At 37.4% G+C, this 60,948-nt stretch overlaps 4 protein-coding genes across 4 annotated transcripts; 2 read left to right on the forward strand and 2 right to left on the reverse strand.

Moving 5' to 3' along the window:
• The first annotated feature begins 1,814 nt into the window (after positions 1–1,814).
• On the forward strand, positions 1,815–16,969 carry LOC145764513 (conserved oligomeric Golgi complex subunit 7-like). Its single transcript, XM_082576132.1, has 7 exons — positions 1,815–4,460; positions 7,603–7,763; positions 8,152–8,242; positions 8,847–8,974; positions 12,698–13,320; positions 14,515–14,633; positions 15,245–16,969. Exons 1-7 carry the CDS (start codon positions 4,203–4,205, stop codon positions 16,178–16,180), a joined length of 2,316 nt encoding a protein of 771 aa, XP_082432258.1. The 5' UTR covers positions 1,815–4,202; the 3' UTR covers positions 16,181–16,969.
• Positions 16,970–19,054: 2,085 nt separating this feature from the next.
• Positions 19,055–28,932, forward strand: LOC145786335 (spliceosome RNA helicase Ddx39b). The gene is made up of 11 exons (XM_082597977.1): positions 19,055–19,138; positions 19,281–19,506; positions 24,515–24,642; positions 24,735–24,827; positions 24,985–25,168; positions 25,486–25,604; positions 26,431–26,562; positions 26,972–27,106; positions 27,193–27,312; positions 27,486–27,633; positions 27,905–28,932. Exons 2-11 carry the CDS (start codon positions 19,296–19,298, stop codon positions 27,916–27,918), a joined length of 1,284 nt encoding a protein of 427 aa, XP_082454103.1. The 5' UTR covers positions 19,055–19,138; positions 19,281–19,295; the 3' UTR covers positions 27,919–28,932.
• A 2,686-nt stretch (positions 28,933–31,618) lies between these two features.
• LOC145765373 (protein odr-4 homolog) lies at positions 31,619–43,834 on the reverse strand. Its single transcript, XM_082577187.1, has 11 exons — positions 43,686–43,834; positions 42,465–42,542; positions 41,144–41,269; positions 40,677–40,838; positions 39,708–39,839; positions 39,068–39,256; positions 38,718–38,843; positions 35,768–35,864; positions 35,107–35,222; positions 32,683–32,929; positions 31,619–32,184 (listed from the first exon to the last, which is right to left on the reverse strand). Exons 1-11 carry the CDS (start codon positions 43,779–43,781, stop codon positions 32,087–32,089), a joined length of 1,467 nt encoding a protein of 488 aa, XP_082433313.1. The 5' UTR covers positions 43,782–43,834; the 3' UTR covers positions 31,619–32,086.
• A 2,180-nt stretch (positions 43,835–46,014) lies between these two features.
• On the reverse strand, positions 46,015–59,408 carry LOC145765286 (alkaline ceramidase-like). The gene is made up of 6 exons (XM_082577088.1): positions 58,918–59,408; positions 58,535–58,655; positions 48,674–48,815; positions 47,806–47,943; positions 47,254–47,391; positions 46,015–46,953 (listed from the first exon to the last, which is right to left on the reverse strand). The coding sequence occupies exons 1-6, from the start codon at positions 59,017–59,019 to the stop codon at positions 46,785–46,787; spliced, it is 810 nt and encodes a 269-aa protein (XP_082433214.1). The 5' UTR covers positions 59,020–59,408; the 3' UTR covers positions 46,015–46,784.
• Between the last annotated feature and the right edge of the window lie 1,540 nt (positions 59,409–60,948).

Genomic DNA, 60,948 nt, shown 5'->3' on the forward strand with positions numbered 1-60,948 from the left:
GCGACATGATTTGCAATAATTCTATTCATAGACAACTACTAGAAAGAAAAACGAACGGCAAACGAAATAGGGGCAGAGAATTTGGACTAATGATATTGAAGACTGGTCAGGACTTAATTACAAAACTGCAGTAAAAAAATCTCACAACAGAGAAACTTGCCGTCGCATTGCCTCCAACCCTTGACGAGAGTAAGGAACTTAATGATGATGATGGTATTATTACATCACAACAAATCAAACAGTGCGGTCGTGATAGACTACTCTAGTATATTTTTCGCTTCTCGTTTTACATGTCTTGGTACAATTTTGTTCGTAATAAACGTTCACAGCAATTGCCAAGGCAATTTCAACTTTTGCCGTTTGGCCTTGGCAACGTTTTTGTAGGGGTTTACAGTTATGAGTTAGGGCTGTAATAGTTAAAATATTGAACAAAATTGAAATAAATATCGATATTGAAAAGATGTCGTATCGAAAATTCGATATATCGCCCAAAACTAAAACCAGCTTCCAAAAGGCGTCGAGATGATAACGCTGAAGAAGCCACGTCCAGCACGAATGAACGTAGAGATGACATTGATGAAGAAAGCAGTGCTTCAAGGATGGACAGTGGTTGTAGAAGACAGCATGAGCCATAGATCTCCACCTGCTCCATTTGACATTAGCATGATGCCGGATCAGCTTCCGGCTCGGGAAGGTCGTGTGTTGCAAAGGAAGCTTATTTTCGAATTCCAGTGGATGCGTCTTAACCCTGATGGTACTTGTTACTGTAGCTGCTGTTTGTGGGCCTCGGAAAACAATCGGTTATCTGCCGCAGACCAATGGAACAGTCAGCAGTCACCTGTCCGAACATTTTGCGGCAGATCCGAAAGTGCCACTTTAAAGATAACAGGTCATGCGTCACGCGCTTTTTAGGTCGCAAAGGAAAACATAAAAGAAGTTTGTTCAGTTTAGCAACGCTCATAAGATCGCAAGGCGCAAGAAAGCAAGCATCAAACTTATTAAAGCTTAATTGCTGCACAGTCTTTGTGAGAAAGACTAACCATTGCGAATTTGCGAACATACACATTCAATCAAATCTGTTTGAAAACTCTCGCCCACCCAGAATTCCTCTGTTCTAAGAAAAAATTGACGCCTATGAGTATATATACTGTAGTGTGTATGTACTGTATTATATACCAGTAGTGCATAAATAAATTTGACATACCTGTTTTGTTGCAGTTTTTTTAAAGATGACACACAGCTTAAGTTTAAAAAATTTTAAAAAAAGTTTGCTTAACAGCATTCATTTGCTGAATGGATTATCAGTATGTTCAAGTCGAAATTTGAGCAAATATAACAAATTAGTAAATAGCCATCAGAAACAAGTTTGGAAAACGAGTGCTGTCATACCAAAAGGTGGCCCAATACCCCCTGATCATGAAACTGTTGGTTATATTCCTGTGCCAGATCATCTTCAGCCGAATGCATGGCAGAAACGAGGAGATCTAAGTCGGAAATCCCACATACTTTGGCATGAGAATTGGCAAATGCAGAAAGATGCTCGTAAGCGTGCATTGTGCGTATTGCATGGACCTTTGCGAGCTCGATTGAACTGTATCAGATTTAATGGTTTTCTTCCCTTAGAACTGAAGCAGCTTGCTGATCAAGAAATTTGCACTTTACCAAAGCAAAGTTGTCGTGATGGCATAAAAAATCGATGCATGTTAACTTCACGTCCACGTGGAAATCGAAAAAAATGGAGAATCAGCAGAATTATGTTTCGTCAATTTGCAGATCATGGACAAATGTCAGGCATCATGAGAGCAAAGTGGTGACTGAAAGTAAAAATCTCTGTTTTTTCTTTTTGTTTTGTGTGTGTTTTGTTTTAAATTTTAGTACAGTAGAATTCACCTATAACGGCACCTCTAGAGGATTGCAAAAACTGACGTTATAGCCGAATTGACGTTATAGACGAATTACCGCAAACTATTCCAAAACTGTCTTTTGATTAAAGAAAGAAGTGTATAATCTAGTCAGGTTTACTGTGTACCACCAAACAGACAAAAGTCACGTAGAAAATACGGGTCTGCTACTATTCGGTGAGTCCAATTTGATGAGTTCCTAACCTCTAAGCCCTAACTCCTAACCCTAAAACGGCAATGATCATTAGGCTACGGTACCCACTAATTTAAAAAAAAATTGACAAAATCCCCCGTTAAGGGTTCGGACTCACCGAAACGGGCCATTCCGGAAAATACAGTAAACAAAGAAATTGTTTTGAAAAAAACCTACAGCGAAAGCTACAGGAAATTTGCGCAATATCGCTCGTTACATACAGTAGTCCTAGAGAAGTTCATTGTTTATTAGCAAAAAAGGCATTGATCTTCAGCTGTTTCGGTTTTGACACGGATTTCTCCACCACATAGCGTTCAGCTTTTGCTAAATAATGTAGGATTTGCTCGCTATCGTCGTGACTGTTGCTTTGAGTTATTTAAAGGTCAGCTGTAGAGCTGTTTTTACACGTGATAGTTTTTAACGCGGGAAAAAAAGTTAATTCAGTTAATTAAAGTCCCTGCTGCGAATGACGTAGCAAAATAAAGGGAAGATATTTTGCAAGCAGCAGCGCTAACTGGATTAAAAGACTGACCGTTCGTGGTGAAGGTGATGGCTTAAAGTGACGTTATAAACGAACAAAAGACGTCTGGGGACCAATAAAGGGTGCTGTTACATGCGAATTGACGTTATAGGCGATGCTGTTGTAGCCGAACTACAATGTATATATGTAAAGATAGGAATTCTGCCGGGACCGAGCGAAATGTGATGTAATAGGCGAATTGACGTTATAAACGAAGCCGTTATAGGGGAATTCTACCGGAATGGCCCGTTTCGGTGAGTCCGATTCGGTGAGTCCGATTCGGTGAGTCCGATCCCTTAACGGGGGATTTTTTCAATTTTTTTTTAAAAATTATCGGGTACCGTAGCCTAATTATCATTGCCGTTTTAGGATTAGGGGTTAGGGTTAGAGGTTAGGAACTCACCGAATCAGACTCACCGAATCGGACTCACTAAATAGTAGCAGACCCAATTCTACTGTATAACAGAAATTTGCATACTAAAACTCAAGCAAACATTAAAAAAACACCACAAATGGAATTACAGTGATTACCTTTCATTATAATGTAGATACTTTTTTATGTTCTAAAACTGCAATTTTGTGATACATAGATTAGTTCATAATACTGTGACACGGTTTTGCAATGCTGCTTTTAGAAAGTGATGTTAAGCCAGTGCTTTCATGAATTGTCTGAATTCATAATTCATGCTATTTGTATAAAAATTGGGCGATGAACAGTTGAACACTATGTTCATTGTTCAATATGTTAGTGGATTATTTGAGCTTCACATGTATATATGTTTAAAATATGATGCTCATTTGCAGCAACTGAAGTGGTTCGAATCGATCAAACTGATTGTATGACACCATAATCTATCAACTAAGAGTTTTTTTTATTTCCATATATTTGACAGCAATATATGGGAGATTATCTGTATTTTTCACAAATGATCAATGGTTTTGGATTTATCATCTTTTTATGGAATAAATTTAATTGTGTGATGATCCGGTAGTTATGCCGCTAGATTTTAGTGCATACTTTTTAACATGATACATTAACAGCTAGGTTCCAAAGCATCATTTTTTTATTTTGATTGAAAAATGTTTTGCTTACAAAGTGATTTATTAAAATAAGCTGATACGTGTATGACTGTATGATCCACTATTTATTTCTTAAGAAACGTTTAAGAGATGATACAGATAAAACGATTTTCACAAATGCAAACAATAATGATTCTTTTAAGTGCCGTTTTAAAGTGTATTGAAGTTGGCTGACAAATGGAAGGATATGTATTTTTTGAACGTTGCCAATATTTTTTATAAATTGTGACATAGCTTTAGCTGTGTTGAAGTTTAACGTACAGATAACCTGCTCATATGTGAGAAATATTCTGAAAAGGAATGAAACATTATTCCATTAAAATATTTTTTGCACCAACTTGTGTTACAATCTATTTGTGTTTTCATGTGAATACACACACAAATTTCAATATCTCGTGTTAACCTACTTGTGATACTTATGCTTAGAGCTGTCAACTTTTTTTTCCAATTCTGTTTGTTTTAAACAGAATCATAAGTAGACTGCTACACGATTCACTTAAAACTTCTTATGGATTTTTCTAAATTTTCGGATGATAACTTTGATGTGAAAGATTGGATAAACGGGGTATTTCGTGCTCGACAAGATGAAAAACGACTTGAGGCATATACAGCTACTTTGGTGACTAAGCTACAACGGTACATACAAGAAGTAAACAAGTCATTGGAAGACATTTCTCAACAAGCTGTTTCCAACCTTCCCAGAGTTCTTCGAGATGTTGAAACCTTAAAACAGGAAGCAACTTTCCTGTGGCAACAAATGCAACAAGTATGTTTGTTGTTTTTTGAAGTGTGTTTTAAGTTGTTTCATGTTTTATATGTATTCATATGCTTCATATGTAAGTAGTATTTTTAAGTGTATATAATATATCAAATTATATAAAGGTGTGAGACTGTGAGTGTTGTATGAAGATGACACCAGGGATTTAAGGGTTAACTTTAATGTATATTATATGTATAAGTGATTCCCCCAACCGCGAATTTTTGGTAAAATTACCCCAATCACGAATTTCAAAATAAACAGGCTAATATTTGTTCAAACTCAAAAACTGAAATGGCACAGGCAAGAAGATTGCTATCCCTATTTCTGCACTAAAAATTAGGCCAAAACCGCTTTTCAGATTTTAGCAATCAGCAAATGTTTGGCCTAGTCCCAAAACCCTTTCCCTAAAAAAATTAAAACTTTCTGACCGTCTGCACTAACTTTGCTGTTAAATCTCTTCTAGTGAACCTACAATGACCACTGAAAGATTAATGAAATCAGAAAAGAATACTCTACCACCTTGCGGCAAATAAAGTTCGAAACAGCAACCACTACATAGCGATAGCAAGAAGCGTGGTTAGAGCAATTTTACCACTGCGCAATAGCCACCATGCTTTTTTTCAGGGATGCCAGGTTGGCATTTGTAATGCCAAATTTCATAAATTTGAAATTTTTTTATGTTGTTTGGCATGAAAAAAATCCTGTTAGGCATTTTTTCAAAATTGTTTTTCTGAAGAATACGGTACTCTCAAGAATGAAGATAGCTAGGTTGTGCAATAGCAGCAAGTGTAGGCTGAGCTTTTTTGCAGTTTTACCCATTTTTTACCAATTCCATTATTTATTAATGAAGAAACCTTTGATTTTGCTCCGATTTGCCTATTTGGCATTTTTTTTAGGTCATTTGGCATTTTTTGTTTAGTTGTTTGGCATTTTTTCCATAAGTGGACCTGGCAACCCTGCTTTTGTCATATCCGTTTTCTTCTTCGTCGTATGAGCTGTTCTTCCTGACTATATAAATATATCCGTTTTGATCAGGTCATAGAAAAAGTGAGGAAGTTGCATGCATGCACGAATAAATGCTTTGGGAAGAATTGTTTTACAAAGAATTAACTTTACGAAGAATTGTTTTACGAAAAGTTGCTTACGAACAATTGCTTTACGAAGAACTGTTTACGAAGAAAACGTCGGACACCGTTTTTGATTGATTGCTTGATTTTGATTGATTGTTTTTGATTGATTGATTTTGATTGATTGTTTTTTTTATGCTGTGTTGTTCATTTTAATTTCTTTAATAAATTTCTTTTTTCCACTGTTGCGTTGTGTAGTGGCGTCCGCCCGATAGCTCTGTTGGTTAGCGCGTGACTTCTGGAACGAAGAAGCTTCAAGATCAAGCGGTGCTGGTTCGACTCTCGGGATGTGCGCTTGAGCAACGCACGTCGCACGTTCACGACTTCTCTCCATTCAGCGGCAACTACTGGATGGAATAATTCCCAGCAACATGACTTCAACAATCGGAAACTTCTCTCTGCCAATCTCGGTGACCGGGCCTGTGTCAGTGATTCAAAGCCTCTGCAAGTATGCGAAACTGCCAGGATTAAGCTCTGCAAGAAGCTTTCCCAGTCCGAGGATAAACATTCAATCAATCAATTGATGAGTAATGTTAACTCTGCTATTGTGTTCTCAAGTCTTTAAAATCTTTGGATTGATATTTTTTCACTAAATAAATAAAAATTAGGAAATTGCGGATCCGAGGAAATTTATGCATATTTTCCTACCGACCAACATCGTTTTCGGGATCCATTACGCCAAGGTTTGTTCTTTTTTTCAAATGAAACTATGAAAATAATCAGTAGGTATGCAGGAGCTAACCATGTCAAATAGAAGCAAATTTATTACGAAATAAACGTGCAATTGAAAGATTTGTTGTATCCACGAATTTCCCCAACTGCGCATTTACGCATTAGGGATTTTTCCCCTTCCTCGAAAATGCTTCCCCCATGTGACGCTTTTGTTCCGTCTATCCGAAGTTGATGGAGTTTTCGCCTGAAATAAATTGTTTTGTAAGGTAGACGCAACTAGCTAGAAGTGGATTACCACCAAAATAATATATCTTCAGAATTAAAGAGTGGGTGATGAAAAACATTTCGTGCTTCAAAAAAAAAATTCGCGGTTGGGGGATTCACCAATATATGTGCATATTTTATTACATAATTGTTAACAAATTAATTACATTGCACTCTTAACTTGAATTTCTGTTCAGTTTTCCTGCATGCAAGCTTTAACTTGTTGAAGTTCTAACTGCGTCAAGTTTATAGAAAAGTTATTTCATAAACCACAATTGCTTTAATATCTATCAGTAGATATTTTTGCTAATAGAAATTAATACTCTTGTTCAACATCCAATTTAAGGTCACTTGTGGTTCCTCTTTATGTTCATGCATACTGTAGTTTTAATTTTTGTAGATAGTGTATCTATTCCTGATGCTTTCAGATTGCCATATTTGAAATCATTATAACATGTTATTCCATTAGCTGGTTCTTGAGGTGTAAAGCTTCTTATAAGTTATAACCAGTTTAAACTACCGTACTTCTACATATAGATATATGAAGGATTTTTAAGTTTAAGTTTTTGACATTACAATACCTGCATTAAAGCTTTACAAATGCTTATGCTGTTACAACGTTTCCAATTTTGTTGACAGTGATGTCAACAATGGCACTCAAATTAAACAGTTATGCATTAGTCCTTTCATATCAGTTTAATTCCCAATGCATTCATCCATTTTACCATACAATCAATGCTTATTGTTTCCTCTGGTAGGATTTTGTGTTAAAATACATACAAAGCGATTTGTCTTAAATAACCCTAAAAGATTAAACAGTTGCTACTAATTATATTTGACAGACAGCATTGCTGCTTAAAGAGAATTTATGTACCTGATAATGTGCAGAGTGTGATATAGATAGAATGCAACATAGTTTTGTATGAGGTTGCATGAGGTTGCTAACAAAATAGAATTTGTTTCACTCGTGACTCTCAATTTGCATGGCCCAACTCAAATGTATTGTGAAATGTGAAATTTCACAAACAATTTTAAAAGTTTCTACATTTTTTCTCTATCACTTATAAATAGATGTCTTGGTGCAGGTGAAAGATGAGATTAAAAGCGTGGAACAACGCACTTCGCACTCAATGGAAGTGTTGGTACGAATCGATGACGTGCGTTCCCGAGTGGAACAAGCCAGTGAAGCGCTCAAGGAGGCAGACAATTGGTCAAGTTTGGCATCTGCCATTGAGGATATATTTAAGTAAATGCTTAATCATCTACAATGTATGAATAATAATATGTACCCTAGCTTTTGTTAAAATCACAGGTTTCCAACAGATGACTTTCTAACAACCTGCTATTGTATGTAGCTTGAGGCCTTGCTTTTGGTGATATTTATCAAGTGGACGGAAGAAGGCAGTGAACCTAATATTTGTATCTCCCTTTAAAAATATTATAATTAAATGGCTTGCAATAACGTAGTCTCGTGTTTCCTATCGATGTAGGACTGGCTTCGTTTCTAGTCTTTGACATTTTCACTACTTGCCATAAAGCTAATATGAAAATCAATTTTGTATCAGCAATTTTAAGCTTACATAATTTTTCACATCCTTTGTGGATTCAGTTGCTATCATGGTGCATATGTTTAGATCAGGAGATGTCGAGGCTATAGCCTCTCAGCTTCAAAGCATGAGGGCGAGCTTGCAAGTTCTTAAGAACAGTCCAGATTATGATGACAAGGTGAGGATCTTTTGCTTGCATCTAATTCTAAGCATAATGTATGACTTAAATCAGTTCTTTTAATTTCAAGAAAAATTTTGGATACAAGATCATGTGTTTACCAACATTTTGTTAAGTTCTAAAATGGTAAAACTGATCTCATATTTTTATCTGTTTTAGCAATCTATCTGAAAATACAACATTTTAGCGTAATATCTCGTTTATAGGCGGCAGGTTTGTAGGACTGCGACCCAATTAGACTATCGATAACTATAAAGCAAGTTTTGTGATGACGAAGGATACGATTTTAAACCAAGGCTCTCTGAAGTCCCCTTTGTTTGTGTTTATCGGGAGTGTTACTTTTTGGAGCAAAGTGGTTGAATTTTGTTCATGAAACGTTTGCTGGACGTGAATTCAGTATCTACATTTTGAGCTATTTATTTTCTGATTAGAGTGAGTTTTGTTTGTGAATGGGAATAAACCCTGGACGATCAAATTGAAAATAGTCGCAAAAATTAAATGTCAGCTCCAAAACCTTCCATGCTGACTAAACGTTGTTCAGATGTCTTTAAATGCTGCGTATTTACATATAAATCATTCTTAAGTTCAGGTTGTGTTGCGATAGGTTGTGCACTTAGAGGCATTGAAGAATAGGCTGGAGACCGCTGTAAGCCCAAGTGTAGTGGCCGCCTTCACTCAACACAACACTGCAGAAGCCAAACGTTATTCTTCGATATTTATCAATCTTGGAAGGTGCAACATTTTTCTATGATTTCTTGTGCATTTACTTGCAGCAATAATTGCTCAATTCTTTAATAAGACAAGTTACAGTCATTGTTGTCCTCGTTTTTGGTTCTTTAAGCTAAACTGCTTTTTATTTCATCGTTTAATTCTCGCATTTTTGTGACAAAGTAAAAGCATGAAATGATCATCAGCACATTTTTTTCTATTCCTATTGATGTAGTAAAGAGCTTTAGTTTTAATTAATCTTTTTTTGGAAACTATGGAACACGCTTTTCATCAGGTTTGTGGAGGCTTGCGAAGAACAAACGACTCTTACTCCTAGATTTACACTTTGCCGTTTACGCTTCAGTGTTGCTAGATCTTTTCAAATTTTGTCCTTATTCATTTAAAAAAAAATTAATTTCGAAATTGCAACGGAAGCTTTCACAATAACTGACAAGAACAAACACTTGTATTTTCGGGTAAAGTTTCAGAGAGTACTACGGAGATCAAGAAACCATTGTTTTGAAAAAGGATTCCTAACAAAAATTTGGTTTATCGTTTTGTGTCAAGTCGGGGTCGTACCTTTTTAACGACTCTGACTCCGGACACGCCTAAATCCCTCAGACTCCACAGTAGGGTGGTCCCAAAAATTTTTTTTTTAAATTTTGTTACAACCACCTTACCTTTTTTTTACATTGCCTAAAAGAAGTTAATGTGCAAAATTTGGTTAAAATTGAACAATGTTTAGAGGTGCCACAAAGCCATTTAATTTTTCTCTCAAGACACAATATAAAATAGTGTGGCTTATTAACTGTTTCTAAACCCTTCTGTACTATGTTATACTGTAATGTCATCACGACCTTAACAAATGTTTATTCCATGGGCATGCCAGCTTTAACCAAGTTTTTTAGCCCAGCAACAACAGTTCTTTTTGTTGCATCTGGAAAGTTCTTGCGGTGATCTGCCACCACTTGAAGGAGGCATTGTCTTTGTTTCTCATCCTTTGTCAGAACATGGATATACTCCTGAATTAGAGCCACTCCTCTCTCAGCTGTGTTGTTGAGCACTCGAAACTGTGGTGCTTTCTTTTTTCCTGCAATGTAACCATCATTTGACAGCCACAGTGACGATGACAATGGCAGGAAATCTGTTGACAAAGTCAGAGCTTTGAAGAACTGCATAGATTTTACTGAAACAAAGTCTTCTATCTCACTTGCTTCAATTTCTTCCATCTTCAAGCTGGCTTTCACGGCACGACTACTCTTTCCAGGCTTTTTAAGGTTCTTAACCATTCTTTGCTTCTTCTCTTCAGCAACACCAACATCAAAGAATGCATATGCCACAACTTCTTCACTCATGTACCAAAGATGGTTGAGGAATTTTCTGCATGTCACTTTGGAGACACTGCTGTTAATGGAGGCATAAGCTTTCAAATTCTTCAAGAAGGCCAGGTCATTGGCTGGTGCTGAAACTGCTACCGGTGCATCAAACCAGGCTCTGAAATACACCAACACTGCGAACAGAACAACTTATGCAAGCCCTTTATTTTGCTTTGCTGTCAGCTTTACTTGTGCCCGGAACATCCAAATCTTGAGAGAATAAAGGACCTTGCTCATCCACCGTGCTCTGTGGAAAGCTCCGGGCTTTCTGATAACCAAAACACCATGATCTGGCAATTCACCAAGGAAGAGGATGATCAGTTCCAAATATTCTCTGTAATCTTCTCTTGGTTGTTGTTTGCATAGATATTTCTTTGCAGACATCAACAAGGAATCACGTTCTGGTGTGATATAAATCTCCACTGAAGGTTCACTTGCTGCGGTTTCATAATCATCTTGCTTGAGATGTGGCCAGCGCGCTTGAAACTGCTTGAAAATCTGGATGTCAGGCCCTGATGACGGTCCCATGGCATTGTTGAATACTGCACCTATCACTAGTTCAAATATGTGGTGCCGACACGGCAACCATAGAACTTCCTTCTCTAGCTGGACCTCAAGAAGATGACATGCTCCATTCCTTTTTCCTGTGTTGCTGCTAGTAGGCCTAGTATCAAAACTCATTGCTATAACATTGTCTTCTAGTACCCAATCATTCAGGACTTTTTTGACTGCCAAAGCCATCGATTGTCCAGATCCACTTGTCAACTTTGGTACAGCAAGCCACTTTTCTGTACCATCATACGATACAATCACTGGTAACCTATCGTATTTGTCCTGACACCCTGCTGTGTCTGGGATTAGCTTTCCATCCCAATGCACAACAACCTTAACTCCCGGATCAAGAATCTCAAGACTGAAATTGTCCTTAGGCTACTGGAAATAGCAGCTTCTTGTCTTAGTGACCTTCTTGACTGACGGATAGTTTTTCGATTAATGGCCAATTCATCCACATTGTGGCCTAAACTTTGAGCTGTTGCAGCAATGATATGAACAGCTGCTCTGTCACTGACTTTGGTTCGGTCCAGAGCTTGTGCTAGTCCTGGAGAGATCACATTCTTCGCTCTAGCTGTAATTGTACATTTCCGTGTTTTTGGTGTCTGCACTTCTGAAGAACTGGACTGTTCACACTGTTCAGTATTTTCAGACTCTGATGACGATGTTGAGATATCTTCTTGATAACATGCTTGCACTGCAGAAGATGATACTTTTGCCTTTTCAGCTCGAGCTTGCTCCTCTTGTTTCCGCTTGACAGTTCGTGCTTCTTTCTCAGCAAGTTCGTGATCAACTGAACCTAGGAAACCTCTTCGTCCATCTCTTTGTGTCATCAGAAAAGTCCGGTCTTCTTCAATAGTAGTCAGATCCAATGCTTTCGCGTGTGCTATGTCAAACAGTTTGTCAAGATCAGCACTGAACTTTTCTTCTTTCTTCATATGTGTATCTGTTCTCCTTAAAGCCGCCTTCTGGAGTCCTTTCCATTGCAGAAATAACTTTTCCAGTCTTTCTCTTGCATGTATTTCTGTGCATGTTATAAATCCTGGCTCTCTCCCAGACAGTTCCTTGGTTTTGGGACCAATCAACCAAACATAATTGTCCTTTCTGGTTTTGGGCTTTGCACCACCGATAGGCCTACTACTATTATTACTGTTGCTAGCCATCTGAAAAACATAGTAAAAAAAAATGTTCACAACTTCATCAGTACACTACGATCAGTGCTCATCGTTTAAGGACCCCTTAGTGCATGAAAGTTAACCTTCTGTCAGTCTATAAACTCCCCCTGCCTCTTCTTTTTCATAGAAGTAGCATATTCAACTTAGAACTGCAACTTGTTCGCTATGCTTGCTATCTTGCAAGTTCTTGGCTTCGCTTTCAAATTCTAGCCATCAAAGAAATTATGCAATACTCATTGATTTGGGTGTAAAAAGAATTTGCTTGAAGAGAAAAATTCTGCACTGGAGAATTTTTATTTCGAATCGGCAGTACCAAAAAAAGATTTCGAATCATTAGGGAATCGTATCAAATCAAAATACTGAAATAACACCCTTAACCCGATTTGCAACTTCGTGTGGCACCTCTAAATATTAACCAATTTTTCTGAAATTTAGCTTGTTACCTTCTTTTAGCCTATGTAAAAAAATTGTAGGGTGGTCGGAATGTTTCGAATAAAAAAAATTTTTCCCATACATTTCGGGACCACCCTACTCCACAGTCCTGGTTTTCACAGCAAGTTACTACAAATTGGAAACTAACGTTGTCGCTGTGTTCATTGTGTGCTACTTGACACGATGTGACGCCATATTTTTTCTTGTGACAGAAACCAGGAGCTGAAAAACTACTACCTTAAATGCCACCGTGGTCGGATTTCGTCTACATGGCAAGAAATGATATCAGGAAATAACGACGAGACTGGGACTGTTGAACAATCCGACGCTTCTCTTCTGAGAGAATTTTACGAATTACTTCTTTCAACGTGGCACACAGAAGTGAAATGGTGTTCTGGTATCTTCGGAAGAAATGATTCTGTTACTATGGTTGCTCAACTGATCTTAGAAGTGACTCTCTCAGTTGATTCTGGTCCAGCAGTCTTGATAGGCAACGCTATTCAAGGCTTTGCATCAGACAAGCTCATTACTCTCTCCCAACTTCACGGCTCAACAAGAAACTTCACGCTCAATCTCAAACGAGCTTTAGAAAAAGATAATGCCGAAAAAATTGAAGCAAGCATGCTCGCCAAGCTAGCGGACGCTCTCTGGCACCCGTACATGCAATATTTCCTGCAGTACAATAGAATGGAGACAGAAACCTTGTTATCACTCCTAAGCGACATTCAGCTAGACGCCAGGGATATCATTGATTTGACTCAGCTTCTGGATTCTTCTGTCAAAAAACTGTTCGACAATGCCCAGTCATCGTTGGAAAGATGCGATAAGCTTACAGGTACGGTGATCTTTGCTTATGACTTTTGTACATATTTTTTCGCTATATTTGATTTAAACCTTTTTTCTTTTAAAGGGTTAATTTTAGTAGTACTGCTAAATACTATGCATAAGTTTTCGTGAAATTCTCTAAAATATGCAAAAATTTACGGAACTGCTAGTTTCTGCACTGTGTATCAGTACACAAACTCTTGGTACAACTTTGGCGGAGTAGGCTAGATGTTTATTTGCCTGATTGCTCTGAGGGAAGTTGTATTAGATGTAATAGTCAAACGGATTGATTGTGGAAATTCTCGGACTGAGAACAGCTTCTTTGAGAGCTTAATCCTGGTAGTGTTGCACACTTGTAGTATACGCTTTGAACCATTCAGTAGCCGAGTTTGACAGAGTGACGTTTCCTTTTGTTGAAGAGTTGCTGTATGTAAATAATTCCATTCACCAAATGTCGCAAAACAGAGGACAATCTTTGAAATGCCTTGCTGAGGCGTACACCCCAAGACTCCAAGAGCCGTACCAGCACTGCTTTATCTTCCGGTTTCTCCACGTACGAAATCGTGCGCTTAGCCAACTGACTTATCGGAGCGGAATAGATTAAAATACCTTCGAAATGTGTCTATAAGTTTGATTGGTTGGTTTGAATCCTTTTGTTGGGGCCGATTCAAACCAACAAACAAATCTCCAATGACCTGATGAAAGATTACACTGGTCAACAGCAAATTTTAAACGAAGATCTGGATAGGTGATCCTTGATGGGTTTTTGACGCTAATTCCGAAAATGTCCTTATTTTTTTCTCCAGCACATAAGTTTTTGAGAAATTTGAAGTTTTGTTGTTTAAATTTGACTTGTAGCAACACAAATGCGACGCAATTTTCCCTAATAGTGACAATTTTGACCTCAAGCTTCCACAATGCAAATTTTACAATGCGTTGTGATTGGGTTACCAATTGCATTTTAAGAACGTATTTTTATGACTTAATACGTAAACATACCTAAAATATTAAAGTGCATATATTTTTAAAACCTGATGTGCTGGAGAAAAAACGAGCGCAGATTTGGAATCAGCGCAGAAAATTAGTCTAGAAAGGTTTACTTGTTTATATCTCTGATTAAAAAAATTATGAAAAATTTGTTGATCAGTGTTATTAACAACTGTTATTATGAGTCTTTTACGTTCAATCATAACTTTGTGTTCAGGTCTTATTGGAGCATGTGATGCTGCTGAAGCTTTGGAGAAATATTTCATTGAATATTGTGATCGGTTCGCTCGGCAGCTGAGAACAATCGCCTCGTCGTGTGGTATCAAGAAGACCGAGGTGGGACAACCAACTAAAACACCATTTTGCATTTAGACAATTATACATTAAGACAATTGTTGCGTAACATCAGCAGCAGTCAGCGACTGCTTTTTCGGGAAACGATAACAGGAATATTTCATCACACAAAAACGTAACAAAATTATCATCAATCGCTCCACATACCAAAAAAATATCATTCTTCAATGTCAAGAGACACTGAGCTTATACACGAACTGTGTTGGATGTTGGGAGAGCCGGAAAATCTTCAGTTTTTAAAACGGTTCATTGTGATCATGGGCATTATACTGCACACTCTGCAGCATTAGCAGCTTAGCACTCAACGCCCTTTAAAATTTAAATGGAAAGCTGCAGAACTGACATCATTCAGATAGTTCTCGCATTGCGGAAAGATTATTTATTCAGTTCGTTGTTTCTGTCATCGGCAATCGGAATGTATTCGGCTGTGCCTCCTTAAGGCTTCACTGACGCTGTCTGCTTTGTAAATCTCGGAGAGCAACGCATATCTGCGATGGACACAACGCTATATAAAACCATACATTATTACAGTATTATCATCTCTCGAAATATGCGGTTAGGATTTTAATTTGTTTCTATCTTTTGCTTCACAGAGCCATTCAAATTGCGAAGACGAAGAAGATTGGACGATATTTCAGCATTGCGTCCGGATCATATCAACCTGTGGTGGCCTTTTGGTCCATTTTGCAGACTTTCAACACCAATTCTTGTCCGCCCTTTTATCCCGCAACTTCAAAGCGACACTTGATGGTCCAGCCGCAGCAGCGCCATGGGAGACTTATAACTATCTAAAATACGGCGATCAATCTCGTTATAGAAGGTTGATCGAGATGGTTTCTTCTGACCAAGACGTCACTTCCAGCGGTTCTTCTGTGTTTTCTGAGTCCAAGCAGCGTTTCCACGATCTCAATCAGCAAGCACACAATTTGACGTTTGATGTCGCCTTTGCTCACGTGCGAAGACAACTTTCTTCCGTTCCGGCTGTTGCGAAAACGTTCGAAGAAAGCGATTCTGTTGTTTCACAAAACGAAATGCCAATGTTCAGCGTTTCTCCAAGCGAGCGGGCGACACATATCGGCCAGTACTTGATGACATTGCCGCAACATTTGGAGCCTTTTGCCGGTGTAGAGAACGACGAGGCTTCAGAAAATCGTGCCCTGGAAGTTGCCTTGCGCTCAGGAAGACTTCCGTTTCCTCCCAAGCCACGGGAAGATGATTCAAGTGAGATGGAGAACATGTCGGATCAGTGGTTGGGGTCGATTGTACGGGCAACGGAACACACTTACGTGGAAGCTATCACACAGATCGTCTCATTGGACTCACAGATGGCCCGACAGCTTGTAGCTGATTTAGATTACATGGAAAATGTCATAGACTCTTTGGGATTAGCTACTTCTAAAGAACTTGAGCAGTTGAAAGACCTTTTAAGTGTCCCAAGCTCATCAAAGGAAGAGTTTCGTGCGGTAGCAGCTAAGGTGCCTTCCAGACTTGCCAATACAATTGCTAGCATGCGTAACATGCCGACGTAAGTTGCAATGGCACGCTCGTAACTATTCGCTTGTATCAGTGACGCACAGAAATAATCAAGAAAGTGGTGTACCGCTGTACGTTTGGTAATATCTTTGCAGGAAATAGCAACAAGAAATGTTACTGTTGCTAAACACAGCACTTTTATGAGCATGTGGCTTTTTCTTTGCGTAAATTTTCACAAAACACCCGGATGTTGCTAGTTGTCTGAGAAATCACCAGAAACACCAACAACCTTCCGTAAGGCAGGCTCTTACTTGTTTGCAAAAATTCGTTACAGCGAAGTCAGAAGGTTCTATTGTTTGATGTCTTTTACAAAAAGCTGATTTGGAGAAGAGGAAAAAACAACGTTTGTTTCCGTTATATGTTGTTGAACAAAAACATCGCTTGATATGTTCATATGTGCAAATCTCAATATCACTGATATCTTTTCTTTACCTTTTCGAGGAAAAGGTCTTGGATTATGTCTTGTTTTTAGACAACAATTGATGTGGTACCCCCAGTCAGCGGTGGGGGCTGTAAGTTTCACCTCTCGTGCAGTTCCAGTGCAATGAAAAATGATGTGCTGTGTTCGTTTTAGGTTCCTTGGATTTATAAGCTTATATGATTGTAAATTATATAGCAGTAGAGTAGGCTACGCAGTACGTAGCCTACTTAGTACCTGTTTTAATTTGGTATTTCGGTGATATAAGTAATGTTATTCAATTTGTACGTTTTGTGTCAATTGCTATTTATTATTCCAATACAGCTTTATGTCTCAGTCGGTGCTAACATACCATATCGACCGGGTTTGTGAATTTTGCATCGTATCTGCAAGTACGCTACATCTTTCTGTGTCAACGCCAGTCGCTTTGAAGAGTTTTTTTTGTAACCTTTTAGCCTTCAAAATTATGTTTCTCGGCAGCTGATTGTAGCAAGAGTTGATAGCGATAGATAACGCGTTTAGTCCACGAGGCTGTGCTCATCAGTATTGCACCAATTTATGACACAAATCCTGCCTTTAGGTTAGCCTACCATTCAATTGAATCATTTTTTGGCCAGAATTGGCCTGCTAGGCCTAAATGTGTCATCCCGAAAACTTATTTGCTCATTGAATTTATACGATTCAATCTGCTGCTGTTCGACCACTAAGCAATAACTTGCAGCTATGAAAACTGGTTTGTTGGGTAGCCTACTCGTAGCTAGAGGCCAGTTACCCTCTATGGCAAAGTTGTAACCAGTGGGGAGACTTCTGTGCCAGGAGGGCACCCGCAGTGTCCACCCTAGGGATTGTAGATCATAGGGATGCGAAACTTCATCCGCTTTTGACTTATCCGCAACACTACAAGGGTTACGTTTTTTTGTAATTTACAAAATATTTTACTTTTTATGGGTTATATAAGAAGAGTGAAGTTGGCTTTAAAGTAATTTAAGGTTTTTAGTTGAAAGCAAGCCAGCAGTAAAGCGTAAAAAAAATGTCAAATTGGCAATTGACCCTTCTAATGTTGAAGGAACAACGGAGTTACGCGTCCCGTAATGTACCGTCCCTAGTCCACCCCCATCCACCGCTCCTCAAATAAGAAAAAAAGACATAGTGTTATTGAATTTTGCAATATTACTTGCTCGCTTAGCTGGCTGAATCACACTGCGTTGACCGGAGTGTAGAGCACACCGTAAAGCATGTTTCAAATCAGCATCGGATTGTGGTCACGTGCCTATCAAAAACTGAAAAAGCAGTATCAGCAGTATGTTCCTCCGGATTCGCGGGCCGATGGAGCCAAACTTTGCGGTTATAAGATTAAGAGGAACTATGCCTTGTAGGCCTACAACATATTATAAAGCTGTGGTTCTAAAAGCTAAAATCATGCACTGCAAAGTCGTTGATCGCCGGGAAACAGTAAGGCCTGATCTTACATGTGGGCAGCGACAGTCGTTTCTACGTGGTCACAAAAGTAGGGGTTTAATGCCTACCCACAACCACATAATTTGAGGATATTTGGGACCCAAATCAAGACACTTTAAAAACAGCGTAATGTAGGCTACCGCATCTAAAAAATCCGCGATGATTTCTCAGTTTCCAAGCTCCTAAAATGAAAACCAGGTCAAAAGTCAAGTCAATTTATTTATTTTTTTCTACAAGTTCCAACAATACCCCTGTCAACGCTAGTGGTGGTTTTAAGTAAGATTTCAAAGTCACCACTTCCCAAGCATATCTTCTACGACAAAACCTTTCACTTCCCAATAGCTTTCCATGGAAAATCGCAACTGGAATAGGCCAAGAAGTAATTAATCTAAAGATTTGTTTCCTTTTTCAAATTGTCACTGCTAATTTGCACTCATCTAATGCTGGCATTTATACAACAATTTTATCTCATCATAGATTACTGAAGAATCGATTTTGCTTTTCTAATATATAATTTTTAGCTTATTGAAATTGAATTCTTTTGAAACTGCAGCATGCAAATGTTATGTGCTGCAATGGCACTATCAAGGTTTTTGAACTCACAGCTTCAAAAGTGGTAATATTATTGAAAATATAAGTTAAACAATATAAAAATTTGCCACAGGTGTCCACAGATTGCAACATACTTTACAGCAAGCAGGCTAAGTTGCTTATCTGGAATGTGCAAGTCAATTTATTTTGTTTTTGTGCAATCTTATAGTCAGGCCTAACAAAGATTCACTTGAGATAAAGGCTTACTATATTTTTTAAATTGTATATTTTGCTACTTGTTTTTTAAAAATTATGAAAAGGTAAGTTTTTGAAAAAAATTTAAAATGATTTTTCAGAAATAATGCAAACACTGGCCATACCGATAAATATAATTTTTTGATTCTTTTTTAAAATGAAAAAAAAACGCTTATCGTTATAGCGACATTGAAGCATGATTGTAGCACACCCGGATGACAAAACTTGCGTGGCGCCATTTGATCGTTGCAAAAAAGGTGTGTTTGGTCGGTTCTTTATCAACAATAATCAAGTGAGTGGTATTTTAACATTTGGTTTTGTAAATGGTAATAGTTATTTCTGTGATAATGCTCATAACTTCTTGAAATATGATAGCAATCTACGTACAAGTTTAAGAGAATAATCTATGTGTTTTATATCTTCGCCTTGTTAAGATTCACAACACAAAAATGGCTGATGCTGACACCGCTGATAATGAATTATTGGATTATGAAGAAGATGAAAATGAAACTACTCAAGAAGTTGCCACCGATAAGAAGGAAAAAAAAGACGTTAAAGGAACATATGTTTCCATTCATAGCTCTGGATTCAGAGATTTTCTTCTAAAACCTGAATTGCTGAGAGCTATTGTTGATTGTGGTTTTGAACATCCTTCTGAAGGTACTAAATAAACAAAAGAATTGAAGTAATGTAATTAGTAAGGCAAGTTGTGATTCATTTAAAAATTTAAAAAGATTGACTAAACAAAAATTTGTTTAAGTACGTAAACCATTGTTTCTTGTGTTTTATTATCAAAAAAAGGTTGCAACAACCAAAAGGAAATTAAAATCAATGAAAAAACATTAACAGCGCATAATATGGGTCATCTGAAGTCTAAGGTATTAGAAGTCAGCTCTAAACAATGAGTACGGTACGGTATTACTTTCACTAAAAACAAGAGTTTAAATTGTTTAAATGTAACGCAATGTGATATTTCACATTTTTGGCATTGAAATTTCTGTTAGCCAATAGTTTACAAAGCAGAGAAAATTTTTTCTGCAAAACATGTACCGGTATGCTGCTTAAATGCAATTCAACTTGTTTCTTGAGGACACAGCTGAATAAAATGTATTTTGCCTGAGGTTAATATCTGACGTTTGAGGGTTGAAGGAAAACATACTGAAAGTTTCAATTGCATAAAATTAATTTCATTAACCTAAAATTTGACTTTTTACCGGTAGTGATTAAAATAAAATTTTAAAAGTTACCGTATTTCTTGTGTCCAGAACTCTTACAACCATCTCGCAATAATTGATTTGCCATAGTAAAAACAAAATTTGGAGCTGGTGTACAAGTCTCTGCCCTAAAAAAATACCATAACTTAATAGACAGGAATTGACCAAGACACGGGTATGACATATATTGGATGCAACCTACGGAATTTTGTCCCCTGAACAATTCGTACCTTAAAATCGGGGTACAAAGTGTTTTGGGGACAAAATACCGTAGGTTGAATTATTGGCTGAAACATTTGGGAGTACCGGTACCATACCTACTTCTACACTAATCAGCGCAATTTAGTTCTTACATTACAGTGACTGCCTTTGATCTCCGAATACCGTACTGGTAATATTAATAAGGCAAGGTTGGTTACAAAATTAGATTAGGAGTAGGCTAAGCTTTGGTATTGCAGTAAAAAAATGTCTAGGGAACCTAAACTTGTAACCAATTGATTTGGGTAGATGCAGTATTGTTGTGCTTTCCAACGATAGTAAAATTGTTAAAACCCAATCAAAAATGAGAAAACTGCAGCACATTTGGTTGAGGCACTATGAAAGTTTTAAAAATTTATATCCATTCCGCTTCTCTTATTTCGCAGTTTTGCACGCTTTTCCTGCCCAAAAGTAGTTGCGCCTTTTTGTGTGACGTCACATCGTCTGATGACATCAATGACCAAGGTGGCCGATTCAAGAGGAGAACCAAAAATTCTATGAGTAAGACTGAGGACACTCTCGCTCAAATGACACTCAAACACAAACCTTTGAAGAAAAAAAGCTTAGTGAAATGTTTGACTCTTAGAGTGCAGGTCGTTAGTCTAATGAAAGCCTTTCAGGGTGACTTCACTGAAATTTTAAAAAATCTTCTAAACTGTAGATATAGCTCAAGATTAAGCATGATAATCAATGTTAAAACTGGTCTGTCCGACGGAAGACTTAATTTGGCCGTCAAGATAACTGCTCAGATCGGACACGTTTGTCCACTGTCAGCAAAATCGAATTTTGAGGCCTGCAACCTATTTCGTTCCCTAAAAAAATCAAAAAATACTTGTGGCAACTCCAATCAGCGACTTCAGCTCTGTTGTATTTTTGTCTTGATTTGAAATAGCTAGCACCTACGTATATTTACGTCATAGCATTTATGACTAGGGCAAAGACTTCTACACCAGCTCTAACAAAATTGGCGATAATAACGCAAAAAAAGTTTTATAGGCCTTTTTAAATTTCTAAACAATTTTGCAATGATTTTTTACCTTTCTAAATCAAAACAAAAATCAGAGGCTGTATTTACCATTTATTGTGAATGCACTGGTGGCGTCTGAGACTATAATTAGGGGTAGGCTGTACATATGGTTAAAAAAGTTATCATTCTGGATCATTTTGGTGACACCCCTATTTTGAAGTTTATTGTCTTCTGAGCATTTTAAGCCATAATTCAATAAATTTGGAGAAAAACTGAGGCAGTGCCGGCAAAAACGGTGTCCGGAATGCATAAAATCGAAAATGACACTTTTAACGATAATAATGCATTTAATACAGTATATAATCTCGCCATAAGCCAGCAATTGGCCTTACTGTTTACAGTGGTGACATTCAAGATGGTCATTGTTTACAGCAGTGGTTCTCAAAAGGAGCGGTACCGGCCCCCGGAGGGGGGGGGTGTTTTGATTTTGCAGGGGGGCGGTATGATTACCTCGGCTTTTCGACTGGTATACGATTTCGTCAAGGGTAAACGATTTCGTCAAGAGCTAGTATCTTCGTGGTAGCATTTCCTACCTCATACCTGGTGGAAAAGTGATTCAGCTGTGTTGTTCTGCTACATACCAAACAGCGAAACCCACTTGACATGTCCATAAGAGGTGACCTTCGAATGTTTTTCACTGGCTTTACACCGGATGTGACGAAACTGGCACTTTGTCACCAAGCCCAGGGTTCACACTGACTACCAGTAGGCCTATAGGACTCGCAAATATATATTTGCTTTTCATCAAATACAGTTACTACTTACTAGTCTCTAAAACCCTTGCAGCCTGTTTCACCCTAAAAGGGTGAAAACAGAGATATAATTATATTTGAATAAGGACCTTCTGATGATCCCCCTTTTAGGGTAAAACAGGCTGTAAGGGTTTTAGAGACTGGTAACTAGCCTATATTTGACGTAATTATATCGCTCTGCTTGGCTTTTTGCTTTGCATTGAGCATTTTTTGTAGTATTTATTGTTTTATATATATTTGCTTTTCGTAATTAATCGTTTTTGTTGGGGGGTAGTAAAATTTTGCCAGTTCATGAAGGGGGCGTTGGGCTAAAAAAGGTTGAGAAACACTGGTTTACAGTCTTGCAAACTCGAGAAGAGTATTAGAGCCGCATTTTCGCCGGCACTCACGTAATTACTCCGCCAGATTCCAACTAGACTTACGCAAAAGTGATATTTTTTCTAAAATAAACAAATATACATTCTCGCCATTATTTAAAGCACGCTTGACTCTTGTCCCACTAAAGAGAATTTGCAGGCCTGGTTAACATAGTAAAAATATCGGATTCAAGTACTAGCAATGCCCACTGTGCTACTGCAAGCAATCAATTCTCTGGTAGTATTTAATAAATAATAAGTATATATACTGTTCTGTATACTAGTTATACTGATTCATGATAATAGTACTACGTAGGAAACTACTTGTAGTAAAATGCTTTGAATTATCCCTCAATGATGTGGCAGTTATCCAAGAGAAATGTCATATTCCTTCCTGACATATCCCATGAACCAAGTATATTACATGGCATTATCTGTATGGACGCAGCACATTGGACATCAGGTCTGCTTGGATATCTCTACCTCTGATTCTCACTGTCATTGGGATGACTTACCCTTTCTAAATGCTTAATTGTGTAAGTTGTATCACCATTGTTCTTAATACAAATTCCAAGATGCTAATTTCTTTTGTTCCCAGCATCCCAAATTACAATGCACGGCTCATTTACCTCAACATCTTCCTTCCTGGATCGTTGTAGATCAGCATCTCCCAGTTCTTGATTAATTATTTATTGTTGTCATATGTAAAATGCAATGCAGTCAACATGTCTTCTTCTAATGGAATTTCTGAAAGGTCTCTCACGGAGTCACACTGTTTAGCTAGAATCAAGGTCAGGTTCAGTTTCGCCTTGTTCTTCCGTGTTAATCGGATTTACTTTGAACAAATTTGGCCCAGTCACTACAATCGACGTAACTGCTCCACAATTCATCTTGTGATATTTTCTCTGGTTTCCACCGCAAAAGATAGAGGTCTTAATCAAAATGGTTTACCACCACTGAACTTCATTATTATGGATGTCCATTCTCCTGTAATTCTTCTTGTGGTACTATTATAATGTATTGTTATTGTTTCTTCGTCATGCGCATCCAATATTGCAAGGGCACAATTTTTCTTGCTTTGAATCGCTTGTAAATGTTTTATACCATCAATGACTCGTAGAGAAGGCAACAATGCTTGTAGGATTCATAGTCCGTTGATAAACGAGATGTTTTTGACATAGTTCCATCTGTTGGAGGCACATATCCTGGAACATCATCGACCTTGAGGTAATATGTATGGTTGTAAAAACTCCTTGAGATGGTTTGGAGAGCTTGCCATGATTGCTTAAATGTGATGCCCGCTTTGCTACATGTGTTTGCAAGTACCGATTGAATATCTGAAGTGAAATTGCAAACTTTGCGTATGGGTGTGTACTGTGTACTTTTCTCAAGACTGCATTTGGCTTTTTGGCGTAAAATCTGGGATTTTTCATAGTGTGCAATCCGAAACACTGTTTTTGCCGGCACTGTCTGGAAAATAACTCAAATGACCCGGTTGAGGTCTTAAAACAATCAGCTGAGCATACTGAATAACTTGAAGGTGTCACCAATTGACTTTGAGATACCCCATATGTATAGCCTACCCCTACTATAATCACATGTTCAGTTGAGCATGACATTTAACCTCAATATGCACTCAACTGCTGTACTGTAGGCCTATGAAGATGGAAGTAATAAACAAATTGCAAAACTAAAACTTTCAAATTATACTTTCAAAAAATGAATCTATCTGAATAAATTTGCATAAAGTCCTAATGGTGGCTTAAACTTCATTAAGATGAATTTCAACAATAAAAATTTAGTTTGCAGCTGAGACTTGACTAGAGTCACATATTAAAGGCTACATCACCTTAATTATGTGCTAACTGTCTCAAAAATTAAATGGAAGCTATTGTGCCATGCATATGTTATGTATGTATGTGTGTGGCCACTTAGTATTTCAACACTGTAAAGTACTCTCAAGATTGAGCTTACAACTATTAATACAGTTACTCAATAGAATGTGGGCCATTTTGACACATTAATAATAATAACAACGTAATAGAAACATATTTTTTTCAGTGCAAAATGAGTGTATTCCTCAAGCTGTTCTGGGCATGGATGTGTTATGCCAGGCAAAATCGGGAATGGGAAAAACAGCTGTTTTTGTTCTTGCCACACTACAGCAATTAGAGCCTGTTGATGGACAGGTATGAAGCTGTGCAGCAGCTAAAATGCTATCAATTTTAAAGTGAAGTGAAGCCATTATAGTGCTTCATGATTTTTAATGTTTTTGTTTCAGGTTTCTGTTCTGGTAATGTGCCACACCAGAGAACTTGCTTTCCAAATTAGTAAGGAATATGAGAGATTTTCAAAGTACATGTCTACAATGAAGGTATTTTCAATTCATTATTAACAAGTTGTTTTATTACAATTTTTAATATTGATGTATTGCTCCTTCATAGCAACTAAAAAACAATCTTCTAGGTAATTCACGACAAAAAAAAGACTAAGAAAAGATAAAAAAAAACTCATGCTGATTTTTTTGTCAGGTTGCTGTGTTTTTCGGTGGCTTGCCAATTTCAAAGGATCAGGCTACTTTGAAAAGCAATTGTCCTCACATTGTGGTTGGAACTCCAGGCCGTCTTCTTGCACTGATCAAAACAAAGTCTCTAAATTTGAAAAATATCAAGCACTTTATATTGGATGAATGTGACAAAATGCTTGAGCAGTTAGGTAAGCAATTTGACTTCAAGTGTGCATGTTTTAAGCTTAGATAAAACATCATGTTCATTTTGTATGAACTAAGATTTTCCTATTAAGTTTTACTGTTGGTAATTGTCGATGCTAGAGTCACATGCTGGTTGTGAAATGTCACTTGTACCTATTGTGTGCTTAATGCCTCGTATATTAACGAACACTTTGCCTTTACCATGCAATTTTTTAATTGCCTGAAGATAGTGATTTGTTCAACAATGTATTTTTAAATAGGAGTTGTATCATTCAGTGTATCACAAACTACCACAATAACAACGTTTTGTTTTATGTTACAGATATGCGAAGAGATGTTCAAGACATCTTTAGATTAACTCCACATGAAAAGCAAGTGATGATGTTCAGTGCCACTCTCAGCAAAGATATTCGACCAGTCTGCAAGAAATTTATGCAAGATGTAAATAAAATGCCACCAGCAGCGTAGCATCCTTCCTATTCTGCATCTAACCCATGCTATTGTCATGTTATTAAAGTCCCGGGTGGGTCCTTTGGAGGGAGAATGTCCAGGGGGGCCCCCAAGTACACCATTGCTGCTATCCATATTTGTATGCTCATGCAAATAGGTTGAGTTGTCTCTGAAACCTTGATTAATCTCTTATTACAGTACACTTCAATACCCTTCCATATTTCTGTAAAGCTTCAACATTGCCACCATTTTCTTGAAATATTCATTGCAATGTTTTCACCTATTCTACTACACCAACACCCCATCCCAACCGCATCCCCATTTCTGCACCTAAACCGAACCGCTTTCCCTTTCGCATTCAATTTTGGCTGTCAATGTCTCAACCAGATGTCATCCAATGTGCTTGAAGATGGTTCTCTTGAAGTTGCTGCAAGTTTCTTCAATGGTCGTTCTGAGGGACAAGTCGATCAACATTTAGTGGTGACCTTATGTGTCAGCAATCGTTAACACTCCTATACTGCTGTTCAAATTACATAGTTAAACTGTCTTTATGTCATGTTAGTTTGTAGTGTGTAGTTTACTAACCACCATCAACATTTATTTAAAAAAAATTAAAATAACAGAAAAAATTTAATAATACTGTGGTAAGAAAATAAATACAATTGAACGTATTTGGATTTAAAGTTTGAATAAAAATAGTGACTGGTATAGAGAGTTGTTGCAGGTTTTAATCTCTGCTAGAAAAATCACATTTTTAACTTAGTTTTTAATATGAATGTATCATGGTTGCATGTGGTTTGTATGTATATACTTGCAGCCCATGGAGGTGTATGTAGATGACGAAGCAAAGCTGACTCTTCATGGCTTGCAGCAGCATTATGTGAAACTGAAAGACAATGAAAAAAATCGAAAACTTTTTGACCTTTTGGATGCATTGGAATTCAATCAGGTACTGTAGTTTTTGGTAGTCGGACCACCCCGGCATGCGACAACTCAGTAAATACATTTCAGCATCTTTCATCTAGTGTCTGGCTTGCTTGGACATAAGTTTCTAAACTGAATTTGCTGACTTGTTATATGCCAAATATCGGCTTCGTCAGTTTTAACTTGCTTTGGTTCATTATTTACTTACTTCATCCACTTACTGAAATGTTGCCAGTTTAGTTGTCACTTGCTCAACTGTAATGTGCAGAGTTTACAACTTGATGACTTACACAGGAGTAATTTTCAGCTTCCTGTTAAAGAGCCCAGAATTGTCATTTTGCCAAGACTGTTGAGTTGGGTCAACTCAACAGTAAAAATCTCTCCGACTCCGCACCCTGGATGCTGACCTTTTTCTACAATCTTTTTTTATTCAGGTTGTCATATTTGTCAAATCTGTTCAACGCTGTGTCGCTCTCGCTCAGCTCTTAAAGGAACAAAATTTTCCTGCCATTGATATTCACAGAGCAATGAACCAAGAAGAGCGTCTGAGCAGATACCAACTCTTCAAGGTAGAAATGACATGTCTCGCAGTTGATTGGTTATCGAGTTATGTTGATTTCTAGAACGTTTACATTTAAATCAAACTTATTGGCAGAATTTCGAACGTCGAATTCTTGTGGCAACCAACCTGTTCGGTCGTGGCATGGACATCGAGAGAGTAAACATCGTTTTCAACTACGACATGCCTGAAGATTCCGACACCTACCTGCATAGAGTAAGTTGAGTTAATATAATCTATTCCTCACTTATGCCTATGATTATAAACTTGCTGTTCACGTTCATAATTTTTTTGACTGAGAACCATAACCTTACATGAGGCTTTTTAATTTGAAAGAAAATGCCAACACCGTGTTATGTGGATAAAAAAATTGCAAAATAATGATGTAGGTTGCTCGGGCGGGACGTTTCGGAACAAAGGGCTTGGCCATTACCTTTGTTTCTGATGAAACTGACGCGAAGACGCTGAACGACGTTCAAGATCGATTCGAAGTTAACGTCACAGAACTGCCGGATGAAATCGACATCTCCGCCTACAGTAAGTGTTCTTCAGCACGAAATGCAGTACTGTATATAATTGGAATAGCAAAGTTCATTTAGTTACTCAACTTGCTTGGTATTATTCACTTGTGTCCAGTTGTTGAATTGCATCCTTAATAACTTGTATTCGTCATAATACAGAAGCTTGGGTAGAGATTGTGAGACATTAACTTCATTACTTAAAACATACTACGCTAGGCATTTGAAGTATTTTTGCGACAATAGTTAGTTTCTTTCGGAGTAGTTCAATGCGTTGTTTTGTTTTGCAGTTGAAGGTCGTTGAAGACTCCATTCAAATCTGTTAAAAGAACTGCTTCCGATTGTGTACGCACACGTCTCTGTTTTATTGAAGCACATTGGACTGTATTTCATCACCTTTTAAAATCGTCTTAAAAGTAACTTGTAGCTAGAAATAGGCATTCTTGTTTGCTGGAAACACTTCGGTTCCATTCTAAGCTGTTTTCCGATCACTTGTCTACAAAAAAGCTTTTTTCTTGCGGTGTCAACTGATTTTCGGTAATTTTGGTGTGCTGCTGAAGTCTCAACTCAGATTTCTATCACATCAGGTTTTTGAGATACGCTAACAAAATTCATTATTTTGGCCAAAAGTAGAACATTCGTAGTTGCGTTTGTCTCTAATATACGCAGGGTATTGCGAAAAGCTAGTATTTAACAGTCCAAAGTAGCTTAAATAAAGTTACTGGACAAGCATTGCCATGGGCTGCTTCAATCCTTGTGATTTCATGCAAAACATTAACAGAGAGTGCCCAGTTATACTTTTAGCTTGTTATTTTGTTAATAGTTTTGTACTTCAGCTTCAGCATAAAAATCAAATCGGTATCAAAACTCAGCTATTTATGCATCCTGTGACACGGATCACTGGATGTAGCACAGTGTGTAATGTGTAATTAAAGCAACGTTTAGAACATTTAGAAAAAGTTAGGATTTGTTATATCTCAAAAACCTTACGTGATAGACTAAATTTGAGGTTGGGGTCTCAGCACCCCATAATTAATCTAAATCAGTTTTCAAAGTTTACAACGCAAAAATCCTGTAGGCTAGTGTAATAATTATGAGTATGTTGTTAATATTCTTTGTAGTTTGCAACAGTTACCGAGTGCTACAGAAAGTAGTCCTTTGTCACTACTCTGTGGTCTTTTATACTGACAAATGGTTTGACAATATTTGAACGTCGAAGCTACATTAGAATGCCTTATCTCGTAGCAATTGGTGATTGGCACGGTGTGTTAACAAATTCAACTGTCAAATAAAAAGTAATCTTTGTATGTTTTGAAAACGTGTTGTCAGATTTACTTGGCATTGTGTAAAATCGAAAGCACTGTTTCTAACGAGTTTATGTGTTGCCGAATTTCGTTTCAGGTACGGTAACGTAGTTTTTAAATCTTCACTTTAGCCTGGGGGTACTGGGTAAAGTCTATCATTTTTCCACCAATGATTGGCGATGTTTCAGACCCCATCAATACACTTGGATAGCAGCCATTGGTCTCTATCCAAAGAAGATATAAATCTGTCTGGTAAATTGAAGATCGTGCAGTCGTTATGCTCTGCAGTGCATGACACTCAATTTCACAGACTACATGACGCAAACACATCGTTTAAGGGCGTTTACACAAAAATATATATATATAAAAACGTTCGCAGTCAAGGAGTGTGGGAGATGCAATTTGCGAACAAAGGGATGTGAGGTTCCAGGAATGCGGACACGTATTTTTGTAGTACAAACCATAGAATCATTTGGTCCAGGTTTTGAAACCAGGAGCTGTTCAGACACGCCCAAAGTCAACAAATGTAGTAAGTGGCTCATTTTCCTCGATGTTTAAATTTTTTGTCAGTTTGGAATAATGTTCCATTTTGCTCACTGATATTTGTAAACCAAAAATTTTTGTTGGGTTTTGACCTTTGACCCTGGTTCACCCAAGGAGAAATTCTGAATTTTTCTGAAAAATTAGTAAATTTCGAAGTGGTTTAGCAATATCTGAAGAGGGGATTTCTCAAAATTTGACCACACGATTTTGACGTCACTTCATCTGTTAACTTCCACGTGGAACATCTTCACCCTACTACTACTCCAAGTCTGAGAGTCACTAATAGTGCATGCTTTTAGTGTCATTTTAGTTGATTTTACTGTACAGCCTTTTCGCAGTCAGTGAATTTATAACACAGACCAACAAAAAAAATTTGGCACAAAAGATGAGAGTCACTATACAGTAGATGAGTAGAGTATTTCAGGGCACTTGATTCCGAAAATGCACTTAGTTTTTTCGAATTGGCTCTAGATTTCGAGATATTCGACAATGAAAATATTTTTGAAATCGTTTCTCAAAAGCTCTCAATTAGCAAGTCACTTATTTTCAGCCCTGTTTACCATTATGATGTCATAGTTCTACTTGTCTAGTTCAATTGGTTCATATTGCAGGAAAGTTCAAAACGCAAGCAAAGGTTGAAATGAACTGTGTTTAACGTAAGGGAGACATAAATATTCAACGAAAACAGTTGTGAATCAGTAGGCCTACATAACAAGAAAAATATCCCGAAAGTCATGTGTTTATAAATGCGGCTTTATATTGAATAGGTAGGCCTACTGAAATGGATACTGTACAAATGAAATTTTATTCTAAAACCTTTGCTAAGGCCAAGTCTTTGCTGCAAAAAGTTTTTTTCTGGTCTGTAGGCTAAATAAATGGCATATAGGCTAATAAAATATGCCTTTGACAAGTAGGATGCTGTACAAACCACCCAGATATATTTTGCTGCTTGAGGCAACGCAGAGGAGCAACGCATTCTGCGAAACAGCGCTATATAAAAACAAGCATTATTATTACTTTGGCATGAAGCTGGGTGATCAAGATAAGTCGTGGGTTTCTCCTATAAAGTATGCAAGTGGTAGCTGGAATCTTGGCTCCTCATCTCGATCAACATGGCATTCTTGACTCCAAGGCCCAGATTACGTTCTTCCGCAGCAAGGATAAAATTCTAAGCAGCTACTTTACTGAATAACATAACTTTGTATTCTGTAATTATATAAATGGCCTTCATACCTTGATGGGGTGTTGCTCAGTAGGCCAATCATAATAAAGAGTTGCGTTTGTTCATCGATAGCTTTGTTTTGCTTATTTGTCTAGTTTGTTAGCAAAACAATGTATGCATTTTGTTTGTACTAGGTAGCTTACTTAGTAAGTCTGATACTGTTGAAGTCAACAAATATATTACCGTAAGTAATGCAAAACGAAAGTTATATAGCCTATTCTACATCTTGTATCCTCAGGCCTACTTCACATCATATTTTCATTGTTACTAGGCCAGTAAACGTTAAATAGCTGTTTGTTTGGGTTGTAATCAAAGTGATTGGTTCCAAATAGCGTTTATACAACTCAGAAATGTGCCTGGGATTACTTCCAGTTTTGTCTATGTAGTAAACGACACGACGTTAAATCTATAGGGCCTCAAAATTACGAAAAAAATATTTTTGCTGTAACTCAAAAACTAGAGCCAATTCGAGAAAACTTAGTGCATTTTCAGAATAAGAGGCCTCGAAACACGTTAAAATGACCTTAAAATGACTGCCTTTATATAAAAAAAAGTTTTGTTGGCCTGTGAAAATCGATAAACATTGTCAAATGATTCAAGAAACTGAAAGCAGTATATATTTACTACGGTGAAGGGTGCACAAAGAAAACCATGTCTGAAATGTGGTAGAATTCGATATTTTGAAAGTAATACAGGTGTCAGTGTTCATGGAGTTGCTAATTAAACCACTTTGCTTGCTACAAGTTTGTGTTACTGCCTCTTATTGTGTCCATTAAGATGCTAGAGTGCAAACAAAGAAATAAAAAAGGAAAAAATGTATTGTGTAGCTGTGTGGACCGCACATTGCATAATCACAAAAAATTGCCCCCAGCTCCTTGGATAATCACAAAAAATTGCTTTTCCCTAATGGAAATCTGTTTAAAGAGGCTCTAAAATGTGGCAATGAGGTTATTCTTCCAGAAGTCCGAGGTCCACCTTCAACACCCAGAAGGTCCGGATTCTCGACCGCGGTCCGCCAGTTGAGTAGCCCTGCTCTAGGTGTCTTGGAATAACTCTCACATAGGTGCGTGCTGAGGTTTTAATAAACATTTGGTTATTATAATTTCATAGGCAGTGGTGCAACAATACGCAACGCAAAAACAAGGTTAACTTTCACATGACAATACGAAGGCTAATCACAGTTGTGGAAACGACAGCAATAACATGAAAGATAAAGTTGTATAAAAATATTACAAACGACCACTTACAAAGTAGGCTGCTACTTTGCTACCAAACATCACAAAACTTTGATTTGATGTGTAAACTTTTGACAAATGAATGATCGCTGAATTCGATTGCAAAGCAAAAAAATACGCGTAGGTGGTTTCAAATGTCCTTGTGAAGCAGTAGGCTACTGTTTCTTGCTACGAAAACCATCCAGTTGAGGAGCGACGTGGTCGTTGTTTGTAAAGATACACGCAAATAGCAACAACTGCGACTACGAGCCAACCCATAGCACGAACTGAAACAAGAAAAAAACATGAACATTAATGGAAAATTCTAATAATGAAATATAAACCAAGAATTCGGAGTAGGCTAATGCGTAATGATATTAAAACTAGACAGGATTTGACTACAAAGCTGCAATTGAAAAATCTCACAAACAGAAAAACTGGCTACTTCATTGACTCACTTCAAAAACTGGCCAAACCATGGACAAAAGGAAAGGCCTGATAAAGATGCGCTGCAAACGTTATACGTTAAGTGACGCCCATTAAGGATAAGTACTAGGGTTAAGGTTGGTCAGAAAACTTGTCTGGTAGGCCGCAAGAAAGTTTGAGCAAGAGGTAGTCAGTGCTGATTATACTGTTGTATTTGCAGAAGTCAGGAGCTGATATGCTTCTAAACTTAGGGGTCGATTTAATCAACCTTAAAAGAAAGCTGTTTATAAACCTTTTTTCTATACAGTGCGGTGCGATTTTCAGTAAAAAAAAAGATGTAACAGAAAATAGCTACGTACGGAACGGCATATTGATGTTGACAACGTGAGGTATCTTCAATCGGAACCGGCGGCGTTTGAGAGCATCGTAATGAAACCAGAAAGTTTCTACATGACCCGAAAACATTGTGTGAAACTTTCCCTTCATCGTTTCTGTTTCCGGAGTATGGACGACTGCAACTGCCAATTTGGTGACGTCAGATCTCGAAGGGAATTCTTCAAGATTTATGATTAAATTCTTGGGAGCAACTTCAGTGTCGAAATGATCCTGAAAAATCGTGAAAGATGATGATGTAAAAGCCTTACTCCAGAATTTATTTAATCTCATGACTCATAGCCGAGAGGTGATAGCCCTGGAACGCCAATCGAAAGGGCGCCGGTTCGATACCGCTCAAGAGCATGCGGCTGTGCGTTTCGCAGGACACTTAAACTTAAAAGGCATGCCTGAAGGTGGATACAAAGATTGGCTTCCTTGCCTTCCCGCGTATCAGTCATTTACTGTTTTTTCTTGTTTTTTTATTCGAAGAAAAAAGTCTTAATTGGGTCGACTCGTTGACGCGAGAACTTACGAAACAAATGGAATAAATGCATTTGCGCAACGATTTGGAAGAAAAGGTCCAGATCCTTTTACTCTGCACAAGCAACCTTCTTGTTTGAACTTTTTATGCCATGTACAAGTCCGCTTTCCGTCTGGCCATTTTCTTTCAAATTGTTGCGCAAATGCACGCTGCAGTCTTATTCGACTGTGTTCTAGCATACTCCAGTATACAAAATGCTTTTTCTACGCTACTGTATGGCATTTCTACATTTAAAAAGAAAAACAACTGAAAAATAAAAGATAAAATTTTATGTTGCATCTGTACACACTGTTAAAATTTGAAATAGAATAAAGGATAATTGGCAAAGTTTCAAGACTGTACAATGATGTAAAAAATTTTGAAACACCTGTACTGTATATACAGAAACTGTGTAAATTTTATTTTGTATGTTATTCGCTCTGAGGATGCGCATTGTCATGGTACGCGAAACGTCAGTGAAGCAATAAATCAACTTGTTCATTGTTCCTTTTACTTTAATCAAATGAACGTTGCAACTAGTGCTAGAAACGATAATTGTCTTGATGAACACACAAGCGTTTCAGTATTCAGTCTCAAATTAAGCAATATGAAGTCGTAGACCAATGCCAAGATCACCCATTAGCTAATCAGCACAACGTAACTTAATAAAATAAGCCCATGCAACAATATACATTAGAGTGTTTCATATTTTCACCGATTTTGTTTTTCAAAAAGCTTGGGTTCTGATGTGGTGGGGTTTTGGGTAAAAACTAGACACCCAAGTTTTAGCTCATTATGACGTCATAAAGAGCGACAATCAGAAACGGTCATCGGAAATCATCTCTTCTGCAAATTTTGAGACCAATTTTATCATTCTACGATAAGTGGTTTTCAAAATATGTGAAAATTAAAATATTTGGAACTTCAAGAGTCGTGCCCCCACATCTTTATGGCTTCCCCGTAGTTGCAGGCTATAGGCCTACTACTGTATATAAAATTTGAGAAAAATATGAACAGTATAATATAAACGCGCGATATGCAACATAAGAATTCCTAACTGGAAAAATGCAACAAAAGAATTTCAAATTGGACTTTGTCTCACTTTTATGCATGTACTCTAAAAGGTCGTCGTTTACATTATAGTGTTCATATTTTTCTCAAATTTTTGATCCTTTTGTATCTGCTTTACGCGGATCCCCGATTGACTTTACGTTGATACGGGATTAAAGTAATCGCCCCTTTTTTTAAATACTGTATATAGGTGTCGTTTACTTCTTCTTTCGTGTTTTGGCCTGAAAAATCTATTTGGAACTTCAGTGTAGCATTCTCCTTTCTCAATTTAGTGGCCATCAGAGATGAATTTGCATCTTTTGACCCAAATGATTTCAGGACAGAAGTGCAAGGTTGTTTTTCATCTTGCATAGGGACGACAATTTTAGTGCCATACCCCATTTTACAATACCTCTCTATTGTGATTGAGGTTGTGGGCCATCAAATGTTCATTATTACGTCAGGCTCCAGAATGATATAACTGTGCTATGGAAAAATAATGAAGCATGATTGAAAATGCAAAAATTAAAATTTACTCAAAAACTAGTTTTCTTAAATATGTTTTTTTCTGCTTCCGATACATTTTTTGACTCTTAAAACTGGTCATAGGAAACCGTATCTTTTGCGCATTTTGACACTAATTTTGTCACTGTGCCATGTGTAGTTGTTGAAATATGTAAAAATATGAAATTTGGGCCTTTTAGGGACGTGCCCCACATCTTTACGACGTCATAATGAGATAAAATGTGGCTGCAAAGGTGTTACCCAAAAACCCCAACACATCAGACCCCAAGCTTTTTGAAATAGAAAATGGTGAAAATATGCATTACCAACCAACCTTTATCCTTTTCAGACATTCTTTCCGTTTTTCGTTTTCAAATACATAATCAAAGTAAACGAAATTGTCTGGTTCGCCAGGCTCTGCGAAGCCAACCCGTCTGGGTAGCACAAGAACTAAAGAAATTAAAATATATTAAAGCAAATCGGTTGACAGAAAAATGATCTGTTTTACCAGAAATTGAGTGATGTCCAAAGCCAAGTGATTATTCACAAAAAAGTGAAAAAAAATTCCCAAACTTATAAATATCTCACTTTTACAATGTTCATGACATCTTTGTCCTCTGACTGAGAGAGATTCTTAGAGAGCCTAATCCTGGCAGTTTCGCATACTTGTAAAAATGTAAAGGCTTTGAACAACTAACGCAGGCCCGGTCATCGAGATTGACAGTGAAGTTTGCGATTGTTGAAATGTTGATGTCTGTGACTTCTTCCGCCCACCAGGTGTCACTAAATGGAGAGCAGTCCATGGAATGCATTGCTCAAGCGCACACCCAGAGTCGAACAAGCGCCGCTTGATTTCGAAGCTTCTTCATTAATTTAAACTTTATCATTAAGAAAGAATTCAATTACATGTATTTTGTTGGTGAACCGTCGCTAAAATGTTGGACTCACTGGTAAAGAAGTAAGAAAAGAAAAATCGGTACTCGGCTTCAATTTACCAGAGTTTTGATGCAAGATCTTATTTTCCTCTCTGAGTTCATCGGCAGTTACCTCGCACCTGTGGTATAGACTGAATATTGCATCAATTTTCAGTTCCTAGATAATTGTGCAGTAGTTTATAAATAAGTAATTCGTGAAACCGTGTGTCAGTAGCTTAGTACGGAGTTACTGAAGCAACATCTAAGACTGGACTTGTGAGTTCAACAGCCATTCAATGCAAGGGGTAAAAGATCTGAAGTTGGTCTGAAACAACAGTGGTCGACTTTCTTTAGGTTATGGATGTTACACAGGCCAACAAAAACTTCTTTTTGATCGTACAACATGTTAGAGTCATTTTGGGATATTTCGAGGCCCCTGACTTCGAAAATGCACTTGTTTTTTTGATTTGGCTCTAGTTTTTGGCATAAAGCAAAACATTTCTTTTTGGAGGTTTCGAGTGCACATAGATTTAACGTCGTGTCGTTTTTCCATGTCGTGCCGTGTCGTTTTTCCGTTACAAAACTAGAAGTAATCTCAGGCACATTTTTAAATTGTTTAAACGCTGTTTGGAACCAATTAAGTTGATTACAACCAAACAAACAGCTGCCTAACGTTTACTGGCCTAGTAGCACTCAAAGCACGATATGAAGTAAGCCTGGGGGTACAAGATGGAGGATATATAACTTCACTGCAGCAGTATTGGACCTGGTAATGAGCGACACCCAACAACGTACGAAGGCCTTTTACTTTACAGAATACAGTTATGTTGTTCAGTAAAGTAACCTAACGCTTAGAATTTTATCCTTGTTACGGAAGAACGTAATCTTGGTCTAGGAGCCAAAATTTCCATGTTGATCGAGATGAGGAGCTAAGATTTCAGCTGCCATTTTTGATAGTTAAATCTGTAACTACAGTAGGTGGTAGAGATGGTTTTGAGAAAAAGACTTGACCTTGCTCCAAAACAGTACTGAAAGTATTGAGATTACTCTTGGTCATGCCTGTTTTACTATTGTTTAAAGCAAATCATCACTTGAAACAAAAGGAGGTAAAGAAAAAAACAGAAATGGGAACGTCCACGCAATGGCCGCCTTGCAAACTCCATGTTAACACAATGTCCCAACTTCCTTTGTGAAGACCTTATTCGAAGATGTTTACCGTACAGAAGTATCAATTAGTATAGTGATTCCACGGCTCTCTTTACGATATGGCACTTTGAACTTCTTCTTAGCCTTGAGCCCAGAAACGGGTTGCTGTGCAACGTTTGCATACTTCAGGAGGTATCTAGGACTTATCTTGATCTCTCAGCTTCAATGCTTCATGTCAAAGTAATAAGCTTAGTAACCTCTTTTAATGAAATCCTTCAGACTAAAACGCCTTTCTTTTGTCATGTATTTGTCGCAGTTGCAGTAAAATATATCTGGATTGTTAGGACAGCATCCTATTTGTCAATGTCAAGAGCATATTTTATTAGCCTATAAATCAGAAAAAAATTTCTGCAGCAAATATTTGGCCTTGGCAAACGCTTGGAATAAAATTTCATTTATCAATTTCAGCAAGTTTACCTTTTCAATACAAAGCTGCATTCATAAACACATGATTTCCAGGCTATTTTTCGTAATGTACGAATTAACAACCATTTTCATCGAATATTTAAGCCCAATTTTATTAATCTCAGTTCATTTCAGCCACTGCTTGCGTTGTGAACAGCTTGCTACAACAGCAACCGATTGAACTAGCCAGGGGTCACCAAACTACAGCCCGCAGGCTGGAACCGGCCCGCAAACTGAGTTCATCCGGCCCGCTACGTGCTGAGGAAACAACAGCTGCACTACAACTGTTACGCTAGCTTTGCCTTTTTGTGTAATAAAGACTTGTTTATTAAAATTGTTTGTTCTTTTAGTTCGTTGTTGTCTGTTGAATTTGTACATTTTTCCACCAGGCAGCCTACATGTTGGTGTTCTGTTTTTATCATTAGGCCACCACAAATGGGGACAGCCTAGGCCAAATTTGGAAAGATGTAATGTTTCTTCAAGAGCACGGTGCCCTGTAGTGTACCACAGCAGGGGATAACTTTTCCAGCAACCTTTCTATTTTCATCACAACTTTGCTATTCCACCGCTGACATTGTTATTTATTGTGCTCAATTCAAGTCAATGAAGATTCTAAATAGTTGTATATCTTTTCACAATTTGCATCCGGCCCGCAGCTGTTAATCTCGCAGCAACCCGGCCCTCAGAGAAAAAGGTTTGGTGACCCCTGAACTACACAATTGCAATTAGGACATCATAATGGCAAACAGGGCTAAAAATGAGTGATTTGCTAATTGAAATTTTTCTGGTTACAATTTCAAATATATTTTCATTGTCGAGTATCTCGAAAACTAAAGCCAATTTAAAAAAACTAAGTGCATTTTCGGAATCAGGAGCCTTGAAATACCCGAAAACGACTCTCACCTTTTGTGCCAAATTTTTTTCGTGGGCTGTGTAATCAATGAAACTCTTTTGGTGTTATGACAGATAGGCCTACTAGTTTCAGTAAAGTGTACGTAAGACAGTTTGGAAGTCGTAGAAGAATTCAAACATGATATTTAATAAGCTTGTAAAAGTGATTTTGGAAAAGTGAGACTAAAGTTGTTTCAAAATGCTAGTTTACTTTTCATTAGACAAAGTCCGCTTTAAGGCAGCAAAACATTTTTATGAACAAAAATGCATGTGTAAAATAGGAATATATTTTCTCAAAAAGTATTTGCAATTTAAATTGGATATCCAATATCCATATGTGCCGGATGACTATCGCAAAATTCGAAATTCCAACATAAAGTTTAGCTTCAATTGAATAGGAAAACTACGTTGCGTTATCTACTACCTAAGAAATCAACCTAGTGAAAAAAAACAACTAACAAACATGTCAATCTCACACTTCGTAATTGTGATAAGTGCATAGGGAGATCAACAATCAAGCTATACCCACATTGACCGCATCCTCCACAGTGGCTTTAGAATGGAGATAGGCACATGCGTAAAGGATTCCTCTGACCCGAATCACGTAGCGGTGGGCAACTGATTCGACAGTCTTGGCGCTGCTGCTTCCTTCTTTCTGAAGAACAACGACTCAGCGCTACTATGTAATGACGTAACTGTTAAACTATTAAAACGTTAAGCAAAGCTATTTTTAGGTAGAAAAGATTTTATAAATTTGTTGAGTGATATAAATACAAGATCTTCTTTTGTTGAATAAGTCACTGTAGTTGTTAAACAGCATTAAAAAAAGGGAATGCTTTCTTGTAGTTTTATAAGTATTTAAAGTTGCATTGTACTCACAGAGTGACGAAAAAACACGCGGCATTTCGCTGTCCGCCCCCACTTGTAGGGATTTCGTTTCGATCTTCTGACATGCGTACCAATGGGTGGGAGAGGAGAAGGGTCAAAAAGTTCTTCAGAATTGAGCATTTTTCCATCAATTTCAACAACGGCTTTAGAAATCTTCTCGCAGAAAGCGTTGACTGTCTCCTGCAATGATCAATTGCGATAAAACATATGAAATTTGTACATAATGGTATCAGGCAATATATAACAGACACTCACATAGATGAACGCAATCAAAGGGGAGAAATACAAACCGATAAATAATTAAATTAAACAAACCAAAAAGAATAAATCTTGTTTAGCCTCTTTTCATTTTACAGGCATCCGACAGTGCAAGAGCTAAAAAACGACGTAGCATTCAAGTTGCTGCTAGTCTATTCATGTAATGCATATGAAAGTATCCATTTGTGATTAAAACAATGAAAATGTGCATTATAATCATGTTGGGCAAAACGTCAATGAAGCAAAAAACAATTTATATATATATATTTTTACTCTTTATTTATCAGATAAATAGTGCAGATACTGCAGAAAAATAATGCTGAGACACAAATGTCCAAACTTTAAAAAGCTACATATTTGTATAACGGCCTGCCTTGAGTTGCTGCTTTATATTTGGCGATATTTGGTTTAAATAAAGAGTTTCATCAATTTCCAACTGAGTCTTCACGAATCCCCATCTGGTGCTGAAGTCCTGATATCTCCACTCAGCAGGTCTAGCAGAGGACTGTGTTGTGGTCAAAACAGAAGTTCAATGAAAGGTCACATGGTTTGAGAGAATTGACAACGTATTACAAACTACAGAAAGTAAAGGTGGCCCCACACTCAGTTAGTGAGCTCAGAGAAATAAGAAAATAAGGTTCCTATTACAGTATACTAATCTTCGGCACTAACGAGAGTTGAGTGGCCAGCTCCTTTCTCTCGGCCGCCTTTCTTTCAGCAATTATGCTCACCCAATTTATTGCACCCTCGGTAGAGGTGAGCGAGGTATTTCAACAACCAGCTTAAGCCGGGAGTCAAACAGTACAAAGCGATAAAGAAAGTAAATTCATATATAGAAACCAAATTCTGCTTTGCACTTCATAGATATAATACTGATTGTATGGAAAGAAAACGTAGTATTTCACCTACTGTTTGAAAGTAAGTTTTACTCAAAATCAACTTCCATGAAAAAAAAGTGCAAACTAGATTGTGTCCAGTGGAGACTGGAGATGTACATTTGAGGATTGTAAAAAGAGAAATGCTGCGAAACGAAATAGCATGCAAAGCTTCATCATTAAAGCAAGAAACGGTTATATCAAGAGAAAGGAACTGGCCGTCGTCTAGTGATAGGCCGTCTAATGGGACTACCTTTACCATCATTTGGCGCATGGCAGATGGCGCAGTTGCAGATGGTGTGGTCTGCGGTTTGTTCATCCTTGCCAGACTCACAGATCGCAGATCCCCTATTTGCGCGTGTTGGAGTGGGATAGTCCAATATTTAAATAAATTTTTAAACAAAAAGTTTTCTATCACGCATACAATACTCATCACGTTTTCAACATAGCGGTGGCCTTCAACTTACAGCACGGTCTCGTATATCGAATTGTGTGCAGATGATAGGTCGTCCCGAGCTGAGCTCGAAGTGGATTGTTGTCCAATAAAAAAGTGGGTCATCATCACTTTCGTTACTCTTCAGCAACTGCCTCCTGCTCTTTGACATGACTTTATGAGTGACGTAAAGAGCCTAGTGGGATGGAGGACATGATTACTATAGAGCTTCTATAAAACTTAAAACTTAGGTTATTTCAGGCTTGAATGCCAAGTTTTCTCAGCAGAATTGCATTCTTCAACTCTCCAGAAAATGACTGCAGAACCGTTACTGTATACACTCTACACCATACACCTTTTACATTTCTTAAAGCTGCGATTGTTGACTTAACAGCAATGTTATTCATCAAATCTCTCCATGTCAATTGCTAATAAAAACAATCCTAGCTGTACACCAAAACGAATAAAAAGCTTATTACATCGAAAAGACGTAAATTTTACCTGCCTTAAGTCTTCCTGCATTTTGTCGTCTGCAGGCGCAAAAACAAAGATGCCCACCAAGCAAATGCCCCCGGGAAGCATATGAGTGACCTCGACTGCCGAGCCAGCCAGCCAGGCGTGATCAATCTAAAAAAGTAGATAAAAAAACTTTAAAACACTTTTAAAAAGAAAAGTTGACTGTGAACAGAAGATGAGATGCAGTGGTTAGTGTTGGGCTTATGGAAAGCTGCGCACACAGTCACTCACAAACAAAAATACGTGGTTTTCTTGGAGGGTTGTTTAAAACAAAAATATTTCGAGTTTTCGAAATCATGTGTGTTGTTTTGCAACGAATCCAAAGCCTCTAAGCTCACGGTGGTCATAGCCGCCGAGAAGTTGTTAATTGGCCTCTGAAACTACCGCGCTGGTAGGTCATGTTTGGTCGCCGGCTTCTACAAGCCAACATTTCTCCACTCCGTTCCCAGACAACAAAATTCGTCATTTTTACATCGATTCAACGTCTGCAGACGGTGTTTTAACCTTTTTCACCCCTTGCGTTTAGACGTGAAACTTTTTCTATTCACTCGCAACCTTTTTTCACAAATTACTGTAGTCAAAGTCTCTAACACGCCGACGAGAAATATTGCAGAAAAAAGTTTTGTAAAAAGTATTGAGGGCCAACCTGTAATATCTCAAAGACTTGCTCTACGTCCACTTGGGAAGCAGTGCATTTGAACACAAATTAAAATATATTTTACTGCGCTGTTCTTACCCAAGTGAACGCAAAAACACGACATTAATTAACGCATTTTTAAAACACAAATTTTTACAGATTTTTTATTTTGGCTGCCGAGCCCCAGGATTTGGCCGCCGGGAAGAAGCTCTGGTAACTGGTAAGCCATGCTTGGTTGCCGGAAAAATAAAGGAACTAAGAGGCCTGGAATCCCTTTTTATCCTGATTTCGTTTTTTGGTAAACAGTACTTTCAATTTCATGTTTAACCGCCGCTCACAGAAAAAAAATCTTTTCATATCCCATCGAACAACCCCACTTTGTCAGAAGCAAGCCGCTAAATCACTAAGGAAGAAAAACCGACTTCATAATCCAAGCAAGCCAGTGGAGTGGACAAGCAGCGATTGCAATCTCAGTAGGCCATCACATTTTCTCCTTAATATCTCGTCGACTACACCGTATTATGGCGTTGAAATACTTCGTTTATATCGTTTCGGCATTGCTATTTTATTCTCTGGATTCTGAAGCTACGATACTTTAGTATCTAATGCTTATCACAGCGATAAAAAACATTGAACTGACCACTGCAACACCAGGACACATACACTTACAAAGAATGGGTCTGAAGACGTTCCGCTTTTGGTGGGACAGCGAATAATTTTAAGTACAAAGTCCCTTTGCGTTGTCATCTGAAAATTTAGAAAAACCGGACGTTAATTTACAGGGTACCCGGTCATTTGGTCGCCAGACATTCGGTCGACAGACTCGACAAGACGTTTGGTCGACAGACATTTGGTCGAAAGGACGTTAGGTCGACAGGACATTTGGTCTACAGAACGATTCATTTTACGATTAGGGTTAACTAACCCCAACCTAACCCTAACCCAAGGTTACCTAACTCTAACCCTAACCGGGTCTGCTACTATTCGGTGAGTTCCTAACTTCTAACCCTAACCCTAAAACGGCAATGATAATTAGGCTACGGTACCCGATAATTTAAAAAAAAAAATGAAAAAATCTCCCGTTAAGGGATCGGACTCACCGAATCGGACTCACCGAAACGGGCCATTCCGACCCTAACCTAACCTTAATGTCCTGTCGACTAAATGTCTGTCCACCAAACGTCCTTTCGACCAAACGACCGGCTACAAATTTACAGTGCACCTAATTGAAAACGCACAAAGAGTGATGGACCTGATGGTCTTAATGACAACACTTGGGAATAGAAATAAAACATTGGCTTCCTTGACTTGCGGGCCACTAAATCCAACATTGTCAGGGAAAGTCTGTATTCCAATAAAACCAAATAAACTACAACATCACAAACCGCCCATTCATTCATTGCAACATCATAAACGCCCCGTTATTATTGGAAATTGCTATTGTGAAACCAATTTATTCTCAGCTCAAATAATATTACATAACTTTTAGCATTTGTCGGCTGAAAAGTATGGATATTAAACTGAGGAATTGAAAATAATTTTCCGAATGTGACCTACTATAACTCTGAAAAAAATAAAATAAATGACCGTACGGCGTACACCATTGCACGATGTCACAGACTTTTGGAGATGAGCTGCGTAGCTGGGTGGTGGAAACGTCTGGGCGACGTTCGAAAGGACGTGGGTTCGACACCGCACCAGAGCAACTTGTGTCTTGGCAAAGATACTTAATGGCAAGCCAAAATAAGGGGAGCAGCTGACTCGAAGACTATATGTCACTTCGCTGTTTCCTGTCGTCTGTTGTATCGCATCTGTGATCGCAGTGTACTGTAAGTTATCGCAATGGACGCAAAATAAAAGCATGATGATGAAAATATACTCATTACTCACCCGACCAATCACAACCCCATAAGTGGGCTTCTTCTTTTTAACTAGCTTCGACACAAAGCGATGTATTGATTCCTCCGCGTATATCTGCTTCACCATGTTAAGGCTAGCTTATATATATTTAAACACTACATGTTGTCGAAAGGTTTGCGTTATCTAAATGAGGAAAACGTAATTTAAACTTTTTCACTATAAAATTAAAACTTTTTTTCGCAGCGTTGTCATACACAATACCTATGTAGCTTCAAACAGCTGCATATATTTAAAAACTGAGGCGTATTTACAACAATACTTTGTCAGATTTAGACGATATAGTTATAGCATTGACCAAGCAATTCAACCAAAATTAAATCGTTCAATTTCTTTTGTGCAAATGAATAAAACTGGAAAAGAGATATAAACCGCACATGATGTACCAGTTACAATGGGTCTTTATAGAAGGGATTATAATAATTATGTAATGAAAGTTTGTAACATATTAACATATTTTATTCCTTTCGTGCGGACAATTTCATCTTGTTTGTGAAACTCTATGGTTTAGGTGGGACAACAGTGTTCGTGATTGCGAGTTCAAATCTCCCTTCAACTTTTTTCTCCTCCACTCACAATCGTCATAATTGCATTCTAGTGACACGAGGCGTTGTGGAGAAAAAAAATAACAGCGCAACAGTGCAGAAAAGTTGTTGTGTGTAACTGTGTATTACTGTATACTGTATAGGCTACATAAAATTATATTAAAAAAGCAATGTTCGAGATGTAAATGATACACGAGGAAACTTTTTGTGCAAGTCTTCACAAAATACAACTAAAGCGTTTTATAAAACTGTAAAAAACAAACATAAAAACATCTACAATAATGACAAAGTTGGTATCATAGCAAGCCTTAGTTTCGGCTAATAACCACGTACACGAGTGTAGGGTTTGTAAGATTGGAAGACAAGCGCCTTATCCACTTGGACATGTCATTGCAATAACAGTAACAGAATTTGAAACCATTTCACTTGGATAGGTTCGAAGTGCTTGAGTTGACGAATATATTCAGCAAATCAAGAATGAAACAAGCTGAAAATAAGATGTTGTGTACAGTAGATGTACAACAATGAAACAAAAATGGAAAATTTTGGAATCACAATGAATTTTTATGTTAAAAAAAAACAAAAAAAAACGTCAATCACAACAGGAACTTTGCCAAACTATTGAGAGATTGCCATAGTTATTAGTCAAGTCGTAACACAGTAATGTGTACAAAATACGGGAATATCAATGATAAAACGGTGTGCAACAAATTGACAAAAACCTTGTAATACATAGTGGGAGAAAAATAACTGCGGAACAACATGTTCAAAACTGTGTTAGAAAACTCTTGTTGACACAAAACAATAACTACCGTAAAGCAACACTTAAATGACGAAACAAAGGGCTTAAAATGCCAGGGCTTATCGACAATATTTGCATTCAAATCATCAAGTAAGTGAAAGATCGTTTACAATTTTTTAACAAAAAAATTGAAATGGTTGAAACTTAATGTCGCAGATCAGCATTTTTCAACCTTTTTTGAGCCACGGAACACTTTTTGTATTCAATAATTTTGCAAAACGCAAAACGAAATTTAGTAATGATGCAATAACATGAACAACAATTTATTCACTTTTTCTCTATGCAGTATCTGGAAGAGCACGAAGTTGACATTCAGGCAGGATTGCAGAAAGACAAACGCGAATAGTGATTTTCGGCCAAACATTAGTCAAATTATAATTTTTTTGCGAAAGACCTGATGATCTTTGAAGAAACACTAGTGTTCCGCGGACCGCCGGTTGAATATCATTGCTCTAACTAAACAATGAGTAATTTATTAATTTTAAAGCATATTGGCAATCGACTGCACAAAGAATGTTGACAGAGAAAAATAGTTGCTTTGGTCGTCGGGGCTCAGAAAGTAAGAACATGCCCACAAACAGGAAGAAGAACACATGGCGCTGTAGTTTCCAAGACTCTCATCAATTTGTTTCCGCTTCCGTTGGCTGGTAGTATTCTTCAGCCTAACTGCAGCACTTTCTCAGCTCATAAAATTTCCAATTATACATTTGGCAACATTAAAGTAATGTTAATTAAGCATATTTTTACTGGATATAAACTATTCAAGCTTGAGAGTAACTATTTCCAAATAAACCAAACGTTTGTGTGCAAACGTAATAGACAATATAATTTCTGATGACTGGGTAAAACATTTCTCTTCTATCATCTCATAGCTACAGCAGTTGAAGGTTTTGTTACCACAAAAAAAAAACATAAATTCAAGCCAACATCGATGAGTTTACGCAGCCGACTGCTAACGTACAAAAATAAAGTACTTAAATTAAATGAAACTGCATTGTGAACTGTGAAGTACTGACAGTGATGTATGTTTCCAACGCATAGAAAGGAAAGCATTAGTACAGTAGTACTGTTATAAATCACCACCTAAAGTTCCGTAATCTTAACTGAAACATAAAGCATATTTTTATTGGTGAATATAATAGATTGTGCATTGTGCAAGCAAAAATAAGATATATAAAACTTAAATTCCTACTGCAAGACACAAAAAGTCTGCCCGAAACAAGACAAAACAACTTCCGGTTATCAAAAATCTCGAACAGCAACTGAAACAATTAAAAATGTTGACACAACACAAACACACTTGCACTAGACAAGTTGTATGCTTCACAGATATGATACATGTTTCGGTGAGTATGAATCAAATGGATGGTGTTGCATATCGATACGGGAGGTGCGTACGGTATAGGTTTGATTTCGAAGATAAAGGTGTAACATTGTAGGGTCTGCTACTACCGGTATTCGGTGAGTTCCTAACCTCTAACCCCTAACCCTAAAACGGCAATGATAATTAGGCTACGGTACCCAATAGTTTAAAAAAAAAATTAAAAAAATCACCAAATAGGGATCGGACTCACCGAATCGGACTCACCGAAACGGGCCATTCCGAACATTGTATGTACTGTATAAATCGACATGGACATGCGATACGGTATGGGCTTTCACAACTTTTTAGATTTACGTTGTTGACTTAAAAAAAGCAGTTCTGCAACATAAATACTACATCTTTTAGACTATGTTGTCACCAAAAGCTATGTACCACAAGCCAAAGTCATGGCAACAAGGCATAAATGCACGAAATTTTAGACTTGGATACTTCTCCGGGGCTTTTTCCATTGCATAGCTGTAAGCAAAGCAGACGCATGCTTGATATCCTCCATAAGCTACAAGGATATGCCTATCAACAAACACTGTGTTAGACTGTAAAAAAAGTGATATTACAAGAGTACCAGTTTTATACCAAGCTAGATTCGTGTTTTTTATTAACTCCGAACAGGCCAAGTTCTTTTGATTTTTACTTTACAATCCTGGTTAGATGTTTTGTGAAATTGTCTTCTACTACAGTCTATAGCAATTCTTTGCTCTACTGGACTATGTTTTTACTTCTTACATCATAATTCTGTAGTCTACAAAACACAACTGAAAATGTTTATAAATGCTGCTGCAGGCTGCCTTGAACACATGCTCAGACACTCACCAAAATCCATGAAGATATGGAAAGTATACAGAAATCCAAAACGGACAAAAACATCTGTCAAGTACCCAGAATGTTAAGGCTAAAAAAGACACAATGAGGGTGTTTTTTCCCAAATTCTTAAAATCTGGACATTGTGACCTAAAACATACATAATGCTTAATTTTGCATAATTATCAAGATATGTAAATTCTGATATATAAAATGCCACAAGTGCTTGTTTAGAATTAATCTACTGATGCACTTTAAGGATCTTCTCTTTTTGATTGCAATAGTTTACATAATATATACTCAAAAGCAGTCACTTTATACCACTGAGCTCAATCACTTCAAGCTTCTGTTTATGAGCAAGCAAAATTGTTTAAAGAGTTACACGTGAAAAAAACTCTTTAATTTGATAAGAAGCATTTTGAGCAATGGCAGTTTTTTGACATACCAGCAGTTGTGAATAGCACTAGCAGTAGTTTTATTTATTTTATTTGTCATTGAAAGTTACAAAATATTTCATGAAGACAACCAGAAAAAAAATAATTCGATGACAATAAACATTCAAACCTTTGTACTTCCTTCCATATCAAGACAAAGGAAGGAGGAACAAACAAAAACAAGAAAAAATGGTTTATTTCTGGCTTCAAGAATCCAAGAGAAGTTAATAGAAACGTCAGAACTAAAACAATAACCTGGAACCGATCTCTGTAGCCAATGAAAAGATTTATTGGTTAAAAATAATGGCAACATAATATGACAAGCATGTCAGGTTCGATAACAAGAATTAAAACTAAAGCAAAATGTCTATTATTCTACTTCATAGTTCAAAAGCCTGTTTACATGTTATGATATAGTTTGATAAAGAAAAATTGAATTGAAACAGATTTTTCATTTTTTTTTTCAAATCAACTGATCATACAAAATAAAACACAAACTAGACTTAAAGTCAGAAAAAGTATGGATGGATAATTTGGATATTCTTTAAGAAAGAGCCAGTATTGTATGCAGAGTGTGGAAAATCTAGCCAGTGACTTATAGCTGCTTCATATCATCTTTACAGTTTCAAAAGACAGTGCCAGACTGAGACTGTGCAAAGCTTGCACATTTGTGTGTAGTAAATGTAAGGCACATAATTTTTTACAATTTAAAAAATTAGTTCACAATGTGACAAACTTTATCAACAATTTACCTTTACATACTTCTGTTTAATCTAATCAAATTATAATACAGTAGTCTGTAATAGATTTTAGTTTTATTTAATTTAATAAAAGAGATAGCATATAAAATAGCCTAAAATAAGCCAATTATGCAGTATGTACAATTATCATGATAAATCAGATTTCTGTAATTATCCAGAATACAAGAAACCCAATTAATGTAATAAAGCTTTAAATTATCAACCAAATTATCAGATATATATAGAAAATAAACCTACCGGTGCATTTGAAAATATGTTGGAATATGTTTATCCAACATAAAAAAAGCAACTACAGCTAAACAAATCCACAGTATACCAACTTCATCACAAAATTGACCAAATAAACTCAAAGTGGAATGAAAATATACCGATCCTAAACCTGAACACATATGATGCATTTGAAAACTACACAATATATTACTATAACATTTCACCAGAGCAGAAGCAAGCGATTGTGAGTATTTCTACCTTCAAATTGAAAAAAACCCTGTGGGAGCACAAATGCACAGGCTTGTAAAGGGTTTGGAACTTTAAAAAACTTTCTGCTTGAAGTTAAAGGTGCACTGCAACAAAAATATATATAGCTTTTGTATTCATAGATCTTTATGAGAAAAAGCGATTTGTAACAATAAAATTTTTTTGGGGTTTGTCATTAGCTCAAAAATCTAATAAAAGGGATATTGATTTAAAGCAGGGTTGTCCAAAGCCTGGCCCGCGGGCCGCATGCGGCCCGCGACCTCCTTCAATGCGGCCCGCCGCCTCTTCTAGAAAACTTTTAAAAATTACCGTATATCCTCGCATATAAGCCGACCCTAGAAAAACAACCTTAAAATGGTAAATTTATAAAAATCCGCATATAAGTTTTATGTTTAATTTGTAATGAAATGATATCTGTTATGAAAGAGTACAATGTACAACGACACTACAGCACTCTTCATGTCACTGGCTATGATAAATACACTGGTGAGGCGCGGCGAGCCCTACTCAATGATCTCAAATCAAACCTGCGTAAGCGTCAAGAAAACATGTTTCAATTAGTGAAGCCTTCGTCTTCTACAACCATTGCTTCTTATGATGTATCACTTTTGATGGCTAAATCCAAAAAACTTCAATGTATTCAATGCTCCGCTGACTATAACTATATTAGAAGCCGATGACGATTTGCAGCTTGAATTGTGTGACTTGCAAAGTGACCAGTTTTTATTAAGCAAAGCTACACTGCCAATCACTCAATTTTGGCCTCTTCTTTCTGAAGAGCATTATCCTAATTTACGCCGTTTTGGATTGCACTTGCTGTCAATGTTTGGCAGTATCTACCTTTGTGAAGCAGCATTTTCCGCAATGAAGTCGATTAAATCCAAAGAGAGGAATCTACTTAAACAAACATCTCTCGAAGCCTGCCTTCGTTTAGCCTTAACCTCAGTTCTTCTTCGTCGTATGAGCTGTTCTTCTGGACTATATGTTTGGGCATGATGTCATCAGCCACTCGACAGTTTCGTCATCCAGGGCCTTCAGTCCAAGCGCTCCATGTGGTGGTTGATGGATTGGGCAGTCATGGACGACATGATCTACTGTCTGGTCTGTGGCGCCACACTCGCATCCCGGTGAGGGAGCCAGGCCCCATTTGCACATGTCCGAACGAAAGCGACCGACGCCGGCCCGCAGGCGGCCAAGCCGGACCCACGCAAGCCCCGCGAGGGACACCCCCGGAGGGCGGGGACCGACGCCGGGCAGGAAACCACGGAGCCGGGAGGTGCCGCCCCGCCACCCCATGCCCCATGTGCAGCTCGTCCAGTGCGCCGCACCCACTCCAAGGGAGGCGGCCGGGGTCCAGCGCGCGACGAGCAAGGGAAACCATGGCTCCTTTACGGCGAAGCTCAGCAGGTTGGATGCCTGCAAGGACGGGAAGGCAGTCCGTTGGAGTGGGACGCAGGCATCCAGTCACAGTGCGTAGTGCGTCATTGATGGCGGCGTCAATGTGGCGGGTGTGAGAGCTGCGGCACCACACTGGTGCGCAGTACTCAGCGGTAGAATGGACAAGGGCCAAGGTAGCTGCGCGAAGGGCCCCCGCACCAGCCCCCAGCCGGAACCCGCCAGCCGCCCCAAAAGCGCAACGCGCGCAGACAGTTTCCTGCGCAGTGACTCCAGGTGCCGCCGGCACGCGAGCGACCCGCCCAGGGCCACGCCGAGGTAGGTGGGTTCGGCGCAGTAGGGGAGGTGTTCGTCATCGGTGGTAATGTTGATCTCACGTTTTGCCTCCCTGTTGTTTAGGTGGAAGGCCGCCGACACTGTCTTTGCCTTGCTGAGCTGTAGCTTCCATTTCTGGAGATATGTTGATATAGTTGACATGTCCTGGCTTAGGTTCCTCTCCATTGACTGCCAATCTCCGGCTGGATGCAGGAGAGCCAGATCGTCTGCACAAGCATACTTCCTGGAGATGGTGTCAGGCAGGTCATAGATGTAAGTGTTAAAGAGGAGGGGAGCCAGGACAGAGCCCTGTGGGACGCCGTTCCTGAGTCGACGTAGTCTACTTCGTCGGCCGCTACCGGTGGAAAGGGTAAAGCTGCGGTTTTGCACAAGTTCCATAATCATATGGACCATGTGCCTGTCAGGAAGGAGACGGAGTAGTTTGCAGGTAAGGCCGCTGTGCCATACAGTGTCGTAGGCAGCCGTGAGATCGACAAACACGGCGCCAGCCTTCTTTTTTGCCGAGAAGCTGTCCTCGATGTCTTGGGTCATCAGGGTGACCTGGTCTACAGTTGATCTTCCGTGGCGAAAGCCGGCTTGTTCCCGAGGGAGCTGAGGGTCTATTATCGGTTCGACACGGGCGTAGATAAGTCTTTCGAGTATCTTGAAGGGGATACAGAGCAGAGAGATGGGGCGGTAGCTCTTCGGATCCCCTGGGGGCTTCTTCGGCTTTGGGACTGCAACCACTAGGGCTCTTCTCCAGATTCTTGGGATGCGCAGGTGACGCAAGCAGCAGGAAAGAAATTCTTTTAACCAGGACCTCATACCTCAACCTCAGTTGACTCAACCTCAGGTCTCAACCTCAGTTGACATTGACACAAAGGAGCTGGCTTCCAAAATGCAGGCACACCCATCTCACCGAAATTTAAGTAAACTGTACCGTTTTACGTACTTCCTTAAATATTTTTTACGAATAAATTTATGGTTTATTCTTATTCATACTTGTCAGTTATTTATAAGGTTTCCTGGTCTACTGACGTTGCTTAAAATTTCCAAAACTCTCTTATTCGTAGTATTCACATCTTAGCTTCTTTAATCTATTCCCCAATATGTTTTTATGATAAATATAAAGATTCATTTACACATGTACGATTGTACGTGTTTTACTTTACATCTGGTACGGTGAGACAGTGTATAAGAGGAAAAATGTCAACTGCGGCCCGCGATCTAATTTCCTTGCCGAATGCGTCCCGCGTCCCATAAAGTTTGGACAACCCTGATTTAAAGGATTCTGATTGGTCAAAGTCTTTGATGACGTAGTTGGTTGTTCAGGCAGAATTCAAAACCACTAATTTGCATACAAATAAACTATAAACAAGTGGGCTAGGTACATATACAAAGAACAATTTTATACTTGAGTTTTACGCATTGAGATGGTTTTTTGTATGGCTCTCAATTGTAGTAACGGAAGAAACGTGAAAGGTGTACACAGGGGTCCCACTCAAGATGTTCCTATTTTTTTATGATTTTATGCCAAAAAAGTCAAAAATTTTATGATTTTTTATGAATTTTTTTGGTTATTTTATGATTTTTTTATGATTTTTCATTAAAATTTTATGATTTTTTTATGATTTTACATCAGAGCTCATTGTTTTGTTACATTTAATTTTTTTAAAGTATTAATTTCACAGTTTAAGGATAAGAAGCGATTACGGAAAAACAATCAATGCAAGTCATTACGTAAAAGCAAACATAGGCTACGGTACAGCTTTTGAGTGAAGTAGAAAACATAATATAGCCTACTGTAAGCTTGTTATACTTTACATTATTTAAATGTGGTTAAATTGTTTAGCTCAGTTTAGAGCAAGCTGCACTTTAAAAATCAAATCAACGCAACAACAGACTTGCAAAGACATTGGGAATAACCAGTACTTCTAGGTTCTGCGGAATCCAATTTATCATAATTCCTTTGGAACAGACCTGTTAATCAGTATTTGTTGTGGCTTGATCTTTCTTGCATGGCTCATATAAACCAACTTTTTAGTAACATTACTCAAATGATGTGAAGGGTAACTTGAAGCAACCACAAAAAAGTTTAGACAGTCTGATTTAAATTTCTTCTTGTCAACTTCAGTGAGGACCGCAACATCACTGAGTAAAACTTTTGCTCATGCTCCAGCATCAATCAAGTTCAAGGGCTTCTGAAGTTCTTTGTTTGTGACATCAACCAAAAGATGTTCTGACTCTTAGAAGGGGGTAACTTGGGACAGTTTTAAACTTTGATTGCAAATATCCAAGCAATGTCTTTTTGTGCTTTGCACCAGCATAGGTCATTCTATGAGTCAGACTGGAGTGAGTACAAAGAAATAAGGATCAAAAATGTTTTCTTCAATTCCAAGACTTTTTTTTAAAAAAACATGCCTGTCCCAAGTCACCCCGGTTGGGGGTGACTTAGGAAAGAATTTAAAAACAACAGATTTAGAACAGTTACATAGATGGGGTTGCTTGGGACAGTAATGTCTTTTTAAAAAATTTCATTAACACCAAAAAAAAACTGATGAAAAGAATGATCTTTAATTTTAAGCACACACATACTGTACACAGAACTGGATGATATGACACAAAATATCTTATTTTTTTGTTTTTGCACTGCAGTTGCAGATTAGGAAAACCAGGTTAACAAGACTCTGACAAATCAGTCATAATCACACTAACACCAAATATTAATTTGCATCAAGTCTACACCCCATAAAAAGATCATAATTGACAACAGAGATGAAACAAAAAACAATTTTTTGCATTTGAAATTCATTACAAGGTTACTGTAACGAAAAATATCACAATTGTACAATGAGTTCAATATGCAACTCCAATACTCTCCCACATTTTTTAAGTTCAAGAACAATATTTCCTTCATAAACCTGCTTGTAAAATACGGAAATAAGAATAATTATGGAATCGAGCAACTAGAATCAGAAGAGAACACCTGCAGTAATTGCAAATGATGTCAGCCAGTTTTAACATGAGGAATTCACGAATCATTCCCATTTATAATTATGAGTTTCAAGAAATTAATATTCAGTTTGGCAATAATGCTATTTCAACAGAGTTGCTACTCCTAAGACTAATTCTGTGATCAGTGTGAAAGTGAGTAGCTATCCCAAGTCACCCCATGATCACGTAGGTGAAGTTTGGGGGTAAAAATTGCACCTTAAAAAGATTTTCTAAACATTTTGAATATCAGTGATGGTTTCACAACTATACAGTCTACAAAAACAATATAGACTTTTCCAAGTTCATGCAAGGCAATATGGCGAACTTGATAAATTTTTTTCAGGTACTCTCAAAAGCGAAAAAATAAAAAAAATTGAAAAGTTAGCACAGATTCATGGAAAACTTAGTTTTTACATGAATATTAAGCTCACTTAAGCAGAAACTATGTATACATATGTGGTATAAATTTTGTAGCATTGCGTAAAAGTTGAACTGAGTGTTCGGCGCTGAAAGTGATGTAGTAAATTCTGTCCCAAGTCACCCACGTGTCCCAAGTCACCCCCTTCTACGGCCGATTTAGTTCATCTTTCACCATCCTCAGTAAAACAATTGTGATTCCTTTAAGAGAACTTCTATGTGAATCAATCAAATGTGTATTAATGGAGAAACCTCTTTCAGGACTGGCATTACCGTGACTTAATGTTAGAAAATATTTTGCCAGACTAAATAGTTGCGGATATTTTTTATCCCAGCATCATCAAACAGGCCTCCAATTTTTGTCTAAAAATAGTAAATTCTCTTGTAAGAAGACACTTTTGGTAGGGGTGTTACTGTTAAACCATATTTGATTTGTGCTTGAGTCCAGTAAGAAGATTGGGAATTGGTGTATACTGTATTTGTTACTTTCAAGATCAGTCTTTTTGTAAAACTCATCTAGAATATCCTTAGATTGATACCGCAACCACTGCAGTCTTGCCTTATCATAAAGTTCTTCTCTTGAAACAGATACATCAATTGCAAAAGCACTTGCACGACACTTTTTAATGCAATTGGAGACTGTCCAATGGATTGACAGTAGAAGTTGTAGTTCCAACATCATTTATTTTTTCTGGGTGCAAAAATTGTGCCTGCTTAAGAACAGATGAATGCAATGGCAAATGATGTAAAAGGTAACTTGTAGCAACCACAAAAAAGTTTAGACAGTCTGATTTAAATTTTTTCTTGTCGGCTTCAGTAAGGACTGCAATATCACTGAGTAAAATTTTTGCTCATGTTCCAGCATCAATCAAGTTCAAGGGCTTCTGAAGTTCTTTGTTTGTGACATCAAGCACAAGATATTCTGACTCCGTGGATGATATATTGTTTTTTTTTTGATAAATTTACTAAGCAAAGCTGTGATCAGATAGCACATTGCTGAGTAAAAAATGTGAATCAGTGGCTCTTTATATTGGAATAGGACTAAAAACCGTTCAAAGTCACCAGAAGTAAATGATATAAATGAAATATAAGCTTCAATCAAAGGATCCTTTAATGCTTCTTAAATCCTTTTGTATCTTTGGGTAGATGCAATGTTTGACTTGAAGTTTTTTGCTAAGGCAAAAACTACAGGAAGTAATGTCAGAGGTCCCACTCAAGGTTTAAGGCCATGAATTTCGCCTGAGTAACACATTGCTTGTAAATGGCCTCAATAGTTTCCTTGCCTAGCCCTACGCTTTTTCCGAAAACATTGCTGTCAAATTATCCTTTCACCATTCTCCCACAATAACTGCAATGTCTTGAAATCTTGTCAGTGTCTACTTGTCTATGTCTAATGACGTTTAAAACATGCACTGAAAGTATCTAGTTACGCTCCTTTTCTCATTCCAGCTCCACAGGCAACACTGGACTTGATTACGCAACCACATGTTATCCTAAATCAATGCATTCAACACAATCGTTACACAAATAATTATGCTGTTATCATGGTTGGAATTGTTACACATTACACTATATTAATTTTTTTGATTTTTACATGCTCAGTTCTGCATTACAACTAAATTTTATGATTTTTTATGATTGTGTCTATATTTTATGCTATTTTACGATTTTTTCCAAATCAAGCAAAATTTTATGATTTTTTATGATTTTATTTCGAGTGGGACCCCTGTGTACAATTTCATCGTTTACCTCTGAATAATCAAGACAAGCTTAAGAAATGGAACTCTGCGATGAAACTCAAAAACCCACCAGTCAACAAGCACTGCCGTATGACTTTGTGCAGCGACCATTTTCTGGCCGGAAGTGGCTATGCTTACGGTGCCGTAGATATAACCGTTCCATGTCTTTTTTAATCTTTAGTTACGGTACGTCATTTTCACTGCGCATGCGCGCTGTTGCTGCACATTTTTCTTCCACCTTCTTTTCAAAGTAAAAGACAAACAAATGAAAAAAAGTGCATATATAACTTCTAAATTCAACTGTTTTGGCTAAGTGAATTAGTGGCGCATGCGATCTTTGTCTGGCTCATATTACCAAGGATATGAGTTCGATACCACCATGAGGTGTTTTTCTTTTAAAGTAAATTCTAACCCGAAGTGACTCAATTGTTAGACTGCGCAATTTTGTGGCCGTATTTAGTTTGTTTTTATTTCTGACCATCACAACGAAAAACCAGTATATGACAAACATAGCCGAGGTCTAGAAAAAGGTAGAAGCAACAAAACGCGGACGTTATAGCGTGCATGATACCAAAGCAGGACAATCAGTTTAAAATATGGCACGGTTGCAACACTTTAATAAATTTTTATAAATTTAGAATTTTTTTAAAGAAAAAAACTCACTAGCCTTTTTTTCTCTTTTTCTAAATTTATAAAATTAAAATTTTTATCTGGCTTCTGGCAACATTCATTTTCCATCATTGTTGGAATGATGGCACAATTTCCACACCTACACCATTTCAAATTCTCCATCCGACTGTTGTCGGAGCTGGCACTGTTGTAGCTCGAATCCGAATCACAGTCATCTCTGTCAAGGCGCTGTCTTTTTGGTTCAAACAAAAATCCTTTTTTGAATTAAGACATCTTTAAAGATTACGACTTGTGCAGCGCTTCCAGTGTTATTGTATGAAGCTACCAACTGAGTGAACAACCAACTACGTCATAAGGCACATAGCGCCATCCGGTGGCTGATTTTCTTTTTGTTATATGTGCCAAACAGAAAAGTTTATCAAAAATTTTTTTCAAAAAATATAATATTTGAACACCAAAGAATCAACAAAAAAATTTTCATTTTTCATTTCAGGTCCCCTTTAAAGTGGTGCTGCATGTAATTCATCTTATTGAATAAACGCTAGAGGGGAAAGCATTTTACCATTGAAGCAAAAACAGTTGGTTGCAATTTGTAAGTAGCTTACATTTCTATCTTAGGGTTGAAAAAAAAAAACTTTCAGAAACTTAATCCTAGTTGCTACTCTTACTTGTACACATTATAACGACTATTTACATTACATTACTATTAACATTTTTACTGTAATTTTGTTTCTGAATTGGTGTTTTGTTCGGTGGTTTCCCCAGTGTGCAACATAATAATGTTGCCAATATTAAAATATAGAATTGCTAAAAGTTTTACATATTATATATATACAAACGTCATCGGTCTTTTTGTCAACAATCAGAAGGGTTTATATATTATATATATGTCATCCGTCCTATTGCAAAAGTTTTCTTGCACAATATGCCATTTGTCCACATACACAAGTGCCACTGAATAGAAAACTGTCCAAAAAGTGTTTTTCAACCACATACCCTGAGGTTGAAAAGAGCATGGTTTGAATTTTCTATTTGCAAACATGAACACATTTTTAGCTTAAATATTGAACTAACTAAACTAGGCCTCGAAAAACCCGGCGGTCATGACCTCCGGAATGACCTCGAATGTCTGCTGAAGCCGACTCATTGGTCGGTCATAAATGACCGCCGCAAAATTCTTGACAAAAATAGAGTTAATGCAGCAAAAATATATTTTAAATTTGAATTGTTACAATTGTTTGTTTAACGTGAACAAATACGGAGCTGAAACAATATTAGTACAGGCAATTGCTTTAAAAATCACATTTGAGTGGCGTGGTTAACGAGCTGATGGCAAAAGTAGCCATTTTTACATCATTTCAACGCCTTGCAATGTTGCCTTGAAATAAAGTTGTCTGAACTTTTCGGCAGGATATGTATTCTGATTTTAACAATGAGGATTGTTGCGTTATATTGATCCTTTGTTAAAAAGAAACGTCACAGAGAAGCAAGTCTCAGTTGGGTTCTGCACGTGCTTAGGCGAATGTGGCGACCTTATTCACGCTGATACTGATAGAAATAGAATTTCTGCACAGAAGGGAGGGTGTTCAAAACGCGAAAACCACGGAATGCATGATCATAGTTACTTTTGTAATAAGGCAATAAGGCATTTTGGATTGTTGTTTTCAATTGTGTTTATTGCGTCATTGCACGACTGTCATTAACGCACTGATTTATTTGCAAGCAATCTGCTCCAGTATACTTCAGGGTCGGTTAATTAAGCCATCAACAATTGCAGAGTCATTCTGTTGTAGAAAATCTTCATCTACAAACACGACTACACAATACTGTAGTGATTTTGTGCAAAATCTACATGCAAAAAATATGTCCGGTTGAGATATAAAATGTCCGCTGAAAGAGCCAGTCCGGTAGGACATGCTTGACCGCCGGAAAAAAGTACAAATTTCGAGGCCTGAACTAAACCATTAAAAGGTTTGATAAACGCTTTGCAAAAAAATGAACTTGTACAAGGTGAATTGATCAGAAATATATTTTTTCAATCATTGTATCATAAATTGTTTAAAATACGGTATTATAATAGCTTCAAATATCATGAAACTTACACATCTACTTTCTACAAACAGTAACTCACCAGTAATGAATAAGAGTGCCCAAACCACATTCACAAAGCGAGTATGTGACAAGTGCGTAGAATATTCTTTATTCAAAAATACAGCAATAGGAGGAATGATGAGAAAAGGGAGATTACTGATCTATAAATGACAAAGTATATTTATTGGTCTACCAACTATAGCCTAAGTAGTAGCACCACTGAAACCACATGGAATTAAATCAAAAGTCCCAACAGTACTTTTTCTTGGTTATTACTAAAGCTGTTCTTAAACTAAGTTGGCAAAAATTGTGCATATGCACTGTGCAGTATGCCATTATACTAGCACTTGATTATTTTACATTCACATGATTACAAAGTGATTTAAAAAAAAAATGAGGTGAAAAAGATAGGTTACTACTTACTGTATTCCAGAACTCTGCAATGTTGCTGGTAACAGCATAATTTGGTTCACACCAATCAATTTTTGATGAAAGTGGCATAAATATCTCTGGTGTAAATTTCATGGTAACAGCTGATAAGTACTCTATCAAGGAACCCTAAAGGTATATATATACTGATAATTGAAATAGCTTATATGGTACGGTAAGCGATTATGTGCATGTTTGCAACCATTTTTTTCTTCAAAGACCTCTGAAAATCGAATTTGTTAACTTAAACAAATACTCTTTTTTAGTAAAAAGATATTTTCATACTTTTAAGCATGTATTAATTTGGTGGTATTGTTATGTGTATTAAAATTACAATAGCGCATTTTGTGATTGCTGTTTTATTTCCAAAATGCATCCAAACAAAACTGTCATTCTGATGGAATAAATCTGCGTCATCTGCCTCATAAAACAATCCGTAAATAATGCGATGATAGCAACAACATGCAGACCTTGATAAAACCACTTCTTCTTGCCATTAAGCCTTTTTTTCATAAAAAACAAAGTTTTTCTAAAAAACATGATTTGAAAATCAAGATATATGTCACATAGTTAGTTTAGTATAAAAAGATAAACTTAGGCTACACAATTTGTGATACTGTAACATTATTGATCAATATAAACTGTTAAATTGATTTCTGTTAAATTAGGCCTATATTCGATTGCAAAATATTTACAAATTTGTGAAATGGACACAATTACCTCGACGATCATAAATACGCACATCGACCTTATCCTACTATAGCCTATCTTACTATATTTCACACTGAAATGCAATTTTATACAAACGTAGGCTATACCTATACCGTATGAAACGTCTTACACGTTGCCCAATTAAATTTCCACAGGTCAGGTCAAAAATCAATAGTTTAGCTTAAATTGCTAGTGAAATGAGTACACTGATTCAAACCACAAAACAATTGTTTAATTAATGATGAACAAGAAACGTTATTCTGTGAAATCAACCAAGTTTAGAAGACCGAACAAGAACAAAAAAATTGAGAAAGATTGTTACATATAGCCTGTTAGGTATATTTCAAATTGCAGCAGCAGTAGGTACACTTGAAATAGAAGCTTACATTTACCAGCATTCAGTATGTGCAATAAGCAAATTTACTAAATACTCATAGTAGCCTAGTTCAATTACCGGTATAACTTTGATGACAAGAACAAGCTAGTGATTACATATTGAAAATGGAATAACTGTGGTAACTAAAAATATTAAGGTTTGACGACTAATTAAAATTTGTATAGAGCATTTGCAGCCATGAAGATAGCAAAAGCCTTGATATAATAATAGCCTAATGATGTTGCATGCAGTGGTGCTTTTTCACCTTTCATAAGAAAATTTCACAATAAGCCTAATACAGTGACCAGAAAAAAATAATATTTCCTAAGGGAACTAGGATATAAACAGTAAACAAACACCAAATAAATTTATTCGATTAGAATCGGAATATCGTAACAGCTCACTTTATGGCGCTGAAAGCGTTCAGAAGTCTGAACTAGCACTGCACTGTTTCTGTTTGTTTATTGTTTTGAAAGTGGGTTTTGCATGGCTGATTGATATTTTGCAGTGTTGCCAAATTGATTGATTGTTTAACTGCGGTAAGAGTTTTATCTTTGGTTTGATTTCGAATATTTTTATCCTTAGAGTTTTAGACTGACATAGCCTTGATAAGTTATGCCTGGTAGTTTTGCATAATTGTAGACGCTCTTGACGCAGGGCCAGTTATCGATATTGGCAGAGTGAAGTTTTCCGAAAGTTAAAGTGCTGTTGCCGGGGAATCATTCCATCCTCTAGGTGCCCCTGAACAGAGAGCAGTCAATTCAATTTATTTTTCTTTGTCAGAATGCAAAAGAAATGATATTGTGAAAAAGAAATACAGTAACAAAACCAACAAAAGGAAAAGGTGGCAAAGCCTTAATCATTTAAGACGTGCATGAAAAGATCTAATATTACGGTATATGCATCGATAAATATATAGGCTAGTTAAGCACGGCCAC

This window comes from Aplidium turbinatum, chromosome 2 (genome assembly GCF_918807975.1).
Source record: "Aplidium turbinatum chromosome 2, kaAplTurb1.1, whole genome shotgun sequence".
Lineage (NCBI taxonomy): Eukaryota > Metazoa > Chordata > Ascidiacea > Aplousobranchia > Polyclinidae > Aplidium > Aplidium turbinatum.

Bases quoted from the DNA above. Each gene is read 5' to 3' on its own strand.
- LOC145765373 (XM_082577187.1), bottom strand. From the start codon at position 43,781: ATGGTGAAGCAGATATACGCGGAGGAATCAATACATCGCTTTGTGTCG. The intron at 40,839-41,143 runs GTAAAATTTACG...CCATCCCACTAG, and splicing joins TGCAGGAAGACTTAAGGCAG to GCTCTTTACGTCACTCATAA. The intron at 39,257-39,707 runs GCAGGCCGTTAT...TGATCATTGCAG, and splicing joins ATATAAAGCAGCAACTCAAG to GAGACAGTCAACGCTTTCTG.
- LOC145764513 (XM_082576132.1), top strand. From the start codon at position 4,203: ATGGATTTTTCTAAATTTTCGGATGATAACTTTGATGTGAAAGATTGG. The intron at 8,243-8,846 runs GTGAGGATCTTT...GTGTTGCGATAG, and splicing joins GTCCAGATTATGATGACAAG to GTTGTGCACTTAGAGGCATT. The intron at 13,321-14,514 runs GTACGGTGATCT...CTTTGTGTTCAG, and splicing joins AAGATGCGATAAGCTTACAG to GTCTTATTGGAGCATGTGAT.
- LOC145765286 (XM_082577088.1), bottom strand. From the start codon at position 59,019: ATGAAATTTACACCAGAGATATTTATGCCACTTTCATCAAAAATTGAT. The intron at 58,656-58,917 runs GTAAGTAGTAAC...TGTCATTTATAG, and splicing joins TTGCAGAGTTCTGGAATACA to ATCAGTAATCTCCCTTTTCT. The intron at 46,954-47,253 runs GTGAGTGTCTGA...GTTTGTTGATAG, and splicing joins CCATATCTTCATGGATTTTG to GCATATCCTTGTAGCTTATG.
- LOC145786335 (XM_082597977.1), top strand. From the start codon at position 19,296: ATGGCTGATGCTGACACCGCTGATAATGAATTATTGGATTATGAAGAA. The intron at 24,643-24,734 runs GTATGAAGCTGT...TTTTTGTTTCAG, and splicing joins TAGAGCCTGTTGATGGACAG to GTTTCTGTTCTGGTAATGTG. The intron at 25,605-26,430 runs GTAAATAAAATG...ATATACTTGCAG, and splicing joins GCAAGAAATTTATGCAAGAT to CCCATGGAGGTGTATGTAGA.